Raw genomic sequence first — 60,578 nt, forward strand, 5'->3', positions numbered from 1 at the left:
CTTTTAGAGACTGAGTGCCCAACCGGCAACCCAAAACCCACTTATTTATCGAAAAGTGCCAACACGGCAATTTCACTTGGGGCTGAAGCAGACATCACAGGAGACTTGCAAAGTGCTCCCTACACACACTGCCCCTCCGCAAAATACACACACACACACACACACACACACACACACACACACACACACACACACACAGGGCCAGCTCCAGGTTTTTGTGGGCCCAGGGCAAAAGAGTCTGTGGGCCCCTTTAACACATACACGATTCATGATGCACAGATATGGCGGAGAAATATAGGTTTACAACACAGGGCCCAGCCTGCCCCCTCATCCTTCACATATACAGACATGCACACGGTACGCAGACATGCACACATACAAAACGCATACGTATGCTCACATACAGTATGCAGACATGCACACACACACAGTACACAGACATGTATACATGGTACGTAGACATTCACACACATACAGTACGCAGACATGTACAGTCATGGCCAAAAGTATTGAGAATGAGACAAATAGTAATTTTTCCAAAGTTTACTGCTTCATTTTTTGCAATGGCAATTTGCATATACTCCTGAATGTCAAAGAGTGATCAGCTTAACAGCAATTACTGTACTTGCAAAGTCAAAATTTGCCCAGAAAATGAACTTTAACCCCCAAAACACATTTCAACATCATTGCAGTCCTGCCTTAAAAGGAGCAGCTAACATCATTTTAGTGATTGATCCATTAACACAGGTGTGGGTGTTGATGAGGACAGGGCTGGCGATCAATCAATCATGATTAAGTAAGAATGACATCATTGGACACTTTAAAAGGAGGTTGGTTCTTGGTATCATTGTTTCTCTTCAGTTAACCATGGTTATCTCTAAAGAAACACGTGCAGCCATCATTGCACTGCACAAAAATGGCCTAACAGGGAAGAGTATCGCAGCTACAAAGATTGCACCTCAGTCAACAATCTATCGCATCATCAAGAACTTCAAGGAGAGAGCTTCCATTGTTGTCAAAAAGGCTCCAGGGCGCCCAAGAAAGACCAGCAAGCGCCAGGACCGTATCTTAAAACTGTTTCAGCTGCTGGATCGGACTACCAGCAGTGCCGAGCTTGCTCAGGAATGGCAGCAGGCTGGTGTGAGTGCTTCTGCACGCACTGTGAGGCGGAGACTCTTTGAGCAAGGGCTGGTTTCAAGGAGGGCAGCAAAGAAGCCACTTCTCTCCAGAAAAAACATCAGGGACCGACTGATATTCTGCAAAAGGTACAGGGAGTGGACTGCTGGGGACTGGGGCAAAGTCATTTTCTCTGATGAATCCCCTTTTCAATTGTTTGGGACATCTGGAAAACAGCTTATTCGGAGAAGAAGAGGTGAGCGCTACCACCAGTCTTGTCTCATGCCAACTGTAAAGCATCCTGAAACCATTCATGTGTGGGGTTGCTTCTCAGCCAAGGGAATCGGCTCACTCACAGTCTTGCCTAAAAACACAGCCATGAATAAAGAATGGTACCAGAATGTCCTCCAAGAGCAACTTCTCCCAACCGTCCAAGAGCAGTTTGGAGCCAAACAATGCCTTTTCCAGCATGATGGAGCACCTTGCCATAAAGCAAAGGTGATAACTAAATGGCTCATGGAACAAAACATAGAGATTTTGGTCCATGGCCTGGAAACTCCCCAGATCTTAATCCCATTGAGAACTTGTGGTCAATCATCAAGAGACGGGTGGACAAACAAAAACCAACAAATTCTGGCAAAATGTAAGCATTGATTATGCAAGAATGGACTGCCATCAGTCAGGATTTGGTCCAAAAGTTGATTGAGAGCGTGCCAGGGAGAATTACAGAGGTCTTGAAGAAGAAGGCGCAACACTGCAAATATTGACTTGCTGCATTAACTCATTCTAACTGTCAATATAACCTATTGGTACTCATAATATGATTGCAATTATATTTCTGTATGTGATATAAACATCAGACAAACACTAATAAAAACCAGAGGCCAGCAGATCATGTGAAAATATAATTTTGGTGTCATTCTCAAAACTTTTGGCCATGACTGTATACATGGTACGTAGACATTCACACACATACAGTACGCAGACATGTATGCACAGTATGCAGATACGTATGCACAGTACGCAGATATACAGACACATACAGTACACAGACGTACACACACACACACACAATACACAGACATGCACAACTGCTGTGGAGCAGCCCGGCCCCACCCTTCCTTTGTCCAGGGCTCCGGCACTTGCCCGGGTGCTGACACCGGCCCTGAACATACACACTGCCCCTCTGCAAAATATATATATAATATACACACAAACCATTCCTCTGCAAAATATACACACAGACACACTGCCCCTCTGCATAAAGCAGCCCCCCCATCCCCACACACTGCCTCTAGCCAAACTCCTGCTGGAGCGCTTACCAATTCATCACACACAGCGTGCTCTCTGCGACCCCGGCACAGGCAGCAGTGTGATGAGGTCAGTAGCTGGATGACGTCATCACACTGCTGCATGTCGGACACGGGGCTGACAGGCGCTCCTCTGTCCCAGTCCCGGCGCAGCACTGTTCAAATGTATTGGCGTCTAGAAGACGCAAATGCATTTGAACATGGGAGCGGAGTGGCGTGCAGGCAGCGGCGGGCCTGGCGTGCGTGCCCACAGAGAGGGCTCCGAGTACCACCTCTGGCACGCGTGCCCTAGGTTTGCCACCGCTGCCCTAGATTGACTAGTACTAATAGTATCTTTTGGCTGTGATTTGTTATGTCATTACACCCATCAAGGGCAGGATTAAGAGAAACCACATGACCAGCTAATTGTTCTAGTGCATCCAACAGCAAATCAATGGATCTCCCCACATTTTCCAACTGGACAGTATTTGGGGATAATGCTAGCGCAACAACAAAATGTCTGCATTTGATAAAACCATTGAATCTATATGGGCAATACCAAAGATCCTGTCCATGCCTAAGAAAGTATTGCTTTTATGTACAGTGCACAACGGGCAATTACCTTATGCAGCACAGCCACAAGGAGGGCATCTCATCAGCAATGCCCGAGAGGCCCATAAAGAATAACACTGAGGTGTTGACCCTGCTCACAAAATCAATCAACTATATATCCCCATTTATGTAGCTACATTGAGTGGAGGGCATTATTTCTAGTCTAATTCTACTCAATTTTGGTGGCGGAAGTCAAGTTTGAGTGTATAGGGCAGGAGAAACCAATGCAATGCGCACTGATAAGCACATCTTACACTGCAGCAAGCTAATTGTACCAGGGCTCAAGCTGAACATTATCATTTTCTAGAGGACAAGGTCTCTTCTACAATCCCATGTCCTGTGGGTGTATAGACTGAAGCAGTGACACAACCTCATCCAGTGTACCAGATATTGGCTTGTCTCTATGCATCTACCACGACTCATCAGGAGAGCAGAGATAAGGCCATACATTCTTAACCTCCAGGCTCATAGATAAAAAGGTACTTTGAGTTTAAACTTAATAGCGGATGACAGTTACCATCAGAGCAGGAACCCTTAAAATGTATGCCTACTTTCATGAGCAAGCCCCTAGCCCTATTTTTTACTAATTAAAGCATGTGCATGTGTCTTGGGTATCACAATAAGGGCACACGTGGCACCATATTCTGTATGCATCTGTTAACCTTTGGCTGCTTTATAAATTGTAATTCACTGTTTGGTACTAAGTTTTGGCTACTGCTTGGCAAGGTTATTTGTCCTCAGTATTTAACTATTCCTTTTGTGCAGTGTTTTTGCCGTTATTTAACCAAACACATTACATTAAAACAACCCTTCACCCTGGCATTGAAAAGTGACTATACATGTGTCATATATAGTCACCACCCTACCTGATACTCCGCATTTACCTATAGCTACCTCCTATGCCAAGACTGGCCAGTCTGCATCCTAAATGACTGACACAACAGCAGGGCTGAACCACACCTCTCCTGCCTTTCTGGTGTAGAAGAGAATGAAGGAAAGGCTTTCTTCTGATGACTCTTCCATGAAGGCCATATTTGTATAGGTGTCTCTGAACAGTAGAACAATGTACCACAACTCCAGATTCTTCAAAATCTTTCTTAAGGTCTTTTGCAGTCAAGTGGGGGTTCGGATTTGTCTCTCTAGCAATCCTAAGAGCAGCTGACATTGAAATTTTGCTTGGTCTTCTAGACCTTATCTTGACCTCCACTCCACTGTTCCAGTTAACTGCCATTTCTTAATAACATTTCGAACTGGGGAAAAGGCAAGTTGAAAACGCTTTGCTATCTTCTTATACTTTCTTCTGTTTTGTGGGCCTGCGCCAATTTCATAGTGATAGGCAGCTGCTTAGAAGAACCCATGGCTGCTGTTTTTGGCACAAGGTTAGAGGAGGTTAGGTTTTTACAAAGCTGGGAAATTTGCATCACCTGGCCTTTCCTAACTATGATCGTGAACAAATTAAGGTCTGAAACCTTGGTCAAAATTATCTGAGCACACAAATCTTCAAGGGTGCCCTAACGTTTGCATTGGCCCATTTTCCTGTTTGTAATTTTTAAAATGAAAAAACAAAAACAACTTCAATATATATATTTTTGTTGCACTAAACAGCTAGTGGACAGACATGGAAGAAACAAAAAAAAGGGAAAGTGCAATGATAAATATATCAATAAGAATTGCACAGATAAATTGCTTCTGGATACAGGATACCTACAGCAGACACCAGTACATATAGGAGCACTCAGAGGTACAGGGATAACCCCCATCCTCCAATGAACTATACGCTAGAACAGCAAAGTGCAGGTCTTTTTGATACGCCTCTTTTGTTTCACATACATGATTGTTAGGTGAAATGCTAGGTCTGTGATGGTAACTATTTGTAGCATTATAAACTGATACTTTTTAATATAAAATATAAATAATTCACCAATCTTTCTATGTAACATCTATACCACAAACACTAGATTTGCGGTTTTAGGTTAGCAGAAACACCACAAATAGTTAATTTTTATTCAATTTATAGAAAGGTATTGATCATAAATATCTGTATGCAAGTTTGATTTACCATGACTTTTGAAGGGATTATCTGAACATTACTACATACATGCAATTCTTATAGATATATTTATCAATGCACGTTTCTTCCATGTCCATCCACTAGCTGTTCAGCACAACAGTTTCCAATTTTTACCCGATTACCTTTCTCCACGGGTTTGCCACACAGGACCCGTTTTTCTGCTAGCAGCACCTATCCCCTTGGGCGCTAGTGTCTTTACTTTATTTTCCTTTTAGGGATCATTTCATCTTCAACTTGCTTAACTGTTCACAACAGTAATTTTGACCAGGGGTGTCCGAACTTTTACATGCCACTGTAGGTATAAGATATACAGGAATCACCAGCTTTATGAATCTGCGGTTTTTGGGGGCTAGTCAACAAATCTAAGCTGTTTTGTAACACTAATTTTAGCCTGCAAATACATTACTGCAAAGTTCAATTATTACACGGTTGTAAGCTTTCTGATGCGTACAGACAGTGTGCAAATGGAAGAATAAGTTTTATTCAGTCATGAAAAACTAACAAGGTATGGCATTAAAAGAGCAGTAATTAAACTCTGCAGAAAAAAAGTTAGTGCTTTTTAGAAAAATGCTCCATTTACTCCACTGATCATCGGCCATGGTCAGATTCAGAGTTCCTCTTCCCTTTCTTACCACCCTGTAGAAGAAAAAAAAAATGCAGAAGGGTGAATCAATCCTCATTCTAGAACATGAGTGACCGGTAAAAAGGAGGCATAATAGAAAATATTCTACAAAAAGCATTAGAAATATAATCTTGGGAGTTTTTCTTAAAGGGGTATTCCCATCTCCAAGATCCTATCCCTATATGTAGTAGGTGTAATAATAATATTAGCAAATACCTCCAATTAGAAATATAGTATAGTTCTTCTGATTCACTATGTTGCTTACCCTATGTGCAGGGCATTGCAGTAGCTTATGTATCCAGGTATAATCCTGTCCAGCAAGTTCAAAAAAGGCACCGGATGGGATCTATTTATGATTTTTCTTTTTTGTTCTACCTACTCATCTAAATTAGCAGAAAAAAAATTAAGATAGCAGCACTGCGGGTATTAGCTAGTGGTTCTTGAGGGCTTTACACCAAGAGCCCTATGCAATAAATCAAAATTAAAGACGTTGTATATTACTTTATATTAACCCCCCCCCAATGTATCCCCCGGGGCCCCTAAGACTTTTTGTAAATACCTTATGTTGCTGATAGCGCCGCTCACAGGCATTATCGGTGGTGGCCGCTCACAGGTATTACGTGACCCCGCGCTGACGTCAGGACAAGTGAGGCGTGACTCAGCGCTGGGGTTCCCGCGGTGGCGGCTGGGCTGTGGGCCGGGTTACCCCCCGTGTCACACCCAGCATCCACCGCACGCTTTCCCAATGAATGGGGAGAGGCAGAGCGCGTGGTGGATGCCGGGTGTGACGTGGGGGGTAACCCGGCCCACAGCCTGGCATCCACCGTGGAACGCAGAAGACAGAGACCCCCGGCTGCTGCCAGCACTTGTCGTGACATCAGCGGATGTCAGCTCCGGCTCCAGCCGGGGGTTACGTGATGCCTGTGAGCGGCCAGCGATAGCGCCGTTCACAGACATTATCTGCAACATAAGGTATTTTCAAAAATCCCGAGGGGCCCCGGGGAGATACATTAGGGGGATACTATAAAGTAGTGTACAACCCCTTTAAGGCAACACTTCCAAGCTTACGAAAAAAAAAGGAGAGTGGATCTTTATTCGCTCATCTTGCAACATTTCGGCTGAGCACTTGGCAGATGAGTGAATGAAGTTCCACTATCTTTTTATCCCTAAGCTAGGAAGTGCGGCCTCAATTTGGATTTTTGCAGCTACATTAGAACAATTTGTATGAGCTCTGATAAGGTTTTTGATATTTCTTTATGCCCAAGTCTATCTATCAGGAACCTTTAATACAGGATTAAAGGAATTGTAGTGACTGCTGAAGACTGGCTGCGGCTTTCATTACTGTAAACCTACCTGGTATTTTGTTAGCTCTGCTTGTAAAGCTTTCACTTTAGATCGCTCTTGTTCTAAAGCAGCGTGCAGACCGGTGACCTGGTGGATGAGCAGGGAAACAAACATCTAGGTTTAACATTGATACTAACAATTTTATTAGGGAGCAAAAAAAGTATAACATTCAGTGGCAATACTGTATATTCAATTCTTTGTACATTAGCCTGAAGTCAAGTTTGACCCTCATATGCCCTATAGTAGAGTCTGTACCATGGCCTCCATCCATTACATGCAATGTAGTTTATTAAACTGATTCATGTGCACAGTAAGGCAAAAGTTGTGACTTGTGTATAGTACTGTGATCTGATAGGCTACCATACATGTGCTCTGCTTATATATACCCTAATGAGGCCGAGGGGTCTTTGGACCACCTTCAAGTAGAAAGTGCTGGTAGATTTGTAAGCTATGCACCCCCTAAAGCTAAACCCACTGGATTTTCTATTAGTCTACCATACGATTTGAAAGGAAAAACAAAGTCAGCGTTGGAGGTCTTGCCTCACTTTGTTTCTTCTTGCACTTTGACACATCTAAAGAGGAGCTCCATCACATCTCAGTGATTTTTTATTTTTATTTTATAATATATATCTATATCTCAGTTTCATCAGTTCAGTGTCATTTTTTTATCATCATTTTTTGGTAAGAGTTTCATCCATTTTTCTCAAAAATAAACCTCTCCTATTAAGCAATCCGTTAAAATGGAAAGAACCCAGATGGCTGACCCAATTTTTTCATGGACCCATAGACTTGAATTGGTAAGTTTGACCCAAGACTGTTGAAAAATCAGACAAATCTCCATGATTCTGTGCAGACCATTCGGTCCAAGAAAATACAAGGACAAATGAACAGCCCCATAGACTATAATGGATACGAGTTCTATTAGAGAAAAACACGGATAGAAATTGCGTAAGAGAAATGTGTATCTGAATGAGCCTTAATGGGGTATTCCCATCTCCAAGATCCTATCCCTATATGTAGTAGGAAGAATAATAAATAATAATAATAATAGCAAAAACCTCCAGTTAGAAATGTAGTATAGTTCTTCTAATTTTCTGTGTCGCTTACCCCCATGTAGGCCATTGAAGTAGCTTACTTATCCATGGTTACAACATATAGTGACAGCTGTTAGTGGTCGCAACCATGGATACCTAAGCTACTACAATGCCTGCACATGAGGTAAGCGACAAAGCAAATCGGAAGAACTATACTACATTTCTAATTGGAGGTAACAACTGCTGCTACTACTACATATTGGGATAGGATCTTGAAGATGTGAATACTCCCTTAAGGGCTCGCTCACACTGGGGAGTAGGGCTCTTGCATCGGATGCTACAGACTATGTGACCCCGGACTAAGGTTAGGTTCACACGAGTGGTGGTAAAAAAAAAGTCTGATTTTCATCCAGAACAAAAACTTATGATTTTCCAACCGTATGGTCACCCTTATGGTATCTGTTATATCAGCAGTTAATAACATTTACAAGACTAAATACAGTTTTCTATGGTAATAATTGCAAGGCATAAAAATCTGATGTTATAGAGATGATATACTTTAGTCTACAGGACTAGGCTAAAATAACTATAAAATAATTGTTTTCTTACCTGTAATGTTAATTCATTCTTAATAGATACAAGTTCTTCCACCTGTAGAAGAATTTCAGCCTTGTCTTTCACTAAGTGAAGGGAAAAAAAAAATCAGGAATAATGGAAGAAAAGCACAAACTACAATTAAAACCAGATTCCTCTTCCCTGCTCCATCACTGAAGGTCTCCGCCAAATGGGAAATGTGGTATCGACCACTGAATCTATTGTTTGGTTTGAACATGTAAAGTAGCAACCCCTAGATACAAAATATACACAATGAATATAGATTTTCGTATGATGGAGCTATAATAAATGAGATATATATATATACACACCTTTAGCTAAAATTAAGAGACCACTGCAAAATTTTCATTTTCTCTGATTTTTCTCTTTATAGGTATATTTTTGAGTAAAATGTACATAGTAGTTTACAGACTAAAACAACAAACAGACATGTCTCTGAAATTCAAACCTAAAAATTTTGTATATATTTGCAGCAAATGAGAAAGCGTCAAAATACTAAAACAGAAACAGTGCTTTCAGATCTCAAATTACTCATGTTTTAACTCAGGAACAGTTCAGAAATCAATATTTGGTGGAATAACCATGATTTTTAATCACAGCTTTCATGCGTCTTGGCATGCTTTCCACCAGTCTTTCCATGCTTTCCAATAGAAAACTGTTCAGTGGTCTCTTAATTTTTGCCAGAGCTGTATGTATATGTGGGGCAAAAAAGTATTTAGTCAGCCACCAATTGTGCAAGTTCTCCCACTTAAAAAGATGAGAGAGGCCTGTAATTGACATCATAGGTAGACCTCAACTATGAGAGACAAAATGAGAAAACAAATCCTGAAAATCACATTGCATGATATAGAAAGCAATTTTTTTCTAATTTTGGTGGACCGTCATCTTATTCGAATGTCACTCAGCAACCGCAGGATGACATCACGTGACCTACAAAAGGCATGGCAAATGGCAGCTGGGGTGAAGTGCACGGCACGAACAGTTGGTAACTGGCTCCTAGAGGCAGGCCTCAAGTCATGTAAAGCTAGAAAAAAGCCTTTCATCAATGAGAAGCAAAGGAGAGCCAGGCTGAAGTTTGCCAAAGACCATAAGGATTGGACCATAGAGGACTGGAGTAAGGTAATCTTCTCTGATGAGTCTAATTTTCAGCTTTGCCCAACACCTGGTCGTCTAATAGTTAGACGGAGACCTGGAGAGGCATACAAGCCACAGTGTCTTGCACCCACTGTGAAATTTGGTGGAGGATCAGTGATGATCTGGGAATGCTTCAGCAAGGCTGGAATTGGGCAGGTTAATCTTTGTGAAGGACGTATGAATCAAGCCACATACAAGGTTATCCTTGAAAAACACTTGCTTCCTTCTGCTCAGGCAATGTTCCCCGACTCTGAGGACTGTTTTTTCCAGCAGGACAATGCCCCATGCCACACAGCTAGGTCAATCAATGCATGGATGAAGGAGCACCTCATCAAGACCCTGTCATGGCCAGCCCAATCTCCAGACCTGAACCCCAGTGAAAACCTCTGGAATGTAATCAAGAGGAAGATGGATAGTCACAAGCCATCAAACCAAGAAGAACTGCTTACATTTTTGTGCCAGGAGTGGCATAAGGTCACCCAAAAGCAGTGTGAAATACTGGTGGAAAGCATGCCAAGACGCATGAAAGCCGTGATTAAAAATCATGGTTATTCCACCAAATATTGATTTCTGAACTCTTCCTGAGTTAAAATATGAGTATTGTGGTTTCTAAATGAATAAGAACTTGTTTTCTTTGCATTATTTGAGGTCTGAAAGCACTGTTTCTTTTTTAGTATTTTGACGATCTCTCATTTGCTGCAAATAAATACAAAATTTTTAGCTTTGAATTTCGGAGATGTTTAATTTAACCTTAATTTTTGCCAGAGCTGTATATGTATGTAATAAATATATTATATAATATATACCGTATTTTCCAGAGTATAATACGACTGGGTGTATAAGATGACCTCCAGCTTTTCCAGTTAAAATATAGAATTTGGGATATACTCGCCATATAAGACTGCCCATCTTCTAAAGCACATACGGTAAAAATAAAAAAAAAATCTGATTTGATTTCAATATGGTAAATTTAATTCAAATGCTTATGACATGCAGGTACTTAGCAGGAAAACTGTCACTTAGGTTAAGTGCCCACGATGCAGAAATGCTGCAGATTTTTCCGCTTCTCCCTGGCAGGAAAAACGCATGTAAAATCCTGCCAGGTAGAAGCGTTTGTCAAGCGTTCTTCACTTGCATTTCTGCATGCGGGTTATCAGGCGCTATTCAAAGCAATTTTAGCAGCACTTGGAAAAGTGCTTGACAACTTGGTCACACAATATAAATCCATGCAACAGGCATGGATTTATAGTAGTGTGACCAAGCAATAGTTAAAAAAAAAAAAAAAAGAATACGAATGGTAAAAAATGAAGATTATACTTACCTTCCGATAGCCTCCGGTATTTTCTCCGCTGCGTCCGGTGTGTTGTATCGGTCGCGGTGGTGTTTAAGGACCTGCCATGACGTCATTTAGTCATGTGACAGGTCACACGACCGTTGACATCAGCGGTCGCGTGACCTGTCACATGACTAAATGACATCATGGCAAGTCCTATTAGCACTGAGAGATAGGAGGAGCACCACTAATTAGGTCAAATATAAATAGGTGCTCACCATGCCAACAAACAACCACGGAACCAGAAGAAAAAAGGATGGCATATAATAGAGAGGGAGCACACCGAATTATGTATGCAAAAAAGTACAAATTTATTTATTTACAAGCATGTGGACAAAAACAAGATAAAATCATTTAAAAAACACACACACACACACACACACACACACACAAGGGAACCTCAAGTAGTCAGATACAAGATACCAAGATCATGGGAAACACACATTTTGGCAATAGAATGATCATGAATAAGTTAATTCATCAATAGTGCGTGATAAATTCTCAGTAGGTCATGATTAGAATGACAAAATATATGAACACACACTATTAACCCCAAAGGATATGTATCTAAAGTTCATGACAATACAATTGGCGGCCAATAAATTGATCAAATTGTGTCACAGAAAATACACAGAGCAGATATAGGCATTATACATAGAGATGTTCATACGCATATGGTTGAAATATATCCATATAATCTCCAAAAGGATAGTATAAAATCCTGAGTGGGAAGTTAGATCCTATGATGTCTTATAAATACCATACACTACCCTCTGAAATAGCTTATAGAGAGCCTATATATGCAAGCAAATACCTCATGCAGTTCTATAGGTCTAGATAAAAGTCCATGGATGTGACATAATCTAAGTGACCATAAAAGAAAGCATGGGTTTTGATGCAATAGCCTGCCACAATATTACCAGCCCCAAATAGGAATATGAGGTCCCCGTGGCCCACCCCACGCGTTCCGCTGCCTAGGGCTGCAGCTTCATCAGGGGATGGCAGGTCCTTTCACACCACTGCGACCCATACAACACACCGGACGCATTGCTGAGGAGGCCGGGGGCCATTGGAAGGCAAGTATAATCTTTATTTTATATTTTAAATTCTTTTTTTACAGGTACTATGGGTCTGGAGGTACAAACCGGGGTACCATCCGCACATTGAACCGTGTGATTTCCGCATGTGCACATGTAGTGATGCGGATGTCACGCGGTCCAATGCAAGTCAATGGTGGCGATTACGCTGCGTGTCCGCAAAATTAATGGACATGCTGCGTATTTTTCCGCAATGATAATCTGCAGCGGAAATATCCTCAGCATGTGCACAGCACATGCGGATTATCATTGGGGACCATGGGGCACGTATTACCAAGAGTTTTTGCTGCGGAAATTCTGCGGCAAAAATGCTTGAAAAACGCATAGTGGGCACGCAGCCTTATAAAACATAAGGCTGTTTGTCTTCAAACATGTAAACATAAAACAGTGCAAGTGGATTCAACTTTTCCTAATTCACTCTAACACTGTGTGCCCACTATGAGTTTTTAAAGCGTTTCCGCAGCAGCAATTCCGCTGCAGAAACGCTTAAAAAGACGCTTGGTAGAAGGTCTGCTATGTTCCCCAATGATAATCCACATGTGCTGTGCACATGCTGCGGAAATTTCCACTGCGGAAAAATCCGTAGCACTACCAATTATTTTGCGGAGTCGCGGCGTTTTCACCGCCATTGACTTGCATTGAATCGCTTAATATCCGCATCACTACATGTGGATATTAAGTGATGCACTGTGCGGATGGTACCCGGGTCTGGAGAAGAGGAGACTCTCATCCAGACCCGGGTACCATAGTTGGAAAGCGCTTGACAACCCGCATGCGGAAATGCATGTGCAAAACGCTTCAATTACGCTTGTCCCTGGGAGGAAAAGCGCATGTAAAATTTGCATGTGTTTTTTCTGCCAGGGAGATGCAGAAACGCTCAGGAAAAATCCGGAGCATTTCTGCATCGTGGGCACATAGTCTAAAGGATAAGACAATAAACCCATGGGAGCAGCCATACTGTTTGTTTTCTAAGCTGCCAACCAAACTGGAACTGATGATGATAGGAGGAAGATAAACAATAGAGAGAGAGCAAGTGCCGGGCAAGTCCCTGGCGAGTTAGCAATGCCCATCACAACTGCAAGCTACGGTATTTTTACAGGTTTTGCTGGCGTGACAGTTTCCCTTTAAAAGCCTTCAAAATCCTCCTGTTCGTCATCTGATATCATAAGTACATCAATGACATCTTGTGATACATTTGTAAGGCAGTCATCGTATGGATCGAATTCTGTATCAGATGGTGTGGTCTTAGCTTCGGCTTCCTCTTCATCTTGCCACAAGTAGTCATCCTCCATATCTAATGAATTTGATGTGCCACACTTCTTGAAAGACTTGACTACTGTTTCTGCATCAATATCATTCCAGGCTTTTATGACAAACTTGCACAAAACTGTGGAACACGCATGTTTCCTCCTTTTGTGAATGACTTTTTGCCGCTAACCATCCATTCATTCCACTGTTCTCGAATGCGATCTTTAAATGGCTTGTTTAGGCACACATCCAGCGGCTGTACCAACAATGTCAATCCGGCAGGAATAACTGCTGCATGTGTGTTAAGTCTTGCATGCCTTTGCTTGGTGCCGGAAGTTAAATGAGCCCTGAACATATCCCACACAAGTAGACTACATTTTTGAATAAGTCCACCTGGTTGCCTGCTCCATACATTATCAAGCCATAGCTTTACCCCTTCTTCATCCATCCAGCCTTTTTCATTCACATGTACAAAACAATCAACAGGGAACTTGAGTTTCGGCATTGTTTTTCTTTTAAAAATAATCATTGGTCTCAGTTTGGCGCCATCAGCTGTGCATCCTAATACCACTGTAAAACTGGACATCTCATGCCCGGTTTTAATTAAAATTGTTTTTTCACCTTTTTGATGGATGGTTTTATTTCCAACCATATCAAAATTCATTGGAGTTTCATCCATATTTCCAATACTACTTAAAGGATAGCCATGTTTAGTGCGCTGTTGTATTACGTATCGATGGAAACTATTTAGTTTGCTATCAAGATCTGCAGGTAATTTTTGGGCAATTTTCGTCTTTTGCCTCAGTACCATATTATGCCTTGCCATGAATCTAGTACACCAGGATACAGTGGCCTTAAATCTGTTGCTGTGATCTGGGTTAGATTTGGCCCACTGAAGTGCAAACCAACGGATTTTATTTCTGGTCACTACAGAACAGTTTTGGCGATAATCATTCACCATGTCTGCTATATGTTTTTCGAGTTCTGGCCAATGTGGGGTGCCTCTTCTTAATGCACACTTACCCCTTGGCATACTCTTTAATGCTTTTTCATTTGCTTTCCAGTCCCAAACCATCTTTTCTGTTACTCCATATTGTCTTGCAGCAGCAAGTGATGAACCTTACACTTTCCCGGTGAGGCGCCCCCTCACCTCGTCACTGCAGTCCTCAGGGGCGAGATCAGAGAGGCAGAGAAGGAGGTACCGGTAACAGGATACAAGGGCGGGCCAGAGGGATGTGCTACCACTCTGAAAGTCTTGGAGACAGGGAGGGCTTATAAATTACCATAATTATACGCCCTATAAGATGACACCCGGCGTATAAGAGGAGTCCTGCCTTTTGAGAAGATTTTCAGGGGTGGAAAAGTCGTCTTATACGCCGGAAAAGCGCGCATATATATATATATATATATATATATATATATATATATATATATATATATATATATATATATATATATATATATATCATTTCTTTCCCCAACAGTGCAAGAATATAAAACAATATAGAAATTCTGCCATTGCGAGTCAGTCACTAATCACTATAAATTAGATGTTCTCTTTTCTTGTAAAAGTTTGGGTGATACTAGACCTTTTCATTTTACTTTTACTAAATATAATTTTTTTATTGCTTTTGTGACCAACATCATGCCATTTTTAAGATTTCTGCTAGCAGTCAGTGAACACAAACATTTGGATAACATAAAACCACTAAAAAGCCTTTGATGACACGAACACCGCTGCATTACTAAAGACACTGCTCAGCTATGCTAAGACGCAATACCCATGTGTTGTGACTACAGATCACATCAAAACTGAATGTGCAGTGAAACTAAGTGCCTGTAAAAGCAAATCGTGCAAAATTTGTAATAAAACCCAATTGCAAAAATGATTTTTAACCCCAAATACATGCGATTAAGAAAAAATAAATAAAAAAACACCACAAAACGTGGACAACCCCTTTACGACCTTTGACATATAGGTACATAAAAGGTCTTGTCCCTGCCTTTGATGCGGGCTCCAACACTGAGCCCGCATCTTTCGAGGCACATGACAGCTGATCTGATTAGCTGTCATGTGCCTCTAACAACAGTGGGTGGATCCGAGATCCGCGGCTGTCAACCAGTTAAATGCCACTGTCAATTACGGACAGCAGCATTTAACACGTAACGCTCCCATCGGCACCCAGTCACGTGATCACGGGGCACAGATGGGTTGTCATGACAGCCGGTGGTCTGCAGAAGACCGCCATGCCTGTGATTACAATACTCCTGTGAGTAGGAGATCGTGATTTTTTTTTTTTGCTACATGTAGCAGGGCTGAAGCACTAGTAGGTATTGCACAGGCGATTAGATGGTCACAGCTTCAAGTCTCCTAAGGAAACTATTGAAGCCAGTAAATAAAAAAGAAAAAAAAAACACAACACAGAAGTTCAACGCACGCCCCTTTTGCCCCATTGAAAATAAAACAATAAAAAAGCCACACATATTTGGTATTGATTAATCAGATCAGTAAACAGTGTAACGAGAAAAGGAGAATCAAAACGTCAGAATTACTTTTTTGTGGCCGCTGAAACATTGCAATAAACTACAATAACAAATGATCAAAACATCGCATCTACTCCAAAATGGTACCAACAAAAACGTGAGCCCAGATCATGAAAAATGAAGACGTTACGGGTCTCGGAAATTGGCAATATAAGCAAATTGTTGTTTTTTTTCTTTTTACAAATTTCGGAATTTTTTCACCACTTACATAAAAAAACTTATACATGTTTGTTATCTGCATACTTGTACTGACCTGGTCAGTTTTAGCATTTAGTGAACATGGGAAATAAACCCAAAATACAATTGTGGAATTGCACTTTTTTTTGCAATTTCACCGCACTTGGAATTTGTTTCCTGTTTTACAGTACACGATATGGTAAAATCGATGGGGTCATTCAAAAGTACAACATCCCACAAAAAACAAGCCCTCATATGGCCATATTTATGTAAAAATAAAAAAGTTATGGCTCTGTGAAGGGGAGCAAGAAACGAAAGCGCTAAAATGGAAAATTGCAAGGTGGTAAAGGGGTTAAGGTTTAATTAAAAAAAAAATATAAAAAGATAATAATCCCTTTAACCCCTTTCCGACCTGGTCAGTAACAGTACGCACCAGGTCGGAAAAGCCGGTTCAGCGGGGGCTCCGGCGCTGAGACCGCACTGAACCGGGCACATGTCAGCTGATTCTTACAGCTGACATGTGCCCGTAACAGCCGCGGGTGGAATCGCGATCCACCCGTGGCTGTTAACCAGTTAAATGCCTCTGTCAATCTCTGACAGCGGCATTTAACTCGCGCTTCCGGGAAGCGCGTCCTAGTCCCCGCCCATCGCTGACCCCATCACGTGATCGCGGGTCACCAATGAGTAGGCATGACAACCCAGGGCCTGCAGCAGACCCCTGTGGTTGTCATGTCTCAATTGCTATGAGTGCCACCTAGTGGTCAGCGCTCATAGCAAGTGAGCATTTCTCCTGCATACAAGCGATCTGCTCATCGCCTGTATGCAGTAGAAGCAATCAGACAACTGCTGCTTCTAGTCTCCTCTGGAGACTATTGAAGCATGCAGAAAGTGTAAAAAAATGTTTTTAAAAAAAAAATAATTTTTATATATATATATATATATATATATATATATATATATATATATATATATATATATATATATATATATATATATATATATATTTATTTATTAAATCACCCCCCTTTCGCCCCATTCAAAATAAAATTTTAAAAAAAACCTACATAGACATATTTGGTATCGCTGCGTTCAGAATCGCCCGATCTATGAATATAAAAAAAGAATTAATCCGATCGGTAAACGGCGTAACGAGAAAAAAATTCTAAAAGCCAGAATTACGTTTTTTTGGTCGCTGCAACATTGCAATAAAATGCAATAACGGGCGATCAAAACATCGGATCTACCCCAAAATGGTATCAATAAAAACGACAGCCCGGCGCGCAAAAAATAACCCCTCACCCAGCCCCAGATCCCGAAAAATGGAGACACTACGGGTCTCGGAAAATGGCGCCATTTTTTTTTTTTAGCAAATGTTGAATTTTTTTTCACCACTTAAATAAAAAAGAACCTATACATGTTTGGTATCTACGAACTTGGAATGACCTGGAGAATAATAATGGCAGGTCGGTTTTAGCAACCAGTGAACGTGGTAAAAAATGGACCCAAAAAACAACTGTGGAATTGCATTTTTTTTTGCAATTTCACCACACTTGGAATTTTTTTCCTGTTTTCCAGCACACAATATGGTAAAACCAGTGATGTCGTTCAAAAGTACAACTCGTCCCGCAAAAATTAAGCCCTCACATGGCCATATTGAACGAAAATTAAAAAAAGTTCTGGCTCTGGGAAGAAGGGGAGCAAAAAATGAAACCACAAAAACAGAAAAACCCAAGGTTGTTAAGGGGTTAAGATAAAAATAAACTAGAACAAACAACAAAAAATACACTTACTTTCACCTTCCTGTAACATCTTAAGAACTTGTGCATTCCTGGCTTTAACTTCTTTGTATTTTGCCTTTATCAAATATAAGGAAAAGGCAACATGTAATGTCCAAGAGGAAACCTAGAGGTGAAATCTCCTCTGCCATCATTTTACATACCTCCCATTGTGAAATGCTGCCTTTCAGATGCTTTATCTGGGTGTCTTTCTTTTCCAGTTCCACCTTCAGCAGCTCTGTTCTGCCATCTTTTAGGACAGGGTCCTGCACATTGAATTATTACATACATTACATTTTAGATTTTCACTTAGGACTTTTTTTTTCTTTGCCCTCCTTTGACTATTCAGTTTGACACCGAAAACGCCTATACAATCCTGTACAAAACTCTTGTGTGAAAGTTTTCTTCTTCTTTGATAAAGATTTGTTTTTCAAATTTACATAAAAAAATAAAATTTTTAGCTAAAAGGCCCTAAACCAAAATCAGACGTGAATATTTTTTTTTATATTCATGTCCTATTTTTCTTGTATGTACCAGTCTATTCGATGATTCGGAATTTTTGATAATTTGCATCTTTTGTGTTTGCCACTCTGATAAGCCGTCAGTAACCCAAGGCAGTGCGTTCACGAACACAGTTTCATTTTTTTTTTTTTTTTTTTTTTTTAACATTGTAGCCAATGGCCGTCATACGCCAACATATGGCTTTACTTCTGACAAAACACAATGTGAACAGAGCCTTAAAAAAAAACTCACTGCTAATGACATTTGTTTGGGTCTGGATGATCTTCTCGCTTACCGTACAGGAATCAGAGGATACAGAACTTTCCAATACTTCAGGAACAGAGTTTTGTTCTTTTCTTTTTTCTTTAAGTAGTATTTTGGTCATGTCATCTTCCAGTTTGTTGAAAAAGCCACGGTCAAGGGGTAACATCAAGGGGGATTTTATCTCCTGGGCAATCAGAATGAAAATGATCAGAAAACAAATGAATAGAATGTTATAAAACATATACCGTATTCACATATAATACTGTGCAAATGTTTTAGAAAGCTGTGGGAAAAATACTGCAAAGTAATAATGCTTACAGAAATAGAAGTGTTAGTAGTTTATTATCCATTAACAAAATGCAAAGTGAGTGAACAAGAGAGACATCTAAATCACATCGTTATTTGGTGTGACCACCCTCTGCCTTCAAAACAGCATCATTTCATTTATGTACACAGTTTTTGAAGGCACTCTGCAGGGATGTTGTTCCAAACATCATGAAGAACTTACCACAGATCTGTAGATGTACACTTGCACAAATTGTTATCTCTCTTCATGTAATCCCAGACAAACTGGATTATGTTGGGATCAGGGATCTGTGGAGGTCGTACCATTACTTTGAGGACTCTGTGATGACATTGGCTGTATGTTTCAGGTCGTTGTCCTGCTGCAAAATAGAGCTGGAGCCAGACACCTCCTTGATCGATAAGCATCTGCCCTGATCTCAACATAAAGTCTGTCTGTAATTACATGAAGAGACAATAGGATTTGCACAAGCCTACATCCACTGAAGATCTGTGGTTAGTTCTTCAAGATGTTAGGAACAACCTCCCTGTTGAATTCCTCAATAAACTGTAAGTGTCACTAGAATTGATCTGTTGATGACAAAGTTTGGTCACACCAAAATTTTGATTTAGAATATTCATTTGTTCACTTAATAGTTGGTGCTTAGTTAATAAAAATTAACACTTCTTTATTTGAAAGCATTCTTTCTCTGCAGAATTTTTTCTACACCTGCCTAAATTTATTACACTTTTACAAACGGAGATAAAGGGAAATTATTTAAAAAATTGGTATTTGCATGTTTACCAAGGTAATTATTTCTTGGAAAAGGATACGAAAATAGTTTCCTAGAAATTGTCCTTTCATATTTTTTAATATGTTATTTCAGTACAAAGCTCACAGTGAACTTTACTAATGGAAATAAGCAGGGAACACAACGAGTAAATTAATATTCACTGAGCTATAGGACACATTAGCTGGCACACTAGAACTAAACAATAAAAACAGAAAGAGGTAAACTAGAAAATGAGAATGTTATGTTCCTCTCTAATGAGTTGGTCTTTAACAACATTTATGACCCATCCCCAGGATCAATGATAAATCTATGATCAGTGGCGTAGTAACCCCACTGATCACGAAAACAGGGGTCCCTTGCACTACATGCGGTAGCATGCAGTAAGACCACCGCTCCATACAAATAGGAGGCATGGGACCACTGATGGCACCCCTCAGTAACCATAAACATACCACCTATACTGTGATTAGATACACGTTAGTGAGCTAACCTCTTTAACACTTCCCAGTTAATTTTACATTTTTGCGCTTTTTTCTTCTTCCAAGAGCCATAACTTTTTTATTTTTTCATCACCATAATTATATGAGGGCTTTTTATTTGAGTACTGAGAGGTTGGATGAATTGTGTTCATTTCATAATATAATGTAATGAACAAAATCCAAGTGGGATGGAATTGAAAAAAAAAAAAAGCAGTGACCTATGCGTGGGTAAGGTTATGGCGATACCAATTGTATATATTTTTTTTGTTTTACTGCTCAAAGAAAAAAAAACAAAAAAAAAACATTGGCTTCAATCGACATTTTCTGAGAACCATAAAACTGTAATTCTTTGATTTCTAGAGTTCTAGTAGAGCTGTAGTTTTCATTGGTACAATTTTTGGCTACATATGACTTTTTCCCCAGTGTTTAACTTCATTTTTTTGTGACCTAACAGGACAAAAAAAAAATAAATCAACTCTGGCATTTAGATTATTTTTCCATTTTGGCATTCCCGATATGGCACAAATATTCTCATATCTTATTAATTTCGAATAATAAGTTAATTTTTTCGATTTCGACTCGCCTCTGATTTGTTAAAGGCTGTGGAATAGCTATACAAATAAAAATCTTATTAGAATTTTGAGAATAAAAAGGGTGATTTAAACCTTTACATTTTTTAAAATATATATTTTTACCTTTTTTTTTTTTTTTTTTTTTATTAGTTCCATTAATGGACATGAACCTGCAATCACTTGATCACCTACACAATAGTCTATTGCATGGTTTCCAATCTACTAAAAAGCTCATGTCTAAGTTCCTAAGCCCCCCTCCCCTTTCCCTAACCTCCTAAATGCTGCTGTAATGATTGACAAGGACATCAAGAGGATAAAATGTCGCAGGGGTTAGTCTAGGTTGCCAGCTGTATAACGCAGCCAGCACCTGCTCTGTATTAGTGGGTTCAGCCTCTGTCTACTGAGGTTAATGGAAAATGTACATAAAAACCTATGATACTCAAAGCGGGACGCAATGCTAAAAAATAGACAGTTGTGGAAAAAAAAGAATACAAATTATGCAGCAAAATCTCCAAGTAGGGAGACAGTAAAGAAATCTTATAGACTTACCTCTTGCTTTTTCACAGACTGTTCTGGAAACAAACAAACAAAAAAAAAACATGAATATCAAACTACCAAAGAAAGCTCATCTGATGTATTGGTATCATACACATCTTTATTAATTGGACCCTTCCCTCACGGTCAGTAAGTATTGACAAATCACTAACAGAATAAAAGGCAGACAGCTATTTTGTCATATATCAACCCCATCGCCATAGACGACTTATACAGTGGCATGTAAAGGTTTGGGCACCCCTGGTCAAAATTACTGTTATTGTGAACAGTGAAGATGAAATAATCTCTAAAAGGTCTGAAGATAAAGATGACACATTTCCTTTGTAATTTAGGGAAAAAAAATATTAAGTCATTTTTTACATTACAAAAAAAAGGAAATGGGCCAATGCAAAAGTTTGGAGATTTGTGTGCTCAGATAACTTTGCCCAAGGTTTCAGATGTTAATTAGCCTGTTAGGAAAGGCCAGGGGTTGCAAATTTACCAGATTTATAAAAACCCAGCCTCCTCTAACCTTGTACCAAAAAACAGCAGCTATGGGTTCTTCTAAGCAGCTGCCTAGCACTCTGATAAAGAAAATACTGGAGGCCCACAAAGCAGGAGAAGGTCATAAGAAGATAGCCAAGCATTTTCAAGTTGCCCTTTCCTCAGTTTGAAATTTAATTAAGAAATGGCAGTTAACAGGAAAAGTGGAGGACAAGATAAGGTCTGGAAGACCAATCAAAATTTCAGTGAGAGCTGCACGTAGGATTGCTAGAGAGGCAAATCAGAACCACCTCTTTAGATTTAGCAGACTCTGGAGTTGGGGTACATTGTTCTACTGTTCAGAGACACCTGCAAAAATATAGCCTTCATTGAAGAGTCATCAGAAGAAAACCTCTCCTGTATCCTCACCATAAAATTCAGACTCAGATGTATGTAAAAGAACATCTAAACAAGGCTGATGCATTTTGGAAACAAGTCCTGTGGACCGATGAGGTTAAAATCAAACTCTTTGGCCACAATGATCAAAGGCATGCGTGGAGATCAAAGGCACAGAATTTCAAGAAAAGAACAGCTCGCCAACCATTAAGTATGGGGGTGGATCAAATCATGCTCTGGGATTGTGTTGCAGCCAATGGCACGGGGAACATGTCACGGGTAAAGGGAAGAATGGATTCAATGAAATTTCAACAAATTATTGATGTAAACATATCATCTGTAAAAAAGCTGAAGTTGAAAAGAGGATGGCTTCTACAAATGGATAATGATCCTAAACACACATCAAAATCCACAATAGACTACCTCAAAAGGCACAAGCTTAATGTTTTACAATGGGCCTCACAGTCCCCTGATCTGATCATCATTGAAAATCTGACCTCAAGACCACAAAATAGTAGTGCATGCAAGCCTTTTTAGAGATAATTTAATCTTCAACTTGCTTAACTGTTCACAATAACAGTAATTTTGACCAGGGGGTGCCCAAACTTTTACATGCCACTGTATGTAGGCCCTCTGTCGGGTACAGATGTATGGCGTGGGCTTAGGAAGTGAGCACCCGCCATACATGGCTAGTGTGTGCTGTGTTATTCAACCGGCACCTGCCTCTGACTGTAAAAACTGGAGCTAGCTACGATCACTGCGGTTTATAAATTTAGAGGCTGCGGTCAAAAGCGTCGTTTTTAGTTCTATCATGCTTATGACGCGATCACGGGTTGTCTTGAAAGCCAGGGACCAATTGAAGGGCCCCCATTGTTGCCACATTTGTGCTCCCACAAATCAGTCTGGGCTGGGCTTTATAGGAAATAGTTAACTCCTCTAAATACTGCAATATCGAAGTTTTGAAGTACAAGCAATCAAACAGATTCAAATTTCCATGGAAAACTTAAGAAAAAGTTAATGTTTCTATAAAAAAAAAATAAATAAATTTACTGTATAAGACGCACTTTCCACCCTCCCCCCAAATTTGTCTTATACTCCGAAAGTAGCTTGTAACGGAGCAGTTTCCAAAGCCGGCGGCGGCAGGAGTAGGGTGATGTTGCGGGCCCTGGTTTAGAAGGAGGGGATGTCTCGGCGGTGCGAGGCAGGAGAAGAGTCTGCGCTGCTCACACTGACTTCGCAGCGCGTTTCAGGAAAATGGAGCCGATTTAAGTCTCAGCTGCGCATGTGCTGAAGACCGGTGCCATTATTCTGAAGCCCACCGCAAGGTCAGTGTGCAAAGCCGGAACCCCCCTCCTCCTACCGCAGGGTCCGCAGCATCGCCCCACTCCTGCTGCCAAATGACGTAAATGTGACCCTGCTGCTGCCTCCGACCCTCCCCAGTAAGCTACATTTGGACTGTAAGACACACCTGTGACCCCTAACATGCCTGATCCTGATGACAGGTTAAAAAATTTTTTTCCCCATTTTCCTCCTCTAAACTTGGGGTACACATGTAAACACACATTATATATACATACTAACCTCACACACACACACTCTCACACTCAGTGATATTATATTGAAACACCAAGAAGGAGAAGTGGTATGGAAATCTTCAACATAGAGTAGGAGCGCCATGCGCATAAATGCATACATTTACACTCCATAGAGCCATAGAAAATGGAATGGATTGATACCTTGATATCTGCAATTCGATGAATGGTTCCTGAGAAATCCATGTTTCTCTTAATATGTAAATAAGCTGTTAAGACCTATGGGCTGAATATAGATCTCCCTGAGAATCTGCCTCCAGAAGAGCTCCAGTGTGAGGCATGTAATGACTGACAGTCGGCTCTCCTGATCTACGCATTTCACACTGGTAACTCCAACTTTCATATAAAATAAGCTCTGGAGGCAAATTTTCTTGGGGATCTATATTCAGGCCATAGATCTTAACAGCTCATTTCATATTAAGAAAAACGTGGATTTCTCAGGAAACATTCATCTTTCTTCATATCTGCATTCAGTCACATTATATTTCCAGTAACACTATAGTAGATGTACATTGGAGTAAGACGCTCACCTTCTGCCTGGAAGTCTTTGAGAGACACTGTGAGAGGCTTGTCCTTTCCTTGTTGGTTCTTCCGTTTATCCTTTTTATTTGTTCTTTTTGACTGAGGCGATACATTTTCTCTACCAACATTTTCCTTAAAAAAAAAAACAAAAACAGGGGCATATTAGTTTGTGAAGAAAACGTGTAAATCCAGCAAAGGGTCCAATAAAAAATTCTTTATTTAAAATCCACAAATATTAATAAACCTGCATGTATGCAATGAATAAATAAGAACATCAGTCAGGCGACTCTGTGGTTATTAATATTTGTGGATTTTATTGGACTTTAAATAAAGAAGATTTTTTTATTGGACCTTTTGCTGGATTAACAAGTTTTCTTCATGATGGAACCTTGCAATACTACAAGATTCGTCCGTGCAATAGGGATCCATTTATCCATGGGTGAGCTGATTTTATGTGGACCCCGACGGGTCTCACCCCACTTTCTCCATATTAGTTTGTGGTTGAACCATTTCCTAAAAAACCTTCCCCCACCTTTTGAGATCCTAAAGTCAAAGCTCTACCATTGTGTGGACATAGCCTATACGGCAGTAGAATTCATGAAATTCTCATCTGTCATGCCCCGGGTATGCCAGAGCCAAATAAACCTAATCAGGATGTGCGTGACTCATCGCAGTATTCGTGGCACATTATGCCTTTCACATAACAATGCCTGTCAATTACAAATGTGCAAAGTGCTTTCCTCATGAATACAGAGGTCTCACGATCAGGAGCCTGTCCTATTCTTTCATCTCTCTCATTAGCCAAACAGCACAGCCTTTCTTCAGTTATTTCTGGTGATGCAAGAACAGACCTGTCCCTTTAAGAAGCTTGCACCCTTCGTCTGACAGCTTTTATTAATATTACATTGCATGTTTAGGAGCTAGAACCACGTCAAATACATTTACTATGCTAAAAGATTATTCACGACTTATGGTAAATTGGTAAAATTTAAAATAAATACATAAATAAACGCAGCATGTAAAAATCCTCAATTCTCAAAAATGGAGGGATTCTTAACCGTAAAGGTTTCTGCTCAATGTCACATTTACCAGATTACCTTTACAGCCTATCAGAGGTGGCCGGTCTCCTAGGCAAGGAGTGCAGTGCTGACAATAGAGCTTGTAAGCGCTGCTCTGAAGCTGGCTGTATTGTCCGCTTCAAAGCTACGATGGTCCTCCAATACTACAGAGGCAAAAGTGCCTTTGATTGCTGAGTGTGAAAGTGCACAGTACAGGTCAGGGGCGCAATGATCTCGCTCGTCCGGACAGTCAATTATGATTGCAGCATGTTAGGGCACAAAGTTCGGGTCAGGGGCGCAACGATCTCACTGGTCCAAAAAGTCAATTATCAGGAGTACACTGTTCCCCACCAAGTCTTTTATAAGGGTTGTGAAGCTAAACAATTACTTTTCTTCAATAGCGTAGTGCGCTTCTTGCTGTTCTACAATATCCCACATACATACATACATACATATACTGTACCTTTTTCAGCTCTTCGTATTCCAGTTTGCTTAGCATTAAGGCTTTTTCAAGGTCTGCTTCATACATTTCAGATGTAATCTACAGAAAAAAATAAATTAAATTAGAGACATTTTTATTTAAATCTGTAGTTCCATTATGAGATATATTTCACAATATACAGTATATTCACACTCGTTATATGAGCACTGTTAGTAATTGTCTTTAATTCCTTCCCAACACTTGACATACCTGTACGTCCTAATGGTCAAGGTATTACAATCATAGAACGTTCACATGTTTTGGGTATGTAGCTCTCTTGAAAATTTTTGGAAAAGCACTATTGGTTACTTAAATGGTGTATTTGATGTAAATATCCCAATGCAACCTATAGTTTGTGGGCTGGGGTATGTAGACGGAGTAATTGAAGACGAAAATGAAAGATTGGCGATTAAAAGGGCACTTTACCAAATAAGAAAAATTATAGCAGCACACTGGTTAAGTAATTCTCCCCCAAAATTTAGAGAATTTAGTGAGAAGATGCATTTATTGGTTCAGCTAGAGGAAGGGTTATACAAAAAAGGAAAGCTTTGCACAAATATAAGTTTATGGGGAAGACGGAAAGCCTATCATGGTGCGTCGATTTTGTCATTACTAGGTTCTATATCTGGGTAAATTTCTCACTTCTAAATATGCTATACATTGGAATGTTACATTAAATATATAACAACCTAAGATACACAGGATGAATATGGGTCTATGGAAAATGGATGTGAGCACACCACAAAATGCTAGAGTACAACAATCTGCTCCTACGTTTTTATGCACATGCTTATTGTCTTTGTATTGATAATGTGATAAACAGTATAGGTGTAATTAACTTTGTAAAATATTGCAGCCTCTAATTTTTGCACCATTGCTTATTAAACTATACCAACAAGGTGTAGAACAAACAAAGAGTGGGGGGGAGGAGGGCATCAAACCCGCACCAGCTCCTGACCGTGTGCACACATACCCAAAGGGACCTCCAGGGTCATCGTGTCCAACCCCCTGCTCAATGCAGGATTCACTAAGCCATCTCAGACAGATGTCTGTTCAGCCTCTGAAGATTTCCATTGAAGGAGAACTCACCACCTCTCGTGGCCGCCTGTTCCACTCATTGATCACCCTCTCTGTCAAAAAGATTTTTTTAATATCTAATCTGTCTGTATCTTCTCCCTTTCAGTTTCATCCCATTGCTTCCCATGTTTCCATATGCAAATGGGAATAAAGGATGATCCCTCTACAATGTGACATCCCTTCAGATATTGGTAGACAGCTATTAAAGGGGTTGTCCACTACTTTTAAATTGGTGGCCTATGCGTAGGATAGGGCATCAATGTATGATCAGCCGGGGTCCTGCGCGCGGCACCCCCGCCGATCAGCTGTTATCAGTGCCGGCGGCCGAAAGTGCTCACCTGCGGGGCTCCTCCATTAAGTGGTAGTGGCCGCTCCGGTGTACTGCACATCCGCCTCCCATTCAATTTAATAGGAGGCGGATGTGCAGTGCACGGCAGCAGCCACTACCACTTGACGGAGGAGCCCTGCAGGTGAGCACTTCCGGCCGGCACCGATAACAGCTGATCGGCGGGGGTGCCATGTGCTGGACCCCGGCCGATCATACATTGATGCCCTATCCTACGGATAGGGCATCAATGTAAAAGTAGTGGACAACTTCTTTAAGTCTCCTCTTAGCCTTCTTTTTTGCAAGCTAAAGATTCCCAGATCATTTAACCGTTCCTCATAGGACATTGTTTGCAGTCTGCTCACCATCCTGGTAGCTCTTCTCTGAACTTGCTCCAGTTTTTCAATGTCTTTTTTAATGTGTGGTGCCCAAAACTGGACACAGTATTCCAGATCAGGTCTGACCAAGAAGGAGTAGAGGGGGATAATTACTTCTACTTGATCTAGACTCTATGCTTCTCTTCATACATCCCAGAACTGTGTTTGCCTTTTTTGCTGCTGCATCACACTGTTGACTCATGTGCAGTCTGTGATCTATTATAATACCCAAGTCTTTTACGCACATACTGTTGCTTAGTTCTATTCCTCCCATTCTGTAGATGTCATTTTCGTTTTTCTTGCCGAGATGTAGAATCGTACATTTCTCCCTGTTAACTAAAATTCTATTAATTGCTGCCCATTGTTCAAGCTTATCTAGATCCATCGGAATCCTTTGTCTGCCTTCTCTAGTGTTAGGCATCACTCCTAGCTTTGCATCGGCTGAAAATTTGATTAGTTTACCTTTAGTTACCTTATCTAGGTAATTTCTAAAAATGTTGAACAATACTGGGGCCAAGACAGAGCCTTGTGGTGCCCCACTTTAAACACTCCTCCAGTTGGATGTGCAACCATTTATTACCACTCGGAGTACGATCACTAAGCAAGTTATGAATCCACCTAAACGTAGCCTTGTCAATCCCATACCAGGCAATTTTTTCAATAAGGATAGTATAAGATACTTTATCAAATGCTTTGCTGAAGTAGAAATCTACCGCATTTCCCTGATCCACCCAGTCAGTTATTTCACCAGACGCGTTTCAAACGCTACATGCATTTTTAAACTTACTTAAGAATGCATGTAGCGTTCCCCATGTCCCCCTACACCTCCAGATTGTCGATGTGTGTGTGTTTTTCGTTTTGCCCTTTTTAAACTTTAGAAAATAAAGGAATTTACCTTTTTTATACATTTCTCCTTCTCCATAACTTCCTGATCACTGGAATGCCAAACGCTGGGACAGGGCAATATTCTCTTTGAGTTGCCAGAGGTAACTGATTACTGCACTTTGCTAGTTTCATAAAGAATGTATGGAGCGGAGGTATGCATGCTTTACCTTCCCACTGCCAGAACCAGCAAGTTATGCCCTATGGAAGTGGTCTCCACCAACTTTTTTGTGCCGCCTGTACCGAGACGCTGACGTCATGAATTCCGTAGGTTTACAGAAGTCTGCCTCCTAAAAAAATAGTGAGTTTTAGGGACAAGATCCTTCAGCTCTCTGCTCTACCACCAGATCAAACTGTATCAGTATCATGTTGACGCCAATACAGTTCACACTGTAGTCTCTCGGAAATTCAGGGATCCAAGTCAGAAGTCCGGGACCAGAGGCCCGGATATTTGGCATTAGCGATGCCACTGCCTGAGGCTTGCTGAGCTACACAACAGGATTTTGCTAGCCATATGTGACGATTGGAGTCACCTGCACTATCGTACAATTCAAAAGCTCAGTAAAAACCTCTCTCAATTGTTGGTGTCATATGATAATGTTGTATAGAAAACTTACTGTATAATATGTAATTTTTTTTTTCATACAAAAAACTATTAAATGAGTTGTCCCATGAACAAAAGTGCTCTTTAAGTGATAGAAAATTAAACATTTTAACAATTGGATGGAATATAAAAAAAATAAATAAATAAAACGGTTGCTGTGCAGAGATAAATTGATAATGCTGCCCCTGCTGTGTCCTGTGTAAGGTGTCTGTCCGACCATGGAGGGCAACTGGCCGGCACCTGCTGTTTGAATTGATCAGACGGAAGGAGGGACGATAAGTGAATATTCTCTACTGATGCCGCTGGCACGGACTAGTCTGTGTTTATAATGCTACTCCTCCCAGCAATTCACCAGCGGGAGTACGAGTGCTCAGGTGCCGGACATATAAGCTCATTTTCGGTTATCTGTTCGGCCTCTAAGGTCTCGTATTGCAGTGGTGATTTAGTGAGGTGAACGCAAAAAGTCCTCAGTAGAGGGGAGCGGATGGATGAGTGGGACTCTGCTCCAGGTCGTCTCTGGCCTTTGGGCGGGAGCTCTGCAAATCGCTTAGCAGGTTTTGATTAGTCAGGGATGGCGTGACATCATCTGTGTGTCATTCTGCAATGATGAACTTTGATCCATAGGATGACCCCTCTAAATAAAGGGCGAATACTATATATTTGTTATATCAGTGAATCTGTATATGTCCACTTGCTTTTGCCACTTTTACTATATGACCTTTCGGGTGCAGTATATTTTCTACACTGCTCAAAAAAAATAAAGGGAACACTCCAATAACACATCCTAGATCTGAATGAATGAAATATTCTCATTGAATACTTTGTTCTGTACAAAGTTGAATGTGCTGACAACAAAATCACACAAAAATCATCAATGGAAATCAAATCTATTAACCAATGCAGTCCTGGATTTGGAGTTACCCTCAAAATTAAAGTGGAAAAACACAATACAGGCTGATCCAACTTGTAATGTCCTTAAAACAAGTCAAAATGAGGCTCAGTATTGTGTGTGGCCTCCACGTGCCTGTATGACCTCCCTACAACGCCTGGGCATGCTCCTGATGAGGTTGCGGATGGTCTCCTGTGGGATCTCCTCCCAGATCTGGACTAAAGCATCCGCCAACTCCTGGACAGTCTGTGGTGCAATGTGACGTTGGTGGATGGAGCGAGACATAATGTCCCAGATGTGCTCAATCGGATTCAGGTCTGGGGAACGGGAGGGCCTGTCCATAGCTTCAATGCCTTCATCTTGCAGGAACTGCTAACACACTCCAGCCACATGAGGTCTGGCATTGTCCTGCATTAGGAGGAACCCAGGGTCAACCGCACCAGCATATGGCCTCACAAGGGGTCTGAGGATCTCATCTCGGTACCTAATGGCAGTCAGGCTACCTCTGGCAAGCACACGGAGGGCTGAGCGGCCCTCCAAAGAAATGCCACCCCACACGATTACTGACCCACTGCCAAACCGGTCATGCTGAAGGATGTTGCAGGCAGCAGATAGCTCTCCACGGCGTCTCCAGACTCTGTCACGTCTGTCACATGTGCTCAGTGTGAACCTGCTTTCATCTGAGAAGAGCACAGAGCGCCAGTGGCGACTTTGCCAATCCTGGTGTTCTGTGGCAAATGCCAAGAGTACTGCACGGTGTTGGGCTGTGAGCACAACCCCCCCCCTCTGTGGACTTCAGGCCCTCATATCACCCTCACGGAGTCGGTTTCTAACCGTTTGTGCAGACACATGCACATTTGTGGCCTGCTGGAGGTCATTTTGCAAGGCTCTGGCAGTGCTCCTCCTGTTCCTCCTTGCACAAAGGCGGAGGTAGAAGTCCTGGGGTGTTGCCCTCCTACGGCCCCCTCCACATCTCCAAGTGTACTGGACTGTCTCCTGGTAGTGCCTCCAGCCTCTGAACACTACGCTGACAGACACAGCAAACCTTCTTGCCACAGCTCACATTGATGTGCCATCCTGGATGAGCTGCACTACCTGAGCAACTTCTGTGGGTTGTAGAGTCCGTCTCATGCTACCACGAGTATGAAAGCACAACCAACATTCAAAAGTGACCAAAACATCAGCCATAAAGCATTGGTACTGAGATGTGGTCTGTGGTCCCCACCTGCAGAATCACTCCTTTATTGAGGGTGTCTTGATAATTGCCAATAATTTCCATCTATTGTCTATTCCATTTGCACAACAGCATGTGAAATTGATTGTCAATCAGTGTTGCTTCCTAAGTGGACAGTTTGATTTCACAGAAGTTTGATTTACTTGGAGTTATATTCTGTTGTTTAAGTGTTCCCTTTATTTTTTTGAGCTGTGTATATTGTACATGCATAAACACAAGAATGCTTATGTCAGCATGGGCTTCGATTCAGGTACCTGTTCATCCTTCTGTCGCCACTGCTGCCAATCTTCTTCTTGAGACTCTTTAGGCAGGCTGTGCACTGCGGAATTCTGCTGAGACCCACCACCGATGTGTGAAGACTTCTGTGGAATTTTCTTAAAGGCAAGGTTCCTGAGCTGTAAAATTTTAAAAGGCAAAACATCTAACGTTTCTTAAAGGGGTATTACCATCTCAGACATTTATGGCATACACACAGGATATGAGGGGCAATCACATCTTTATTGAGAAACGTGTCCTATCTCTCACTGGTGCGAATGAAGAGGAGGTCATGGGATAGGTAATTCGCTCTTCATTAATTTCTCTAAGAGTATGAAACTCCCCTAAAAATGAATTATGAGACTCGTTCATACCCGGCCATTTCTCCATTCACAGCAATGCTAAATGAGACCCCATTCTAAAAGAGAAAAAAAAAACAAGCCACCTCTGCAATGTAGACATACAGTTAGGTCCATATATATTTGGACAGAGACAACATTTTTCTAATTTTGGTTCTAGACATTACCACAATGAATTTTAAACAAAACAATTCAGATGCAGTTGAAGTTCAGACTTTCAGCTTTCATTTGAGGGTATCCACATTAAAATTGGATGAAGGGTTTAGGAGTTTCAGTTCCTTAACATGTGCCACCCTGTTTTTAAAAGGGACCAAAAGTAATTGGACAGATTAAATAATTGTAAATAAAATGTTCATTTCTAGTACTTGGTTGAAAACCCTTTGTTGGCAATGACTGCCTGAAGTCTTGAACTCATGGACATCACCAGACGCTGTGTTTCCTCCTTTTTGATGCTCTGCCAGGCATTCACTGCGGTGGTTTTCAGTTGCTGTTTGTTTGTGGGCCTTTCTGTCTGAAGTTTAGTCTTTAACAAGTGAAATGCATGCTCAATTGGGTTGAGATCAGGTGACTGACTTGGCCATTCAAGAATATTCCACTTCTTTGCTTTAATAAACTCCTGGGCTGCTTTGGATTTATGTTTTGGGTGATTGTCCATCTGTAGTATGAAACGACGACCAATCAGTTTGGCTGCATTTGGCTGGATCTGAGCACGCAGTATGGCTCTGACTACATCAGAATTCATTCGGCTGCTTCTGTCCTGTGTCATATCATCAATAAACACTAGTGACCCAGTGCCACTGGCAGCCATGCATGCCCAAGCCATCACACTGCCTCCGCCGTGTTTTACAGATGATGTTGTATGCTTTGGATCATGAGCTGTTCCACGCCTTCGCCATACTTTCTCTTTCCATCATTCTGGTAGAGGTTGATCTTGGTTTCATCTGTCCAAAGAATGTTCTTCCAGAACTGTGCTGGCTTTTTTAGATGTTTTTTTAGCAAAGTCCAGTCTAGCCTTTTTCTTCTTGATGCTTATGAGTGGCTTGCACCGTGCAGTGAACCCTCTGTATTTACTTTCATGCAATCTTCTCTTTATGGTAGATTTGGATATTGATACGCCTACCTCCTGGAGAGTGTTGTTCACTTGGTTGGCTGTTGTGAAGGGGTTTCTCTTCACCATGGAGATTATTCTGCGATCATCCACCACTGTTGTCTTCCGTGGGCGCCCAGGTCTTTTTCCATTGATGAGTTCACCAGTGCTTTCTTTCTTTCTCAGGATGTACCAAACTGTAGATTTTGCCACTCCTAATATTGTAGCAATTTCTCGGATGGGTTTTTTCTGTTTTTGCATCTTAAGGATGGCTTGTTTCACCTGCATGGAGAGCTCCTTTGACCGCATGTTTACTTCACAGTAAAACCTTCCAAATGCAAGCACCACACCTCAAATCAACGCCAGGCCTTTTATCTGCTTAATTGAGAATGACATAACGAAGGGATTGCCCACACCTGTCCAGGAACTAGCCTTGGAGTCAATTGTCCAATTACTTTTGGTCCCTTTAAAAACAGGGTGGCACATGTTAAGGAGCTGAAACTCCTAAACCCTTCATCCAATTTTAATGTGGATACCCTCAAATGAAAGCTGAAAGTCTGAACTTCAACTGCATCTGAATTGTTTTGTTTAAAATTCATTGTGGTAATGTCTAGAACAGAAATTAGAAAAATGTTGTCTCTGTCCAAATATATATGGACCTAACTGTATACGAGATATTTTGTGGATTTGCTACAAAGGTCTTGAAATAGAATTTACAATGTATAGCATATAACTATAATATACTTGGTGTACAAGATCAGTCTTTCCCATGCTCAGCTTTTTAACCCCTGTGCATCTTCCACCGCCAGGTGGTTAAAGTCACCCAACATACACTTAGGAGCGGAGCAGACACTAGATCTACAGTCTATACAAAGCTGCTTCTAAAGGGTTACGCAGAGGAAGACATAACTGCTTGTAATGGGTTAATTACTGTTAACTACAGGAGATATAGCTGCTTCTTAAGGCATACAGCACATTCACATATGTTTTTCTCATCTGTTTGCTGTTTATTTTTAAAGAGAACCTGACAGGTGATACATAATAGAGGCCTATTCACACGTATAGGCAGATATTTGTCTGTCACTGTCAGCAGGTGGGGAGAAGCCGCTGGGGACTAGTCATCCATGTAGCTCGGTCATCAGCATTTATTAAAAATAAGTATTTTTTCTGAAATGCCGCAGCGTTTCAGAGTCAAACATACATGTCTGTGATCGTACAGTCAGTGGCTGCAGCACGGGCAGTATGTATTTATTACCTGACAAGTTCCCTTTAAAGGAAATCTGTCAGAATATTTTTGCCACTGAATCTGAGCGCAGTATAATATAGAGACAGAGACCCTACTTCTAGTGATCTGTCACTTACTGAGCTGAATTTCTTGTCATTCTGATAAAAAAAAATTTATCAACAGGGGATTATGACTAAAGGACTAGTAAAGATGCTGCCGTTTAGACCTCCATATGCATGAGCTGTGTGTAATCCTGCCCCAACCACTGATTGACACCTTTCTGTATACCCTGTGCATAAGCAAAAAGCTGCCATTCAGTGGTGTAGGCAGAGTTATACTGAGAAAAGTGTTTGGATAACTAGTGATGGGTCGCTCGTGACTGATGTGGTACAAAGAGCTGGCTCCCTTCAGTGAATGATGGGAGCTGATTATAGTCTCTGAATTGCTCTCTCTGTGAGTAAAATAACTGTACGGATGGTGATGAAACTGAAAGCCCTAAAAAAATGCTCTGTTGATGGCTGGCTGTAGGTGGGCGAGGTTTCGTCCGCATCAGACTTTTACTTTGCCATAAATATGCCTGCGGCTGAACACCTATCACGCAGGGATCCATTTGCTATCCAAAAGAGCTGTCTCTTTTTAGTGAACGGAGGAAATGATCAGCGCACCAAAAAGAAACAGTATGCTCATCACTACAGAGAACTGGTAGATCTAGGATTTTATCAAAACTGCAGCAAGCAGCCCAGTAAGTGATACACTGCTGGAATCAAGTACTCTGCCTCTTCATTATGCTGCTCTCACATGGGGTAGCAAAACCTGGCGACAGACAGCACACTGACCCATAGAGTTAACACATACCAGTTGAAAAGATCTGTATGTTCTTTCCGTCAAAAAGTACATTTCCTATTCTCATCCATTTTTGAAAATTATACTCTGCCATTAATCTTTATTCCAATCCGTTAACAATAGAAAACATCCATTTACCACTGATTCATTGCCAAGTGTAAGCGTGCTTTTTCTAGCCTATTCCTGCTCTTGATGCTTTCCAATATATACAGTACAGACCAAAAGTTTGGACACACCTTCTCATTTAAAGATTTTTCTGTATTTTCATGACTATGAATATTGTACATTCACACTGAAGGCATCAAAACTATGAATTAACACATGTGGAATTATATACTTAACAAAAAAAGTGTGAAACAACTGAAAATATGTCTTATATTCTAGGCTCTTCAAAGTAGCCACCTTTTGCTTTGATGCCTGTTTTGCACACTCTTGGCATTCTCTTGATGAGCTTCAAGAGGTAGTCACCGGGTATGGTTTTCACTTCACAGGTGTGCCCTGTCAGTTTTAATAAGTGGGATTTCTTGCCTTATAAATGGGGTTGGGACCATCAGTTGTGTTGTGCAGAAGTCAGGTGGATACACAGCTGATAGTCCTACTGTTTAGACTGTTAGAATTTGTATTATGGCAAGAAAAAAGCAGCTAAGTAAAGAAAAACGAGTGGCCATCATTACTTTAAGAAATGAAGGTCAGTCAGTCCGAAAAATTGGGAAAACTTTGAAAGTGTCCCCAAGTGCAGTTGCAAAAACCATCAAGCGCTACAAAGAAACTGGCTCACATGAGGACCGCCCCAGGAAAGGAAGACCAAGAGTCACCTCTGCTTCTGAGGATAAGTTTATCCGAGTCACCGGCCTCAGAAATTGCAGGTTAACAGCAGCTCAGATTAGAGACCAGAGTTCTAGTAGCAGACACATCTCTACAACAACTGTTAAGAGGAGACTTTGTGCAGCAGGCCTTCATAGTAAAATAGCTGCTAGGAAACCACTGCTAAGGTCAGGCAACAAGCAGAAGAGACTTGTTTGGGCTAAATAACACAAGGAATGGACATTAGACAAGTGGAAATCTGCGCTTTGGTCTGATGAATCCAAATTTGAGATCTTTGGTTCCAACTACCGTGTCTTTGTGCTACGCAGAAAAGGTGAACGGATGGACTCTACATGCCTGGTTCCCACCGTGAAGCATGGAGGAGGAGGTGTGATGGTGTGGGGGTGCTTTTCTGGTGACACTGTTGGGGATTTATTCAAAATTGAAGGCATACTGAACCAGCATGGCTACCACAGCATCTTGCAGCGGCATGCTATTCCATCCGGTTTGCGTTTAGCTGGACCATCATTTATTTTTCAACAGGACAATGACCCCAAACACACCTCCAGGCTGTGTAAGGGCTATTTGACCAAGAAGGAGAGTGATGGGGTGCTACGCCAGATGACCTGGCCTCCACAGTCACCAGACCTGAACCCAATCGAGATGGTTTGGGGTGAGCTGGACCGCAGAGTGAAGGCAAAAGGGCCAACAAGTGCTAAGCATCTCTGGGAACTCCTTCAAGATTGTTGGAAGACCATTTCCGGTGACTACCTCTTGAAGCTCATCAAGAGAATGCCAAGAGTGTGCAACACAGTAATCAAAGCAAAAGGTGGCTACTTTGAAGAGCCTAGAATATAAGACATATTTTCAGTTGTTTCACACTTTTTTGTTAAGTATATAATTCCACATGTGTTAATTCATAGTTTTGATGCCTTCAGTGTGAATGTACAATTTTCATAGTCATGAAAATACAGAAAAATCTTTAAATGAGAAGGTGTGTCCAAACTTTTGGTCTGTACTGTACAATTCAGTCTTACATTCCTACATACCGTACGACAGTAGCACAGATGTCCTTATGTGTTTCAAGCTGACCAACAATTCCCCCACACAGTAGTATCTCCCAGCTCGGAAGCAGAGAGTCTCACACAGCTGTCAAAACAGTGAGACAGCAGAGAGACTTCTGCCCACTCCAGTTTTCTTCTCTTAAAGAGATGGAGCTTTGATTGTCAATTTAGAGAGGAAATATTCTACTTTTCTCAGTCATATACTGTATATCTGAGAAATGTTTTATATATTGGTCTCCTTTTATTTCAAGAAATTTCCCATGAGGTGATAGGTCCTCTTTATATTGATGAGGGAGGTGGAGGCGTTTTTTCTCCTCAATGTACATGGTAAACGCTGACTTTTGCAAATCAAGGAAAGTTATCCAGATTTCCAAAATGTCGAAAGAAAACAAAACAAAAAAAAAAAAACAACAACTTTATTACCCACAGATCACAACAAAACAGACGATAGCGTTTTCTGTGCTGGTATCCACTACTGACACCCACCATACATACGTACCTCATTAGCCTCACTCTGTTGCTGTTCCTTCTTTTTCCTCCTTTTCTCCCGCTTTTTCTCATTTGCATTGTTCTTTCCCCCTGCAGCAGGTCCTCGCAGTTTTCCTGCACGGCGGCTGCCCTTCGTCTTCTCAGAATCAGAATCACTGCTGCTGTCTACCTTCAGCAGGGCAAAGCGGGAGGCCGTGGTGGGGACGAAGCTCGCCACAGCGGAGGCCATTACTACAGAGAATAGCAACAAAAGATACAACTGCAGTCATTATACTTGGCATCATGCTGAAAATAATAGCCCCAAGCATATAGGTTATACAATGGGATGCCCTACCGTGACTTAAAGGATATCCTGTATGTAAGAAAGGTCTATATCTTTATTTTATTCAAAATTGTGGCACTGTCTGGTTTTACAGCTCAGCACCAGTCAGGTTAGCTGCAGTACCAGATTAAGCCAATGAATAGGAGTGGCACCATTTCTGAAAAAGGGGTGTGTGTGGAAAGCGAACTTCTCCTAACTTTGGAACCTTGAGAACAGCTATATGGACACGCTTTGCTTACAGCTATGTCTCTACAGTACATTATGGATGGACTGGGTACACTGAACTTCAAGGCTACGTTCCCACAATGAGATTATGGTGAGTATTTTACGCTGCGTGTTTTAGAAAAAATGAAAGTAACCTATTTTACTTAATAGGGGCTGAAAATCTGCATCAGATCACATAGAACCAATATAATGAATAGGGATCAATAAACAGCTAACATCAGGTATGTCCATTCAACCAGATAGACAAATGTTGTCCAATATGGGTCAGATCACCAATAAAGCTAAGAATGACAGGCTCTACACTCCGTGCATGTTAAAATATAATCACATAAAAACCCTTATGTTGAGTGCGAGGTCCATTAATATTATATTAGTACTGATAGACGTTTCATCCCTAAACTAGGATGGTATATATTGAACCAAGCAACTTATCTTATAGAAGTCATCTCACCTCCCCCTACAACTCTCGACGCGTTTCCCCAGGTGATGTTGGTTCATCAGGAGAATATGGGTATCAAGGACCGGTGTCCTGCTGGTATTCATGCATGTCTTGCACCTTATTTGTTCATGTATACTGAGCACATTCTATTTGAGTATTTTTAATGGCATCAATTAAAAGTTACATTTTAGGGCATTCACTGTTAGCTGCTGAAAATCTGCAACATCAAAAACTCATGCCTAAAAGTAATGCAATACTGAAAATCAGATTTTTTTTGCACAGGATGTACCAGTGGATCCTCAAGTGGAATAACTCCATTGTCATTAAATCAGATCACCGCAAATAGCTACCATACTGTGGATTTAAAGGGTATGGTGTATATGTATACCATGTGTTCCACAGTGGAGCACAGACAGATAGAGGGAGGATATAAACAGTCTCCCAAAATGGACAATTAATATGATACAAGTATCATATTGGATTACGTATTCCATTACATGAATATTTCTGTTTAATTGTCCATTTTGGGAGACTGTTTATATCCTCCCTCTATCTGTCTGTGCTCCACATATACACCATTGCCTCTATGTGCGGCTGTCCTACCCCGAGGCGCACCACTGCGCTCTGGGCTGGAGCGCACAGATTATCAAACCGGCGGAGGGATCCCCTCCTCTACCCCCGCATGCACCATTTAACTCCGGGCTGGAGCGCACATGTTATCAAACCGGCGGAGGGATCCCCTCCTCCAGCTTCCTATGCTCTTTATCACTTGCGCAGCCTCACTGGCGTGCGCCTCGCGCTGGAGCGCATGCGTCATCAGAGGACGGTAGCCTTTCTGTGCTCCAGCGTGGAGCGCATTCATCACTTCCGGCATGGCACGCCGGCTTCTACACAGGGAGAGGTAAGCTTCTTGTGCTTACACACAGGACATGCGCACTCTCTCTCTCCTGGGGACAGGGGAGCCCATTGATACATGGATAAGCTCTCTCTGAGGGGCCTGGGGGAATGTTCTATCCATTAACAAGGGAGATATTTAAACCAGTCCTCTGACATAGCTCTTAGAGCCAGCCATCCTGCAGCAGCTTTCAACATGCAGCTCCATTTTTTATGAATCTATAATACCTACATCTGCCTCCTGATGAACCAGACACAGTTGGGGAAACGCGTCGAGGCGCTAATATAATACAAGATAAGTCTATCAATTTTCTTTTTGTTAAAATGTCTATCAATATCTCCTGTATACTTTGATTACAAATAGGAGCAACTTTGTATTAGACTAGGCAGTCACCTTTTATACCTTGTTTAGATCACCTGATAGGGATTAACAAGGAGAGACAGGGACAGCCGTCGCTGAATGGGGGCGCCAAACACGCAATTTGAGGGCGCCAACCTCCACGCTAGGCAGGAATTAATTAGTGGCATATTAGGGCTTGTCAAGGTCATCATATCATTTTGGGAGCTCTGCTTAGGAGTTGGCAGTACTATTCTGTTCTGCAGAACTAAAGAGCTAAGAAGGAACGATCCTCTAGTTCCACACATCCATTAAAACTTCAGGGGAAGGGGGTGATGGTGGGAGAGGTATTCCAGCTTCCCCCTCATCTACTGGCCCTGTCGTCTGTGGAGGAAGCATGAGAGCAGGACACAAGCCAATGCCTCTTTCTAGGGTGGTGGAGGACTGCCAACAGCCAGGAGTGCACGAGACCACAAGGGTAATTATGCCATGTTCTTTGGCTAGAAGATAATTTGATGATCAATGAGGGTCTGACCATAGAGACCCTCCCGAGATCGGCCACAGAGCTTGGTTTTCTCTGGCAGGTCCATAGATAATAAATGGTGGGGAGGTTGAGCAGGTACAACGCCACCTTCTTCAAGACCCCTTGTTCTTTGAGTTCCCCAGCCCTGATCTTGGCATAGCTTGAGGTCTTAGCAGTCGGATCCCAGTGATCAGCAGGTTATCCCCTTCCATAATGTGGAGAGAATGGTTTACACTGGCTATATGTAGTCATTATAACGATAATGGAGCGTGAGAGATATATATACACACTTAATACATAACTCATACCTGTATAACCACCTAGAGCTGTAAAAAGAAATAAAACAATGGCTTGAATTCTCACTAGTTAACCAATTGCTTACCTAGAGAAAAGAACAGTAGTTTGTCTATGTTTTGGTGGTAACTGAAGGGCTCAGAGACAAGTTTCCAACCTACAGAAAGAAACACAACCTATGTGAGATATAGCACCATACTTATGTGTGCAGAATTCGTAATAAAATAAGCACTGTGTTACTTAAAGGGATGTCCACTACTGTACAGCCCCTTATAGAAGGCCCCACACTTCTCCAGCCCTTAGCCCTGTGTCCATATGAGCACAAGTAATGTTTTCCTTCTTTTGACTGACTGCAGCGGTCACGTGACATTCTGTACATCAGAAGAACAGGGGAGCATAAAGGACCCAGAGTTGAGGAACATCATCAGTCCAGGAGGTAAGTACGGATGTTGTTTTTTTTTTTTTTTTTTTTTTTTTTTTTTTTTTTTTTATATTTAAATGCAGCACCCTGCGGTCTTTAAAGGGACTGTCAGCACAGAATGACTGTTCAGCTACGGCCCCACTATCAGTATTTTACATCAGTATTAGTAAGCCAAAACCAGGAGTGGGTGATAAATGCAGAATTGGTGACGTGTTTCTATTATACCTTTTCTCTGATTGTTCCTCATCTGGTTTTGGCTTACAAATACTGAATGAATACTGATAGTGGTGCCGTGACCTCCAAACCAAACACAGGTGCTCGGTGCTTCATGGCGGGGCCAAACATTTAAATTCAGCTTCCCACCTGCTTGTTTTCCCGCAATCTCCACCCATCTCTTCTTTGATTGACAGCTCTGGCTTCCTAGAGCCACAGAAGGGTGGAGATAGATGGAACCCAAGCAGGCGGGAAGGTGTAATTAAATAAGCGGCCCCACCATGAAGCACTGAGCGCCTGTACTTGGTTTGAACAGTCATTGTGTGCTCATAGTCTCCCTAAATCTATGGGTGATTTTTTTTTTTGTCACAAACTCTTCGGATGCTTTCACATTGCGTCTAGGGTTACGTGCGCTGGCCGCGGTGGAGCATACACCCGGGCCCCCCACAAAACGGGATCCGGACATAAGCACTTACGGGGCCATGGACTAATGGGGCTGGCAGAGCGAATGTGCACTTTGTCGTGCATAATTTTCGGGCGTGTGCGCTTACGGGAGGCGGACACTCAGATGTGGGATACTGCGTCTGCCTGTCCGCCTCCCGTAAGTATACACTCGGCTCTGCCGGCCCCATTACAGTCAATGGCCCCGTAGGTGCATATGTCCGGATCCCGTTTTGTGGGGGGTTCGGGTGTATGCTCCGCCGGGGCCAGCGCACGTGACCCTAGACGCAATGTGAAAGCACTCCTAGGGTTTATACACAGGGCAGATACACTGCCGGCTGCATATTAAAGTAACAGCGGAGAATTTACTAAAACCTCATCCCCACACTGCAGAGGTGAAACGGGCAGGAGCTGCAGAACATCTCACTTCAGATTTGTATGGGCTAAAATCCGCAGCATGTAACGTGTGCAGACACTGCAGATCCGTGCACGGTAACGTCTGCACGTGTGCTGTACCAGGGGACGGTGCCATCTGTACAGGGCAGCGACCCCACATTCCATCCAGGGGATGATCATGGTCACTGCAGTATGGCTAAAACAGGGGCCCGAGCAGGAAAACTGATCCTTTCCGAGACCCTGCCCATATATTCTGGTGGCGCTGCCCTTCTCTAGGCTCCGGAATTAGCAAGTGTCATGTAGTGGGGCCCAGGCCGCAGACAGTGCCCCGAGTGCACGTACCCCGTCCTCAGCCCTGTACCGACAGCCCGCTCTCACCTCAGGGACGGTTCTGCACTCAGCGATCAAGAAACTCCCCGCAAGGAAACTAAGACACCGTCCACACAGCTGCTCTCAGCGGCTGCACTCACTACGGAAGCCTGCTGGGGACAAAGCGTGAGGAGTGCGAACAGCTCCGCCCACTCCATATAGAGACGCTGCGAGCTGGCGTGAGAGAGCAGACTGTGCGGTGACGGGACGAGAGGGATGTGCTGCCCTGTGCTGCCCTGTGCTGCCCTGTGCTGCCCTGTGCTGCCCTGTGCTGCCCTGTGCTGCCCTGTGCACACGGATTCCGTATACTGGTATATAATATGATAGGCTGTGCCGGCATAGAACTTGTGGGGCTATAGTGCTATATACTATACGGAGATATACCACTATATACTATACGGAGATATACTGCTATATATTATACGTGTTTGGTTAGTATAACTCTTACTTAATGGTGTTGTGGCCTTTCAGAATAGGTATGTATATACTGACAGACCATGTGACACTTAGATTGTACACAGGTGGGCTTCCTTTCACTAAGCATGTGACTTATGAAGGTAATTGCTTGCACCAGAAATTTTTAGGGGCTTCATAGCAAAAGGAGTGAATACATAAGCACATGCCAATTTTTAATTATTTGATCCTATAAATGTAATTTATGCCTATATTTTTCTCACTTCACCAACTTGGACTATTCAGTGCTAACACACAAATCGGATTCCAAAAACACCACCATAGACGCCCATCGCAACTCCCTCATGACTGTCATATATTGCAATATTCTTTGCTTGCAGTATATAGAACAAGCAGATGATTATAGGATCAAGTCCCCTAAGAAGTCTAAAAAAAAAGTTGTAAAAAGTATAAAGGAAAAAAAAAATTTGAATCACTCAATTTATGTCTGAAAAAAATAAAAAATATATATAAAAAAATTAGGGTATCACTGCATCCTTAAGACCTTAAATATAAAATTATTTAACACGAAATGTAAATTCCGTAAGACAAAAAATATTGAGATTCCAGAACTACCATTTTTTTGGGATGTTGCATCTCTGCAAAAAGAAAAAAATCCCATAGAAAATTATCAAGATATCACAAATACTCTAAAATCAAGTCAATTAAAACAGCAGTTATCCTGTAAAAAAAAAAAAAAAAAAAAAAAATGGCCCTCACACAGCTTCATCCATGGAAAAATTTAAGTCTGAGAAAACGACGGCACAAAAATTATTTTATTTTACAAATTTCTGAATTTTATTTCACCACTAAAATAAAAAAACTTGACTAGTTTGGTATCGCAGTAATCTTACTGACCTAGGCAGTCGTGTTGCCAGGACATTTTTGCCATAAAACAAAACAATGGAGGAACTATAAGTCGCCCCATAAAAAAAAAAAAAAAAACAAGCCCTCATACAGTCATTCAGCTATGTGGGCAGAAAATAAAAAAAAGTTGTGATTTTTGGAAGGGGAGTAGAAAAAAAAAAAAATGTAAAAATGACATTTGTCTGCAATGTGAAAGGGTTTATAACAAATGACACATTGCAATGTATGGACGATACATGACCTAGTACTTTCAGCTTCTAAGAGGGGGCAATGGGCATATAACTGATGAGCTCTGTGCTGTAAATACCATATCAGATAATGTGTAGTGATAAGTGTGCATGTTATTTGTGGAGACTGTAACGTTAATAAATCTCACATCTCTTCTTCATAAAGAGCGATCAGCTCTCTCTTCCTCTTCCTGCTCATTTACCCTCTTCTTTACCCGAGTTATAGAGAAGGGAATATCACCATGAACATCTTACAGAGATAATACAGAGTCCTGTAGAAAGATGATCTTGTACTATGAGAGCTGGGCTACCATTATATCAGGGGCATAGCCATAGGCAATACAAATGGCTGCTGTCACAGCCCGGCCCGGGTGCCTAAGGGAGCCCAATAGCCACATGAAATGGCACTTCCATTAGAGATGGCACATGGTGTATGAGGGCCCGTCTACAGATGTTATTGTGGCCCATGGGCTTTGTACCATATATATTTCTCTAGAAATAAACAACTAACCCCCGAGTATAATCTTTGGGGCCGATTCATTAAGATTGGCGTTGTGTCTGTCAGTGTTAATGAAGGACTCTATGGAGCACAATGCACCGAATCCATTAGGATGCACATGCCACGTAATGTATTCAGCACATCTTTTCAGTGGAGGGTACATTCATACGCCTCGGCAAAAATGGTACTCCAGAAGTAGCATTTTTTGCGTAAGAAATTACAGTATTGTTGCCGAACTTGATGGGTGGCCGCAGCCACACTTCGTCCCACCCTGGCTACTCCCCAGGACAGAGCAGCTTCAAACTGGTGTGAAAACACCAAAAGTTGCAGAATTTTTGTGCAATTTTGCATTGTCAAACTTTTTTGTGACTTTTCAACATTTTTGGCTGAAAACACTTTGATAAGTCGCCCCTTTGTGTTTCTCTATCAAGTATAAATCCATTTTCAGTAATTAAGTGATATAATAAAAGTGCTATAATTGTATTTGTTATGGAAGGAAAAAGGGAGCTACGTTTTCTCCCTAATAAGCGGAACTATGGATATTCTCCGGAAAATAGAAATAATCTGAAGGTAATTAACCTTAGCTTACATTCCTTCTCTCATATGGATATATCTCTTTTGAATAGAGGCTTGATGTTTTGTCCTACAGCCCAATTTGATAGATTTACGGCAATTAAAGATCTCCATTTATTTGCTAGGAAATTACTGTTCAAACGATATTTCCATGATGAGACCACTTTCCGCTTATTCCCTACAGAGACGGAACAGGAGGCGTTAGCCGACCTGGAAGAATTGGCGGAGGAACATCGCAATCCAATGGGGGGTAAGGTACCTCCTTCTATTAAAGCCCGATCCCAAAAATTTCCACCTTTATCTACCTGCCCAACTATTGACATATTTGTCAAAATGGTGAGTAGGGATTTTGAAAAAATCCCCAGATATCCATCACTGGATAACCTTACTAGAGAGGAGAGACATTGTCTCCAACGATTATGAAATATAACAGATGTGGTATTTAAGACAGCAGATAAGGGTGGGAATGTGGTGATCTGGCCTAAACAAATGTATCAAACGGAGGCATTTCGCCAACTAAAGGATATAAATTGTTACAAAAAAATGACCTTCAATCCTTTAAGGAATTTTCAGACTGAGTTGTGTTCCATTTTACAAACAGCAAGGGACAATGGTGAAATTTCTAAAGAGCTACACTCAGCATTGCAGGTCAGTGAACCCTCCATTCCCACCCTTTATCTTCTACCGAAGATACATAAGAACAAGCAAGTACCACCTGGTAGACCGATTATTTCGGGGAGAGGCAACTATCAATGTCAATCGCTTTATTGATTCTGAATTACAACCTCTTGTTGAACTGCTGCCATTCTTCACGAAGGATACAGTACAGACCAAAAGTTTGGACACACCTTCTCATATGAAGATTTTTCTGTATTTTCATGACTATGAAAATTGTACATTCACACTGAAGGCATCAAAACTATGAATTAACACATGTGGAATTATAGACTTAACAAAAAGTGTGAAGCAACTGAAAATATGTCTTATATTCTAGGTTCTGCAAAGTAGCCACCTTTTGCTTTGATGACTGCTTTGCACACTCTTGGCATTCTCTTGATGCGCTTCAGGAGGTAGTCACCGGAAATGGTCTTCCAACAGTCTTGAAGGAGTTCCCAGAGATGCTTAGCACTTGTTGGCCCTTTTGTCTTCACTCTGCGGTCCAGCTCACCCCAAACCATCTCGATTGGGTTCAGGTCTGGTGACTGTGGAGGCCAGGTCATCTGGCGTAGCACCCCATCACTCTCTCTCTTGGTCAAATAGCCCTTACACAGCCTGGAGGTGTGTTTGGGGTCATTGTCCTGTTGAAAAATAAATGATGGCCCAACTAAACGCAAACCGGATGGAATAGCATGCCGCTGCAAGATGCTGTGGTAGCCATGCTGGTTCAGTATGCCTTCAATTTTGAATAAATCCCCAACAGTGTCACCAGAAAAGCACCCCCACACCATCACACCTCCTCCTCCATGCTTCACTGTGGGAATCAGGCATGTAGAGTCCATCCGTTCACCTTTTCTGCATCACACAAAGACACGGTGGTTGGAATCAAAGATCTCAAATTTGGACTCATCAGACCAAAGCACAGATTTCCACTGGTCTAATGTCCATTCCTTGTGTTCTTTAGCCCAAACAAGTCTCTTCTGCTTGTTGCCTGTCCTTAGCAGTGGTTTCCTAGCTGCTATTTTACCATGAAGGCCTGTTGCACAAAGTTTCCTCTTAACAGTTGTTGAAGAGATGTGTCTGCTGCTAGAACTCTGTGTGCCATTGACCTGGTCTCTAATCTGAGCTGCTGTTAACCTGTGATTTCTGAGGCTGGTGACTTGGATAAACTTATCCTCAGAAGTAGAGGTGACTCTTGGTCTTCCTTTCCTGGGGCGGTCCTCATGTGAGCCAGTTTCTTTGTAGCGCTTGATGGTTTTTGCAACTGCACTTGGGGACACTTTCAAAGTTTGCCTAATTTTTTGGATTGACTGACCTTCATTTCTTAAAGTAATGATGGCCACTCGTTTTTCTTTACTTAGCTGCTTTTTTCTTGCCATAATACAAATTCTAACAGTCTATCCAGTAGGACTATCAGCTGTGTATCCACCAGACTTCTGCACAACACAACTGATGGTCCCAACCCCATGTATAAGGCAAGGAATCCCACTTATTAAACCTGACAGGGCACACCTGTGAAGTGAAAACCATTTCCGGTGACTACCTCTTGAAGCTCATCAAGAGAATGCCAAGAGTGTGCAAAGCAGTCATCAAAGCAAAAGGTGGCTACTTTGAAGAACCTAGAATATAAGACATATTTTCAGTTGTTTCACACTTTTTTGTTAAGTATATAATTCCACATGTGTTAATTAATAGTTTTGATGCCTTCAGTGTGAATGTACAATTTTCATAGTCATGAAAATACAGAAAAATCTTCATATGAGAAGGTGTGTCCAAACTTTTGGTCTGTACTGTACATCGGAATTCTTGAAGAAAATTGATGGGCTCCACATCGATGGAGACACATTGTTAGTCACATGCGATGTGGAGTCCTTATATACGAATATTAGGCATGATGATGGAGTACAGGCAACACAATTTTTTCTGCAATCTTCATCTACAACACCGATTATGAGCAATTGTATTGTTCAGTTGCTACAGTTCACACTATCGCACAATTTCTTTTTATTTAAGGGATCCTTCTACCTACAGCTCCAGGGTACCGCCATGGGCGCATCTTTTGCGCCGGCCTATGCCAACTTATTCCTGGGGCTGTGGGAGAGGGATCTCTTCTTATTTGATTCCTGTTCCTCAATGGACCGCGTCCTCTTTTGGACGCGGTACATTGATGATATTTTTTTGATTTGGCAGGGGTCTATTGATGAGTTACATTTATTTATGGATAATTTAAACAGGAACCAGTCTAACATCCATCTCACACATCAATATGACGTGAACTGTATCAATTTCTGTAAGAATCTATAGAGATGCCCACAACTGCCTACAAACCTCCTTATTTCGGAAGGATACAGCGGTCAATTCGTTGCTGTTAGCTTCCTCAGCACACCCTCCCGCAATAGTGAGATCTATTCCTATCGGCCAATTTCTCCATTTGCGGAGAATCTGCGCTGATGACGCGGATTTTCTTCAGCAAGCTGAAAATCTAAGGATGAGGTTCTTAGAAAGAGGATATAGCCGGAGATCCCTAAAAAGGGCTCTTAATAGAGCAAAGCATACCCCGAGACATATAGCATTGTATACAACAAAGACAGAGACAGTGGATAAAACTGTGAGGTTTATCACACAGCACCATGGCCAAACTAATTTGATGCGCCATTTCTTGGAGAAGTCCTGGCCTATCCTTCAATCTGATCTGATACTTGTGAACTATCTAAGCCCAAAACCTAATATTACATTCCGCCGGTCCCGTAATCTACGTGATGAACTAGTGAGAAGTCACTATATTAATGAACCAACATCTTTCCTTTCTAAATCGACCTTACTGAAAGGTTGTAGACCGTGCGGTAAATGCGTGGCTTGTCCGAATGTGGATAGAGCCTACACATTTCAGAGCTCGGATGGACAACGTGTATTTAATATCAAACAGCATATTACATGTACCACAACTGCAGTTATCTATTATGCAACTTGTCCATGCTCTCTGATTTATGTGGGGCTAACAACTCGACAATTGAAAGTTCGCATCCGTGAACATGTCCTGGGGATCTTGGCCGCAAAGGAAATTCATGATCCATTTACTTTGAAAACTTTGCCGAGACATTTCAAATTAATACATGGATATTATGCCACTTTACTGCGAATAATTGGGATTGATAGTATACCACCAAACATCAGGGGCGGTAAAGTTAGGAAATCTCTTGCCCAATTAGAGACAAGATGGATTTGGACACTAAAGACTGTCCCTTTGGACTTAATGAAAACATTAGCTATGTCCCATTCATGTGAGCCAATAATTGTTTTTTTAGATATATAGTGGTTTTATCAGTTTTTGTTTTTATTTGATTTTAACATTTTTGTATTTTTTAGTCATTTTTAGTGTGGCTTTCCCATGAATGTACCGGACCCTGGTTTTCATCGCCCTTTTATACCATCATCACCAGATACGGAGGATGTCCTTTGCCTTCCCCTTTCCCTTCCCCCTTCCCCTCCTCCCCCTTCTTCTTTTCCATCTTTTCCTCCCTTCCTTTTCCTGTGTCTGCATTTTACACAGTCCCCGGATTTTGGACCTCTATATTGTGACTTAGTCACTCTTATCTTCACATTGTTTGTCATTTATTTATTTATTTATTGATTTATTTATATTTTCTCAATTACTATGTATTGAATTTCATATTTATATGCATCTTTTATGTTGTATTTATTTATGATTGATTTATATTGAATTGATATACATATTTACATATACATGTATTTAGATGTTGATGTGGGTATTATATTTCATTTGTGACTTTATTATTTATATATATTTTATACCTATTTAAATATTTTTAATACGTCACTAATTATGTTATATTTTAGGTTAATGATTATGTTTGAACCGTATTGTTATTACGACTTATTAATATCATCATTATCTATTCTATTTTTAACCAGTTGATATAACATGATATATTATTAATGTATATTGGTATTTATGTAAATTATTATGTATGTCAAGGTGATTTTGTTTTTCTGATGAATTATTAATATAATGTGTATTATTTATTGTATTGCTATTCATCAGTATTTATTATTCTTATTGAGTATTACGGATTTATTTTGTTACTTCTATATATAAAAATATGAATGCCAATGTGTTTTTTTCTACATTGGGACACATGGTTCTATATATATTTTTCTACCCCTGCACATTTCTTCACATATTTTTCACATAGTTATATATTAATTATTAATCTTATGCCACACATATATTTTTCCATCACCTTTACTATGCAGGGTTTTTAGCCGATCTATGCATTCACTTACTTACCCGTTTCCTTTTTTCTTCTTTCCCTCACTTTTCCGTGTCTCTTTCTTCTTCTTTTTTTGTTTCCGTCCCCTGTTTTAGTTTCTTTCTCTTCCCCTTAGCTCTCCGTTTTTGTGTTCATTGACCTATTAGGAATAAATACACAGGGTTGTTTACAGTGCCCATGGTTACCGGTGGAGTGTCTGCGCATGCGGGGTCTGTGCTCCGGTGACTCCCTGGCTCCGTATCTCTATGCATCAGCTGACCCGGGTCACATGGTTCCCGATGTCAGCTGATGCATGACGCGGTGCCCGCGACTTCTGGTCCCTCCGGACGGCGCATGCGCTGTACGACAGATCCACCTGTTCCCATGTATCAAAGAATCGGTCATTGCTCTTTTCATCACTGTGGGCGGATACATATACTAATTTTATGGGCGGGCCGACGTCTTTGATTGGCCACGTTAGTACATTTAATCATATCAAGCTGTATGGTTACTACCCCCTGACGAAGGACGAATGTCCGAAACGCGCGTCGGGGCTTTACCACATGGTGCCTCTCACCTACTTGGACCAGTAATGCAGATATTAAACATTTGCCTCTTTGACATGGGTTTGAGATAGACTGCGATTATGTTTTGGACATTATTTCCCAGGCACTATCACCTAGACTCACTCAGATAGGAGGTGTACGTGTACATTTCCGCGGTAATTATTTAGCACCACATACAGTACAGACCAAAAGTTTGGACACGCCTTCTCATTTAAAGATTTTTCTGTATTTTCATTACTTTGAAAATTGTACATTCACACTGAAGGCATCAAAACTATGAATTAACACATGTGGAATTATATACTTAACAAAAAAGTGTGAAACAACTTAAAATATGTCTTATATTCTTGGTTCTTCAAAGTAGCCACCTTTTGCTTTGATGACTGCTTTGCACACTCTTGGCATTCTCTTGATGAGCTTCAAGAGGTAGTCACCGGAAATGGTTTTCACTTCACAGGTGTTCCCTGTCAGGTTTAATAAGTGGGATTTCTTGCCTTATAAATGGGGTTGGGACCATCAGTTGTGTTGTGCAGAAGTCAGGTGGATACACAGCTGATAGTCCTACTGAATAGACTGTTAGAATTTGTATTGTGGCAAGAAAAAAGCAGCTAAGTAAAGAAAAATGAGTGGCCATCATTACTTTAAGAAATGAAGGTCAGTCAGTCCGAAAAATTGGGCAAACTCTGAAAGTGTCCCCAAGTGCAGTTGCAAAAACCAAATAGCGCTACAAAGAAACTGGCTCACATGAGGACCGCCCCAGGAAAGGAAGACCAAGAGTCACCTCTGCTTCTGAGGATAAGTTTATCCGAGTCACCAGCCTCAGAATTCGCAGGTTAACAGCAGCTCAGATTAGAGACCAGGTCAATGCCACACAGAGTTCTAGCAGCAGACACATCTCTACAACAACTGTTAAGAGGAGACTTTGTGCAACAGGCCTTCATGGTAAAATAGCTGCTAGGAAACCACTGCTAAGGACAGGCAACAAGCAGAAGAGACTTGTTTGGGCTAAAGAACACAAGGAATGGACATTAGACCAGTGGAAATCTGTGCTTTGGTTGATGAGTCCAAATTTGAGATCTTTGGTTCCAACCACCGTGTCTTTGTGCGACTCAGAAAAGGTGAACGGATGGACTCTACATGCCTGGTTCCCACCGTGAAGCATGGAGGAGGAGGTGTGATGGTGTGGGGGTGCTTTGCTGGTGACACTGTTGGGGATTTATTCAAAAATGAAGGCATACTGAACCAGCATGGCTACCACAGCATCTTGCGGCGGCATGCTATTCCATCCGGTTTGCGTTTAGTTGGACCATCATTTATTTTTCAACAGGACAATGACCCCAAACACACCTCCAGGCTGTGTAAGGGCTATTTGACCAAGAAGGACAGTGATGGGGTGCTACGCCAGATGACCTGGCCTCCACAGTCACCAGACCTGAACCCAATCGAGATGGTTTGGGGTGAGCTGGACCGCAGAGTGAAGGCAAAAGGGCCAACAAGTGCTAAGCATCTCTGGGAACTCCTTCAAGATTGTTGGAAGACCATTTCCGGTGACTACCTCTTGAAGCTCATCAAGAGAATGCCAAGAGTGTGCAAAGCAGTCATCAAAGCAAAAGGTGGCTACTTTGAAGAACCTAGAATATAAGACATATTTTCAGTTGTTTCACACTTTTTTGTTAAGTATATAATTCCACATGTGTTAATTAATAGTTTTGATGCCTTCAGTGTGAATGTACAATTTTCATAGTCATGAAAATACAGAAAAATCTTTAAATGAGAAGGTGTGTCCAAACTTTGGGTCTGTACTGTATATGCTTATACATTTGAGGTGTACACCCCTTGAGTGAGTTATCTTTTTCTCTATGGTTCACATGTGAATTGTATAGGCTACAATCAGTCATCACCTATGCATTTGATGAGGTTCTCTGCTACACATGTAGTTTTCATCTAATTATGTTAGTTTCATTTCATTATGATTCTTCTTGTTGCTGCTGGTCCTAATTGAGAAATGATTGCATTTCTGTATTTATATGTATTATCAATGATCTTTTGTCTGGCATTTTGGTACGGTCATGCTGGTGCATGTAGTGCCACTTAACCCTTCTACTTCATAATAAAGGTTTTTTATGCTGATTAAATCTAGTTTCCCTTTGACTTGTTATTCGGATGTTCTCCTGTTGTATTGTATTTGTTATGGCAGATCACAGTTCAGTCACCATGGCCCCTGTCATTTCACATAACCCTTATATATCGGTGAGATAAATAGCACAATCGCTGACAAATTGGGCACATGGGACTATACCTTTAGAGATCCTACTACTCTTCACAGTGGAGACTCTTTGTGGGTGCAAATTTGAGTACGGGGATTCAGTTAACTCCAGAATTTTCCCTCTTTGGGTCCAGGTCTCCATATAATCTTAATTATAGAGAAGACTCATTTTTCCTATGACTTTGTGTTGATTTCTTCCTCCACTACCTGCCCACTTCTGGATAATAACCATAGAATAATAATGATGACCAACTTCACCAAATTACTGGGTAATTATCCTTGGTCCTACAACTTGGGATCCATTCATCAGAAAGAATTGGAGAATAGAGACGATATGTCTTGAGTTTTTTACTTTGGTCGTCACCATTTATCCATATTTTGGGAATTTAGGTGAAAATCTCGGAGTTTATTAAGTCCTTTCTCTTTCATTTGTAGACTGCCAACTGTTGCTGGGATGTGGATGACCTGGAGCGGTAATTCTAAGTAATAAATAATAATACTGAACACTAACTGTCTTCAAGTATTCAGTGGTAATCTCCCAGAAGATGCTGTTGTGCAGTAACATATTGTCCTCCTCCACCAAAGAATTAAAAATCCTCGCTAAATCGCTTTCAGGATCAAAGAGGAGCCTGTGCTATCTCTATAAAAGCGATGGCAGACCGGCACCTACTGACTTTTTTTTCCCTACTTAAATACAAATTCGGCGATCCTATTGGTTGATGTTTGCAGCTCCTGCCATGATGATTTATTCTCCACTAAATTTAAAGTGAAAAGTACGCTCAAATAACGTTATGTTGAATTTAAAATCTGAGGCTTCTAATAAAGTACCGTATTTTTCGGACTATAAGATGCACCGTCCATAAGACGCACCTATAATTTAGAGGAGGAAAATAGAAAAAAAATGTAAGCAAAAAATGTGGTCATGATGCACTTTTAAGGGGGAGGTGGTCTGCTGCTGACACTGTTATAGGGGTAATGTCCCCCAATTCTGTTAATATCCGCCATCCTGGTATATATGGTCCCCTCCTTCCTGTTACAGTTATATGAAAAAGTTTGGGCACCCCTATTAACTTAAGCTTATTGTTTTATAAAAATTGGTGTTTTTGCAACAGCTATTTCAGTTTGATATATGTAATAACTGTTGGACACAGTAATGTTTCTGCCTTGAAATGAGGTTTATTGTACTAACAGAAAATGTGCAATCTGCAGTCAAACAAAATTTGACAGGTGCATAAGTATGGGCACCTCACCAGAAAAGTGACATTAATATTTAGTAGATCCTCATTTTCCAAAAATAACAGCCTCTAGTCGGTTCCTGTAGCTTTTAATGAGTTCCTGGATCCTGGATGAAGGTATTTTTGACCATTCCTCTTTACAAAACAATTCCAGTTCAGTTAAGTTTGATGGTCGCCGAGCATGGACAGTCCTCTTCAAATGATCCCACAGATGTTCAATGATATTCAGGTCTGGGGACTGGGATGGCCATTCCAGAACATTGTAATTGTTCCTCTGCATGAATGCCTGAGTAGATTTGGAGCGGTGTTTTGGATCATTGTCTTGCTGAAAGATCCATCCCCAGCGTAACTTCAACTTTATCACTGATTCTTGAACATTATTGTCAAGAATCTGCTGATACTGAGTGGAATCCTTGCGCCCCTCAACTTTAACAAGATTCCCGGCGCCGGCATTGGCCACACAGCCCCAAAGCATGATGGAACCTCCACCAAATTTTACTGTGGGTAGCAAATGTTTTTCTTGGAATGCTGTGTTTTCTTGCCGCCATGCATAACGCCTTTTTGTATTACCAAACAACTCAATCTTGGTTTCATCAGTCCACAGGACCTTCTTCCAAAAAGAAATTGGCTTGTCCAAATGTGCTTTTGCATACCTCAGTCGACTCTGTTTGTGGCGTGCTTGCAGAAACGGCTTCTTTCGCATCACTCTCCAATACAGCTTCTCCTTGTGCAAAGTGCGTTGCATAGTTGACTGATGCACAGTGACACCATCTGCAGTAAGCTGATGCTGCAGCTCTCTGGAGGTGGTCTGAGGATTGTCCTTGACTGATCTCACCATTCTTCTTCTCTGCCTTTCTGATATTTTTCTTGGCCTACCACTTCGGGCCTTAACAAGAACTGTCCCTGTGTTCTTCCATTTCCTTACTATGTTCCTCACAGTGGAAACTGACAGGTTAAATCTCTGAGACAGCTTTTTGTATCCTTCCCCTGAACAACTATGTTGAATAATCTTTGTTTTCAGATCATTTGACAGTTGTTTTGAGGAACCCATGATGCCACTCTTCAGAGGAGATTCAAACAGGAGAACAACTTTTAAGTGGCCACTTTAAGTAGCTTTTCTCATGATTGCATACACCTGGCTCTGAAGTTCAAAGCTCAATGAGGTTACAAAACCAAAAAAAGTGCTTTAGTAAGTCAGTAAAAAGTAGGTAGGAGTATTTTAAACAAGAAAATGATAAGGGTGCCCATACTTATGCACCTGTCAAATTTTGTTTGAATGCAGATTGCACATTTTCTGTTAGTACAATAAACCTCAATTCAAGGCAGAAACATTACTGTGTCCAACAGTTATTACATATATCAAACTGAAATAGCTGTTGCAAAAACACCAATTTTTATAAAACATTAAGCTTAAGATTAATAGGGGTGCCCAAACTTTTTCATATAACTGTATATGTGGCCCTCTATCTCATCCTGGTATGCATGGCACCCCAATCCCCCATCATGGTATGCATGGCACCCCAATCCCTCTTCCTGGTATGTATGGCATCCTTCATCCATCTTCCTGGTATGTATGGCACCCCTCATCCCTTTTCCCGGTATGTATGGCACCCCTCATCCCTCTTCCCGGTATGCATGGCACCCCTCATCCTTCTTCTTGGTATGCATGGCACCCCTCATCCTTCTTCTTGGTATGCATGGCACCTCTCATCCTTCTTCCTGGTATGCGTGGAAGTTTTGGAGGAAAAAAGTGAGTCTTATAGTCTGAAAAATACGATAAATTAAAAACCTAAAGCCATCTTTTATATTTTTAATCCTTCTTTTTATTGTCATTGGTGGGTGCTATATTGTTGTATGTCAGTTCTTTGGCTAATGTTCAATGAGTATCTGGATAAAAACTTTCTTTGTGCCAAGTTTACCTGATTTGTGTCAGATTCTCAAAACTAATATATGGAAAATATAGGTCTTCAATATCTGATCAGTGGACATGTAACAATTGATCAGCCGTTCCCAGTGCCAGTGTAGGCTGGAAACGCGCAATTGTGGAGCTGCACAGCGCTATCAACTATATAGTGGCCGCGGCCAGGTACTGCACATCCGTACCCTATTGATTCAAATAGGAGGTGGATGTGTTGCCACAATACAGTTGACGGAGCTGTACTGTGCAGTTCTGCAACTGAGCACTTGTGGCCTCCATCGGCATCGACAACAGTTAATGTTACACCCCTACCGATCAGATATTAACTACCTATTCTAAGGATAGGTCATCATTGTAAAAGTCTCTTTAATTGTCCAATTTATCCAATACATCATATAAATCATATCTATGCTGCCTACTTTTGCTGCATTTTCATTTGCAGTTGTTAACCTGTGTGTAGCTGCTTCACAACATAGCATTTTAGGGTTACGTAACTTGCTTGCATTTTTATTTAAGCACCACTCCAGCATTTTTGTTATTTCAGAGCTGGAGTGGTGCTACTAAGCTAAGGGCCCTGTATCTAGTAATATAGTTACCTGCTGCTGTCTTCAGCTCTTATCTGCGCCGCTCCGGACCTGTGCCGCCATCTTGTGACGCCACAACAATACTGCTGACTGTTGCAGCAAATGACTTTCCGTGCGTGTAGCTACATAGGGTTAAGCAATTTGTTAGGCAGAGGGGTAGGGTTTCCAGTTTGGCAATGACAAACCACCTACAGTACAGACCAAAAGTTTGGACACACCTCATTTAAAGATTTTTCTGTATTTTCATGACTATTAATGTACATGTGTACATTCACACTGAAGGCATCACAACTATGAATAAACACATGTGGAATTATATACTTAACAAAAAAGTGCGAAACAACTGAAAATATGTCTTATATTCTAGGTTCTTCAAAGTAGCCACCTTTTGCTTTGATGACTGCTTTGCACACTCTTGGCATTCTCTTGATGAGCTTTACTCTATGGTCTTGGAAAGAAATCGTCCCACGAACTCTATCGTCTTGGAATGAAATCGTCCCGCAAACTCATGGTTTTTGGAATGAAATGTGCTAGAACTATGTGGATTGAAAAAAACCCATAAACTACTTTGAAGTTTAGGAAAAAAATGTGGACTGGGCCCGAGGGGCCGAAGGCCGGGATAGGGCCTACCTGGTCCTATGTGGGGGACCCCGGTGTTGATTTTCCGTGTGCTAACAGTTGAAGGTGGGAGCCGTATGTAACAGAGGCCGCGGCTGGGAGATGGAGGGCGTGGCTGTAGCTGTGCCAGAGGCAGCGGCTGGAACTGCGAAAGAGGCCACGACTGGCGCTGCGGTAGAGGCCGCGGCTGGCGCTGTAACGGAGGCCACGACTGGCGCTGCGACGGAGGCCGTAGCTGGCGCTGCGACGGAGGCCACTGCAGGCGCTGCGACGGTGGCCGCGGCAGGCACTGCGACAGAAGCGGGTGCTGGCGCCGGCGGCTGCTGGTGACACGGCGAGGGGACTGCGGCAGTAGCTGAGGGGAACGCGGCTAGAGCGATAATGTTGGCCACAGCTAACATTGGAAGGGAGGCCGCAGCTGACGAGGAAAAACGGTAGGGCTAGCGCTGTGACAGGGGTAGCGCTAAGATGTAGGACGCAGCTGATGCTGTGACGTAAGCCGTAGGTGTGGCGCGGGCAGCGTCAGTAGCTGAGAACCCGGCTGCGGCAGGCGCCAGATGGAGGCCGCGCGAGTAACGGCGCTGGCGGGAGAAGGAGGGGGCGGAGCTGGGAAAAGAGCGCGCAGAGAGCCCACGCTGAGCGGTGAGGAACTAGGCCGAAGTCAGGGCCTAAATTATGAAAGACGGCTGTGTTCTCTGATGGGACTTGACCCATAATACTGTGTTCAGACACCAGTGTACTAACCGCCGTGCTGGCTGTGTAGCTCCCGCCACCTGAAGAAAGGACTGTAGCAAGGAGGGTACCTGTTTTCTGGAGAGGCCCCGACTCCTTCTTCACAGTCCTGAAGACGGCATCAGGAGACCCCTGGTTGAGGGGGGGGTCCCTGGAATAGGAACGTCTTCCTTCCCGCACCACCGCGGTCCCCGGCGGTGCTAAAGACGGTGTCGACCCTGCATGAGGGGAAGACCACTGACTAGTGATCACCGTCTTTCTCCCGGCCCGCTCCGAGGAGGGGGCTGGGGTGGGGAAAGGTAGGACCATCCGCCACGAGTCACCCCAAAACGCTTTGGAAGAGTTAGGGGAAAGAAAGGGTCCTGCCTGTTAGACAAGAGAGTGGACGATGTGGGCAATACCACATTGTTCTCTCTGTCCCAAAAGGTGGGAAAACAGGGTGAGCTGTTACACCCTGTTGCCCGAAGTCACAAGCTGTATCTGAAAAAGAAAGTAAAAACATTAGTAAAACACAACAAGATGTAGGGACGGGTCTGAACGCAGACCCATGTCTTGCCTCCTTGGACACTAAGCAAAAACTGGTTAGTTCACTCCTAGTCAGTGGGTGCAGTCTGCTGGGGAGGAGTTAACCTTTTTTTCTGCCTAGTGTCAGCCTCCTAGTAGCAGCAGCATACACCCATGGTTTCCTGTGTCCCCCAATGAAGGCTCAGAAAAATTGGAAATACATACACAACACACCGATATTACGGGCACACTGTTGTTGAATTCTTCTTGTCGGTCATGTAAACCCTGCCAATGCCGAGCATTTCTGGCTGATTTCATTTTTGCCTGGATTTGCTAAGTGTGGTTAGAAAGTTTTGAAACAAATTAAATGTTATACTTTTGTCAAAAAATTATATTAAACCAATATGTGGCACGGGCAGTGAAAGTGGTAATATCATTGAAAAAAAAACGAAAACATATCACAGAAAAAAAATGTGGGAGCCGGTAGCAGCCGCAACACCACCGGCTCTACTGGCAGCATCTGTCCCAGCAGAAGTATTACCAAGCGCAGGTCACACTCGGCCTTCTTTGCCTGTGGCAAACGTATTAGTGAAGATAAACTAAATGGTGTACTAAAATATCTGTCACTCCACTCATTTTCATCACAACAGGATGATGGAGCTTCTAACGTGACCCCATCAGCTGGAGTCAGTGCTCTGATTAGTCAACCTCGTCCACCGCCATAATACTTAATGTTGTGCAGATTAGAATTTCTATTTTGTCAAAACCACTAGTTTCTGTTCTGTCCCATGGTCTCCTAGTCCATAGCATCCTGGGGGTCTAAGGAACATACTACATCAGAACTTCTTTCAGTTGATTAATTGGTAGAGATGAACAGTCAGCCTTTGTTCTCCGATGACATGGGGCTGGTGGAGATTGAGAATACAATTTTTAACTCCAAGCTGTGTTGCTGGCTCTATGAGCTGTGGTGTTAAGGGCCATGGCAATGGTGGTAGTAGCCCTCTGAGTCAGGGCAAATGTTGAGGTGGGAATCAGGCAGGTTCTTAGGTAACTTCCTGTGGCTCAACAGAGCGAGAAACAAACCACACAGCAAAAGGTCACTGGATCGAGTCCCAAAACCGAACCATGACAGATGATTTGGGGTAAAAATCAGTTTTTCTGCTTTCAGCTCTGGGGTAGGTGATGTCGTATGTGACGTGCTGTTAGTGGAGGTTCTACAGCACCTGAAAGATCTGGTCGCGGTTGTGTTGTGTTGTGTCATATGTACGGGTATCTTGTGTGCAGGAGTTGACACCAGACGATTCTTTGGTGCTCTGCAAGATGAAAATAAGTCACGGACATCCTGGATCATATAAACTAGGAAATGTGGCTCTCTATCAGCAGCTGAAGCTACATCACCTGCTTATTTGCCAAAGGCCAACTGGTCAACAATCAGAGCAAATCTGAAGTTGTCTTTCATTCCCTCCTCACCACTCTCGTCTTTCTGTCAGCCAGGCCCCACGCTCAAGTTGTACCTGGTCAGTGTTATCACCATCATCATCATCATTCATCCCTACTCTGACTCCTCTTCCTTTTATGTCGCAATGTCAAATCTCCATCCCTGATTGTGTGTCGAGGAAACAAGTGTACGCTTCCAATCATTGGCTAATTTGCCAACTAGAGTATCACCCTGTCAAGTTGCTGGTAACGCAGTCGCTGTGTATCACCCTGTGAAGTTGGTTGCCTTTTGAGAAAAGGTGGTGTGTGCTTAGCCTCGCTGAAAGATACCCAGCTGCCTTTATTTCTTGAGGAAAGGAATGCTGACTTTTGTCGCGTGCAGGAGAACGTAAACCACTCTCTCCACATGTCTTTGAGCTCCAAAGTGTATTGGAATGTAGATACCTAGAGCAGCAACTACTGTGTCTTGAAAAAGTATTCATACCCCGTAAACTTTCCACATTTTTTCACATTACACCCAGAAACTTAAATGTACTTCATTGGTATTTTATTTGCTATACAAACACAAAGTAGCAAGTATTTGTGAAGTGTAAAGGAAATAATTATTTTTAAGCTATAAATCTGTAAAGTGTGATATAAATTTCTATTCAGTTCCCCTGAGTAGGACCAGCTTTCACTAGTACTGCTGCAAATCTTTTGGGGTATATCTCTAACAGCTTTGCACATGTAGAGGCTGAAATTTTTGACCATTCGTCTTTGCAAACAAACTCCAGCTCAGTGAGATTGGATGGAGAGCATCTGTGAACAGCAATTT

At 41.8% G+C, this 60,578-nt stretch overlaps 1 protein-coding gene and 1 long non-coding RNA gene across 3 annotated transcripts; one reads left to right on the forward strand and one right to left on the reverse strand.

Annotated features, from left to right (window-relative positions):
• Positions 1–5,547: 5,547 nt before the first annotated feature.
• GKAP1 (G kinase anchoring protein 1) lies at positions 5,548–42,522 on the reverse strand. 2 transcript variants are annotated; one of them, XM_073670918.1, is made up of 13 exons: positions 42,367–42,522; positions 40,606–40,674; positions 37,494–37,714; positions 31,612–31,752; positions 25,952–26,029; positions 24,439–24,562; positions 21,453–21,475; positions 18,808–18,960; positions 18,176–18,277; positions 18,027–18,090; positions 8,698–8,768; positions 7,064–7,141; positions 5,548–5,724 (listed from the first exon to the last, which is right to left on the reverse strand). In XM_073670918.1, exons 3-13 carry the CDS (start codon positions 37,710–37,712, stop codon positions 5,677–5,679), a joined length of 1,101 nt encoding a protein of 366 aa, XP_073527019.1. In that variant the 5' UTR covers positions 37,713–37,714; positions 40,606–40,674; positions 42,367–42,522; the 3' UTR covers positions 5,548–5,676. The 2 variants fall into 2 exon arrangements, with proteins under 2 accessions (XP_073527019.1, XP_073527020.1); XM_073670919.1 differs by having other exon boundaries at positions 42,331–42,494.
• On the forward strand, positions 42,520–49,237 carry LOC141253338 (uncharacterized). The gene is made up of 3 exons (XR_012314436.1): positions 42,520–42,668; positions 45,161–45,226; positions 49,000–49,237. It is a non-coding gene; the product is annotated as an uncharacterized lncRNA (long non-coding RNA).
• The last annotated feature ends 11,341 nt before the right edge of the window (positions 49,238–60,578 follow it).

This window comes from Phyllobates terribilis, unplaced genomic scaffold, assembly GCF_046119375.1.
Source record: "Phyllobates terribilis strain yellow unplaced genomic scaffold, ASM4611937v1 Scaffold_1__5_contigs__length_1240528914, whole genome shotgun sequence".
Taxonomy (NCBI): Eukaryota; Metazoa; Chordata; class Amphibia; order Anura; family Dendrobatidae; genus Phyllobates; species Phyllobates terribilis.

Excerpts from the sequence above, each read along its gene's own strand:
- GKAP1 (XM_073670918.1), bottom strand. The coding sequence starts at position 37,712 with ATGGCCTCCGCTGTGGCGAGCTTCGTCCCCACCACGGCCTCCCGCTTT. Across the intron at positions 24,563-25,951 it reads AATACGAAGAGCTGAAAAAG|GAAAATGTTGGTAGAGAAAA; the intron begins GTACAGTATATG and ends TTTTTTTTTAAG. Across the intron at positions 18,961-21,452 it reads AGTCTGTGAAAAAGCAAGAG|GAGATAAAATCCCCCTTGAT; the intron begins GTAAGTCTATAA and ends CTGATTGCCCAG.